The sequence below is a fragment of the Thamnophis sirtalis genome, unplaced genomic scaffold, assembly GCF_051295495.1.
Source record: "Thamnophis sirtalis isolate CommonGarterSnake01/CBP01778 unplaced genomic scaffold, rThaSir2_p1.2 scaffold_1, whole genome shotgun sequence".
Taxonomy (NCBI): domain Eukaryota; kingdom Metazoa; phylum Chordata; class Lepidosauria; order Squamata; family Natricidae; genus Thamnophis; species Thamnophis sirtalis.
Window position 1 is genome coordinate 177,300,993 of NW_028261381.1, and position 72,089 is coordinate 177,373,081.

General features: G+C 41.5%; 3 protein-coding genes and 1 pseudogene across 3 annotated transcripts; 3 read left to right on the forward strand and 1 right to left on the reverse strand.

The window, feature by feature from the left end:
* The first annotated feature begins 6,478 nt into the window (after window positions 1–6,478).
* On the forward strand, window positions 6,479–11,622 carry LOC148049906 (vomeronasal type-2 receptor 26-like). The gene is made up of 4 exons (XM_087705272.1): window positions 6,479–6,573; window positions 6,774–7,065; window positions 10,471–10,600; window positions 10,718–11,622. Exons 1-4 carry the CDS (start codon window positions 6,479–6,481, stop codon window positions 11,620–11,622), a joined length of 1,422 nt encoding a protein of 473 aa, XP_087561398.1.
* Window positions 11,623–19,068: 7,446 nt separating this feature from the next.
* LOC148049907 (uncharacterized) lies at window positions 19,069–19,935 on the reverse strand (annotated as a pseudogene).
* A 463-nt stretch (window positions 19,936–20,398) lies between these two features.
* LOC148049908 (vomeronasal type-2 receptor 26-like) lies at window positions 20,399–29,662 on the forward strand. Its single transcript, XM_087705293.1, has 4 exons — window positions 20,399–20,436; window positions 21,177–21,406; window positions 22,420–22,587; window positions 28,758–29,662. Exons 1-4 carry the CDS (start codon window positions 20,399–20,401, stop codon window positions 29,660–29,662), a joined length of 1,341 nt encoding a protein of 446 aa, XP_087561419.1.
* Window positions 29,663–63,940: 34,278 nt separating this feature from the next.
* On the forward strand, window positions 63,941–68,395 carry LOC148049909 (vomeronasal type-2 receptor 26-like). The gene is made up of 2 exons (XM_087705302.1): window positions 63,941–64,046; window positions 67,491–68,395. The coding sequence occupies exons 1-2, from the start codon at window positions 63,941–63,943 to the stop codon at window positions 68,393–68,395; spliced, it is 1,011 nt and encodes a 336-aa protein (XP_087561428.1).
* The last annotated feature ends 3,694 nt before the right edge of the window (window positions 68,396–72,089 follow it).

The following is a 72,089-nucleotide window of genomic DNA, read 5'->3' on the forward strand; positions in this document are numbered from 1 at the left end:
TCTGCACTCTTTGTAGGGTCTCAACATCTTTTTTACATCATGGCAACCAAAACTGGATGCAGTATTCCAAGTGTGGCCTTACTAAGGCATTATAAAATGGTATTAAAACTTCATGTGATCTTGATTCTATCCCTCTGTTAATGCAGCCTAAAACTGTGTTGGCTTTTTTTGGCAGCTGCTGCACACGGCTGGCTCCTATTTAAATGATTGTGCACTGGGACTCCAAGATCCCCCTCACAGTTACTACTATTGAGCAAGAGTCACCTGAGTAATGCAAATGTGTGTGGAGCCTCCTTGGTTGCAACCAAGTACACAACCTCCAAGTGGCCCCAATGACTCACTAAAAGGATGCAAATGACCAGCTGTCTGCAAGGAGTATAAATCTTTCCATTCCCCAACATCCAGTCAGAGATAAAGAAGCTTCTTGGATGAGAAGCGAAACATCTTCAAAGAAAAACTAGGAAGTCCAGTTGCCTCTTGAAAAAGCACCTTTGGCACAACCGGGACCTGGATGACCAAGAATCTCCATAGACATCAACAATTTCTGCTTCTTTTACTCTCTTTTCCCCCAGAGCGCAATGATGTGTAAGTACCTGAAGTGGCGGAAAGCCTTCGACACTCCCTTTATCCTTTTCACAGTGGGCTTCCTCTTTGCTCGTGGCATCGTTTTTCCTTACAAGTACGTTTTGGGAACGCATGAGAAAAGGGCACAATTGCAGTGGCATCTTTTGTTGACATTTGCCCTCACATCTGAGGACATCTTTTTTATATTGTGATGACCATAACTACAGCCAAGTGTGGCTGTACTAACGCTTTGTTAGTACCACTTTACAAAGCCTTCATACAGTTGTACTTGGAATGCGGCATCCAGTTTTGGTCACCACAATATAAACAAGATATTGAAGCTCTGGAAAGAGTTCAGAGAAGAGAAACAAAGATGATTAGGGGACTGGAGGTTAAAATATATGAAGAACAGTTATAGGAATTGGGTATGTCTTGTCTAGAGAAAAGAAAGACCAGGGGGTGAAATGATAGCAGTCTTTCAATATCCAAGGGGCTCCTACAAAGATTATGGGGTGGGAGAGTCAAACTGTTTTCCAAAGCACCAAAAGACAAGGCAAGAAATAATGGATGGGAACTAACTAAGGAGACAAGCATCCTGGAACTAAGGAGAAATTTCCTAACCGTGAAAGCAATCAACCAATGGAATAGCTTGATTTCAGATGTTGTGGGTGCTCCCTCACTGGAGGCTTTCACAAAGAGACTGGATGGCCATTTGTCTGAAATGGTCTAGAACATCCTGTTTGAGCAGGGGTTGGGCTAGATGACCCCAAAGGTATTTTCCAAGTCTATCATTCTGTGTTCTACCTCAGCTTGTAACTGCTATAAACAAGTAGAAGTTTCAACCTGCATGTCACCCATCAAACTTCCAGAGTTGGGAGGTAACCATCTGTTATTCTCTATTAAAATACTTCAATCTTAATCAATGTTGGCTGAAGCTGTTCAGATCATCTTTTTTTGAAGCCCTAATGGCTATTCTGAATTCCTAACTGGATTGATTATCTCAGCCTTGAAAAATACGAAGGAGATAACCATTTTACTCTTTCTTTTTCCATCCCCTCTCCCTCCTCAAGGGTTCTCTACAACTCGTATTACTATTTTGCGGAGCTCCACCAGCCGTATTTTGGCTACTACTTCTTCAACATCCTCCTATTCCTTGTGTATCTTCTCACTGTTTCCTGGTCTTGCCTGATCCTCCGCAAGATTTATAGGTTCCTGATCCACGGCAAGGTAAGGGCAGAAACTGGGCAAAAACTGGGCACTCGGCATTGGGGAAAGTGGGAACAGAAGGCACATGTTGGGGAGACAGGGGGAAGACCCTCCGTTACTTTGGTTTAACCCTGCTCCAATTTCATTTTAATTCTGTGTTGAGTCTGATGCAAGATTGCTTGGTCCTGCTGATACTCACTCTTCTGTTTAATTTTTCCCAGTTTGAATTGTAGATTATAAACTCTGCAGGGCACATATCCACTCTATTTTGTTCTGTAAAATATTCTCTGTCCAGATGTATGAGTTGCATTGGTACAGTGGTTAGGATGCAGTACTGCGTGCCAGGGCTACTTGCCCTGAACTGAATCTGGTAGTTCGATTCTCACCAGGCTCAAGGTTGACATCCTTCCGAGGCCAGTAAAAATGAGGACCCCAATTGTTGGGGTGGGTGGGTGACAATAGGCTGACTCTGTAAACTGCTTTGAGAGGGTCTTCAAGCACAGTGGAGTGGTATAGAAGTCTAAGTGCCATGGCTGTCATTTAAGAGGGCTGTTGGCAGGAGGGAATTCAGTGGGAGTGAAAGAGGCCCTGCTTGGTTGCCGTGATTGCATTCATTCATTTGCAGGCCCCTCTTGCAATTTGTTATGGAGGGCCACCCATCTTTGTTTTCATGATAGAAAATGACCCCCCCCCCAAATCCAGACAGACACTGGCTGTGTTTAAGTGGGAGTCCTACTGAGACCCACAACCCCACAGCTTCAGGAAAGGAGAATGCCCATTGGATTGAGTTTTGGAAGAGATATCAGCGCTACAATGAAGTGCTGAAAAAGGAGGACTAAGAAGTCCTTTCTGATTCTGCAAAGGTCAGTACAACAGCCAGGGGGAGGGAACAGCTGTGCCACATGATTTAGATTCACTATAAAGCAGGATATCTGGCTTTTTAGAGGGTATAAATCACACAGCACAGCTGATCGTCGGAAATACAGGTTAGCTCAAACCGGTAGCAATTTCAGTTTGCATGAATGATAGCATTTCTTACCGGTAGCATATCACCCCTGTAATGTGGATATCTCAACCTTGCAGGAGGTTCAAGTCCCCATGCCTCTTGGACATTTTTTGATTTGCTTTTTTATTAATTAAATTTCTTAGTGCTAAATACACATTGTGTTGTCTGGATGTTTAATTTGCTTAACAATACATGTTATGTTCTTAATCTCCACTTCTTTTTTCCAACCACTGATAAAACAGATTTCAGGTTTGATAATATTCTGTATCTTCTTTCTGTTTTGTTTTTAACATCAGTCTGTCCATTTCTGCACATTCTAGTATCTTCTTAATTATCTATTTGTCTCCTAGTGTTTCTTCATTTTTCCAGCATTGCACAAATACAATCCTCACTGCTGTCAAGATGTGCAATATGAAATACATACTTTTTATATCAGGTTTACCTGATTTTATATCTAATAAAAATAGTTCAGGTTTAAAAACGACATGCTTTCCAATCATCTAGTCTAATTTTTACGTGCCGGGTTTTTTATTTCATTTCCACCATTTGCTAGACATATTTTTAAACATTTTAGTTAACCTAGCAGGTGGTGAGTGCCATCCATAAAACATGTTATATATGTTTTCATTCTACAAAGTTGCCCTTAACAATGACCTCTTAAACATTTTGAAGCGCTTTCTTCTAAAGAGCCATGTGCTTGCCTCTATCCCATGCAAAACATAGCATGGCCCTTGGGTTCTATCTCCCATGCAAAAGGCCAGTTGTGAGTCCCCAAATGGATTTTTGTTCTCTGATGGACTCCATCCAAGCAGGGTTGAAGAGGTGACCTCTCTTTTCCTCTGTTGTAGATGGATAAGAATGTGCGGAGCGACTCAGAGAACAGCGAGGAGGAAGATGTGAATGAAGCGGACCAGAAGGCAGAACAAAAAAACAAATAATCAAAACAGCCCCACTGTCAAGGAATGCACAGCAGGTGTCCAAATGAAGTCATAAGACCAGACAAGGAATACTGGACGGAAACTGACCAAGGAGAGATTCAACCTGGAAATAAAGAGAAATTTCCTGACAGTGAGAACAATCAACCCATGGAACTGAAGTTGCCTTCAGAAGTTGTCAGAGCTTCATCACTGGAGACTTTCAAGAAAATATTGGCCTACAATTTGTCAGAAATGGTGTAGGGTCTCATGATTGGGTGGGAGGGTTGGACTAGATGACCTATAAGGTACCTTTCAACTCTATTATTCTATTCCTATTCTTTTCTATTTCTAGTTCTATTATTTCTATTCTATTGTCAGGCAAACAGGAGCATAGATTACCTTATGCAGGTGCAGACAAGCTAGTCGGGAACACAGGAGAATTATGAGGTAAATCAAACAGAACACACAGAAGAAAAAAGGTGGGAAAAAAGGGAAACTCCCCCTTTAGGTTTACAGCATCCAATCAGCGTAGATTGCCTCATGCATTAACCGACAAGATAGTCAGGAACACAGGAATATCATGAGGTAAATCAAACAGTATACAAAACACAGAGAAGATAACAGACTAGATGATCTACATAGTTCCTTTCAACTCTTCTGTTCTGTTCTGTTCTAGTCTCTAGTCTCTAGTCTCTAGTCTCTAGTCTCTAGTCTCTAGTCTCTAGTCTCTAGTCTCTAGTTTCTAGTCTCTAGTCTCTAGTCTCTAGTCTCTAGTCTCTAGTCTCTAGTCTCTAGTCTCTAGTCTCCAGTCTCCATATTCCATATTCATATTCTGTTGTCAGGCAAACAGGAGCATCATAAGGTAAATCACAACACCCACAGCAACCAATCATAGCATATAGCCTCATGTGGCCACTTGTGCGAACCATCCCCAATTCTCTCCCCCCATTCACAAAGCCAGAAACTCTGTCCTAGAATACAAAATGAGAATGGACCCCCACTTTCTAGCACTGATGATGTTACCTAGTTTGATCATGAAATGTCTGCCAGGAAACCAGCAATGTGTCAGGTCCTGTAGATCTATCTCAGGAAGCTTTCATTCTGGTGGGGGGGGGAGGCTTAGGGGATTCTTTTTATGGGATTTTCCTTTGTTCCTTTCCTGGCTTGATGTACCTTTTGGGGAAATGGGGAAGAGGGGAAATGGGAGTAGGGGAAGAATGTGCCTCTGGCCATCTCTTTTGTCTCACCACTGGAAAAGCAAGATCATGGCACCTGTTATCACCTGCTCAGCCTGAAATTCTCACAACATCTTCGCACCTTGGGATTTGCTCAAAGTTGAACTGGACATTGGGAGGGGCCTCGGAGACAGCAGTTTAACCTAACGCTTTGGCACTGGAAATTCAGATTCTGCTTACACTCTCTCTGCTATCACTGTCTTCCAATAAAAGTTCCTTTTGAAATGTTTTTCGTTTGAAGAGTTCTGCTTTCCTGGGAAAGCTTGTGTGACAGGAGCTTACACAATGTCAGACAGCATCCAGAACCCCTCACTTTAACCCTGAGCTACAATTCCTCTATTGAAACTCCATCTTTTTTACAGGGGCTAAGTTGCATATAAGTCAAAATATCCAACTTCACTTCATGCTCAAGTCCATCTCTGGGGATTACAAGAAGTCACACAAACATGTTTTTCCCTTTCTGGTATGCAAACCAATCTAGGAATAATTGGGTAGGACAATTGCTCTTCTTTGCAATCATCCATGAAGCCACAATTCTTATTCCCTGTGGGTTTCTATTCAAAAAAACCTTCCGAGAGAACAACAGCTTTAAAAAACTGGATGTGTCACCTCACCTTCTCTTGCAAAGAACTCACTCCTGGGTTTAATGAGACTCAGCTGCCCTTATCTTTGCCTTTGATTACAGCCAAAACACTTACAAGGGGAAGGATGGTTGATATAAATTTGCCACAAAACCATCCAGGTGGATTGGCCTGTCTCTCTTGTGCTAAAGCTGTGATGAGATTTCAATTGCTACCTGCAATTCACCTTATGCACAAATCTAGATTTCTGATCTAGGAGGGAAGGTGAGAAGAATGACTGGGCTGCCTCTCCTGCTGCTGCTGCTGCTGCTCTTCTGGCTCCTGCCTCCAACTTCTGCTAAGAGGATGCAAACCGTATGTGTGTTGACAAGGTCTTTGCAGATTCTGGAGGACTATTACAGGCCTGGTAATCTCATTATTGGTGGGAATTTGCCGCTGGCAACCATTGTTGTATCCTTCAACAGCCTACGTTTTCAGAAAGACCCATTCCAGCATCGTTTACCAATTCTGTAAGTTTTACATGGAGGCAAAAGATACAGAATGAATGTTTGCTTTTTTGAGAGTCAGGAACTCCTTTTAGAAATACTGGTCCTGATAAGGTTTGCAATGTCCTAGATAAATCTTTGCACTTTTTTCAATAGAGGATAGAATCCTTAATCTTTCCAGAATTCCACCTGATGAAATGGAGAAGCATAAAAAATGAGGAGGCACAACATCTTAGAAATTGTGATGCTCTAGTTATTAATTTGGATAGAAAGTTATGGTGGAAAAGTCAAATAAAAATCCTTATCCAGTATGAGATACGAGTCATTGGATACAAGAGTGTTGGCAAATAAATTTCCTAAATAAAATAAAATAATAAAAAATACAAAAGCAAAACTCAGTTTTGGAATCAGTAGTGCTCATAAACAATGGCTTTTAAGAAATCTATGCTGTGACCCTCTCCCCCGGGGAGGTTTGGCCTCAGCAATGGTTACTTGTTCTGAAGAAACTTCCCCAGGAGAGACCAAAATTGATTACCTGCTAGAGGACAAATTGCAAAGGATTACAGTCACTGGAACAAAGTAAGGAAGGGAGGAATGATAGAAGGGTATTAAAATATCTGTGATTGGGATGGACAGTTTAATTAAGGAAAATTCTTTTTAAAAATCCAAAGCCAATGAAACTTGAGTGTTGCTCCAAAGAACAACACAAAAGACAAGACAAATTCCAACAGCATATGTGAAATTTCCTGTAATGTTCCTCAATGTTTTTCTCACCATAGAGTCAGGCCCAAGAAATACCAGCAGTTTCTGGCCTTGGTGTTTGCAGTCACAGAGGTCAACAAGGATCTGGTTCTCCTCCCCAACATCACCCTTGGCTTCCACATCTATGACAATCACCAGATTGAGAGGGAGATTTTCTTAATCAGCCTCTCCCTGTTCTCCACAAGAGGCCAAATGATTCCGGGTTACAAATGTGACAGGCAGGACCCTCTGCTCTCTGTCATTGGAGGTGATAACTCCAAATCCTCAAAGCAGATGGCCTCCATCTTCAGCATCTTCAAGATCCCACAGGTAAGACGGCCTCTTTAGATACAGTTATGGAGTAGACAAAGATCAGAAGCACACAGAGAACCCAAACATGAAAGTAAAGATATGTGTGTGGGGGGGACAAATCATGATCTTGTGATTCTTAGGTTATGCTTCATGAAAGGGTAGCCATTCTTTTAGTGCCATTTATTCTCTACATCAGATTGATGGTTTCTCCTCTTCTGACATATCACAATCAGTCAAAATGTGTAACTGATGGTTCTTCCTGAGAAGGGAAGAAGCTTAAAGCTCAGTGGCAGAGTGGTAAAAGTGCAGAACTGCAGGCTACTTCTCCTGGCTGCCGACTCCCTGCAATTTGTCAGTAAAATCCCAACAGGCTCAAGGTAAGTACCCGAGATGGGTAAAATGAGTACCCAAATTGTTGGGGGCAATATACTGACTCTGTAAAGCACTATTAGGCAGTATATAAATCTAAGTGCTATTGCTATTGCTATTAAACCTAGCACTCAGAGTGTGTCAGCCTGACGGATGGAACAAAAGCCACACAGTGGTGACTCCTAAAGTCAGCATAATACTTTACTTTGTCTTTGAAAAAAGAATCTCTTTTTCTTCAGCTTGGTGTTGGCTTTGAGTTCTCTCAGGGAGAGAGAAGAGTTTATCCTTCCTTCTTCCAGATTAATCCCAAGGAATCTCCTCAGTATGTGGGTTTAGTCCAGCTGCTTCTGCATTTCCAGTGGAACTGGGTTGGGCTTATAGCTTCTGAAGATGACAGTGGAGAACGTTTCATTTCAACTCTGATGCCAATGCTGAAGGAGAAGGAGATCTGCCTGGCCTTCACTGAAAAGTTGAAATTCGATTTTCTCGTTTCTACAAAGTTGCATTTTTTTCATATTTTCAAGACGTGGTCAAAAGCTGAAGTAATTATTCTCTTTGGAGATTCTAATAGTATTACAAATGTACTGGTGGTAATGGATGTTCATGAACGATGGACAAAGACAACATTTTGCAAAGTTTGGATCATAACTTCCCATTGGAAAGTTAGTATGATGGGATCTCAAGACATATTGAAAGGTATAAATCCCTTCCATGGATCTTTGCATTTTAGGGACCACACTGGGGACATCTCAGAATTCACCCATTTCCTACTGTCTCTAGACCCTTTCAACCCACAAGGGGACGTCTTTCTCCCTCCATGGTGGGAATTTGTCTTTAACTGCAAGATCTACAAACCAGGTGGAATTTCTCCAGCCCAGCAAAGAACATGTACTGGAAAGGAGAACATGAAGAATCTGCCAATGTATGCATTTGAAACAGGCATGACAGGAGAAAGTTACAATATTTACAATGCAGTTTATGCTCTGGCACATGCATTACATACAACGTATGATTCAGGACCACAACTAGCCCTGCTGAGGCTTGGAAAGAGGATCTCAAAAGTCCAGTCATGGCAGGTAATTTCTGTGACTTTTTATCCAGTCCCCAGATCTTTAGACAGGAAGCTTCCCATATGCATTTCTTCAATCACTATTCAATGTCCATATGCTGCCATCTCAGTACAGATTAAAAGAGCATTTGCAAACTATAATGCAAATTAAGTGTTTCTTGAAAGGGGGCAGAGGAGAGAAATAATCCATGGAGGAAAGATTTCCCTATAAAACCCTGAAAGTTTTTCTTGGGTGTCCAGGAGTGGACATTTCAGAGAGGACTTGTCATTCCAGAGCAAAATGACAATATGTGTGTGTGAAGTCGTTGACTTGTGACAGGTCTTAGATCCTCAATCTATGACCAGCCACAAGTCCTCAACTTACAACTGACAGCATGATGCATTTTGACCAATAGGTGTTCAACTTGTGACCGGTCTTAGGTCCTTGACCTAAGACCGGCCACAGGTCTTCAACTTACGACTGACAGCCCGGCAACCAAAGTCTTGCACCTATTGGTCAAGGTGTGCCAGGCTAAAAGCAGGCTTTTAAAGGGTTATTGGTTGCTCTGCTGGACATCTCCCGTATAAATAGCTGTCAAGCAGAGCAAGGTGCTGAAGTTGATGTTCTCCTTCTGTGCTAGTGTTCTGTTAATAAAAGCTGTTAAAAGTACCTCAGTTGATTCTGGCGCCTCTGTTCCACACAGTCTTCAATAGTGTGCATTTGTGTGAGATGCTTCATGACGTCAGTTGAAGTCCTAGTGGGTATATTTGCAGAACTGACTCTGTTTCCCTCAGTACATTGCCTGAATCCCACCTGTAAGAGCCGACTGGACTCTATTCCTCTTAACTCTGGTTTATGTTTCTACGGCTTATCGTCCCTTTTGACTTCATCCCATTTGTTTGGTCTGCTATTTGTTGTATTGTTCAACTTGTTGTGTGAAAACAGCCTCTGTCAACCTCAGCACACACAGTAGGACTCAATGGGATCCAAATGGGCTCCTGGTTTGAGATTTATCAGAAGGTTATTTGCATCAAAGGATAAAAGTTTAATCTCTCTGGAAAAGTGAAGTGAGAAACGAGGGCAGATGCTTCCTTCCACATGGCCTCACCTGGTTAGACCTGCTTCTTGCATTCTGCTGTCTTTGACTATGAATAAAGAGAAAGGGTTTTAATATATTTGTGATAGGAATGATTTAATGACCCCTAATCTGTCATTTACAAGACCTGGAGCCCAAGGACACATTTAAAAATGCATGTAGCCAAATATCACAGGAACAAAAACATACAATGAAATTTGGAATATGGCATTAAAATCTTTGTATGAGGGATAATTCTGGTAAAACTGAAGTGGAAGAAGCCATGATCCAAAGTCCCAATAATAGAACCTCCTCTTTCATGGAGAAAGATTTTTTTAAGTCTTAATCCTGATGGATCAGAACTCATGGAACTCCTCTAGATTTTCAGACATGCCCCTATCTCCTAAGCTGATGCCAACAATGAATGATAGCAGCCAATGATAGTTCATGTGATGCTTTCAACTAATTTTTGCAATTTCTGAGATTTCTTTTATTTCAGATTCTTTACTATCTGAGGGCTGTTCAGTTTAACAACAGTGCTGGAGATGAAATCTCTTTCTCAGAAAATCGACTGGGTTCTGCTAATTTTGATCTTCTCAACTGGGTTTTCCTCCTCAATAAATCTTTTGTGCCCATGAAAATTGGAAAAGTAGATCCCAGGGCTACCCCAGGCAAGGAGTTCACCATAAACTCTGATGCCATCGTCTGGGCCACAAAGGTGAGCAGGAAGGAAATGTTGTAAGGTTAGGTCAACATTGATTCTCTCCTGGTAACATTTAGCACTGATGATGTTACCTAATTTGGGTAATGAAACATTGGCAAGAAAACAAGCAAGATCAGAGAGTACCAAAAACCTCTTAATTAGTAAATGAATTAATGAAGCATGTTCATTACTTAGGTCATCTCAAGAAATTCTCTTTCCTCTTTCAGACCATCCCTTTTGCTAGGTGTGGCAGAAAGAGGTGCCATGCAGGAGAGAGGAGAAGAGTTCCAGAGGGCGAGCAGGTTTGCTGCTACCAGTGTGATGCTTGTCCAGAAGGGACCATTTCTAATCAGACAGGTAGAGCAGATTTCAAATGTGGACCTTTCTTTCTGCCACAGTCATATCATCTCTGCGGGAAGGATAATCTCATGGCAGATGTCCCTGAAATCCTTAGACAAATGTTCTTAATTTCAGATGCAGCTCTCTGTGAACCCTGCCCAGAGGACCAATATCCAAACAAGGACAAGGACCAATGTATTGCCAAGAAGATCCACTTCCTTGCTTATCAAGACACAATAGGATACATTTTAATTTCTCTCACCCTTTTTCTCTCGGTGACCACATTTGCAGTTGTGCTGATTTTCTATAAACATCATAATACACCAATCGTCAAGGCCAACAACCGAGATCTCACCTACATCCTTTTGGTCTCCCTCCTGCTCTGCTTCCTCTGCTCCTTCCTCTTCATTGGTCAACCTGGGAAGATCACCTGTCTCTTCCAACAGTCTGCTTTTTCCATTCTCTTTTCCCTTGCGGTTTCCTCTGTGTTGGCAAAAACTGTCATGGTGGTTCTAGCCTTCATGGCCACCAAACCAGGGAACAAGACAAGGAAACTCTTGGGAAAACCACTGACCAACTCCATTGTCATAGCCTGTCCCCTGATACAAGCAGTTCTTTGTGCCACCTGGCTGATAACCTCTCCTCCATTTCTTAACTTGGACTTCCACTCCTTGTTTAGAGAGATCATCTTGGAATGTAAGCAAGGCTCAGCTGTAATGTTTTACACTGTCCTCTCCTATCTAGGTCTTTTGGCCCTTGTCAGTTTCTCAGTGGCGTTTCTAGCTAGGAAATTGCCTGATAGCTTTAATGAAGCCAAGTTCATTACTTTTAGTATGCTGGTCTTTTGCAGTGTTTGGATCAGCTTCCTCCCCACCTACCTGAGCACCAAAGGGAAGTCCATGGTGGCTGTGGAGATCTTCTCTATTTTGGCCTCTGGAGGTGCTCTCTTGGCTTTTATCTTTTTCCCCAAATGCTACATTATTCTGCTGAGGCCATATCTAAATTGTAGAGAAAATATAGTAAGAAACAAAAATCTCTAGCTAATGTAAGAAGTTGTCTGAGGTAGGTTAGGATGTTCTAACCTAAGTTTCACAGAATCATGAAACAGACTCCCCCCCCCCTAAAAAATCCCAATTATTATTTGGTTAATTAATAGATTAACAGAGTTGGAAGGGACCTTGTATTCCATCTAGTTCAACCTCCTGCCCTACACCATTTCTGACAAATGGCTGGCCAATCTCTTCTTGAAAGCCAATGGTCAGCCCAAGGCCAGATAGCCAGCTGAAGCCCTGATCACCATTCCCTCTGTCCTTCCCTATGGTTTTCCAGTGGTAGACTTCTACCAACTCAGGAAGGCACCCTTAAAGATGTCTGCAGGCTAAATCTTGCACTAAGCATCATCCCTTCAAAGATTTTACTTCAGGAATAAAATGGTGGAGTCCTTGGTGCAATCTGAACTTGGCTATTTGTTTGCAAACATTTCATTACCCAACTGGGTAACGTCATCAGTGCAAGTGAAGGTTCCAGCTGCTGTATTTAAACAGGGAGTAAGTCTCCTCCCACTCTGTTTATGATTCTGATGGCTACCTATGAAGACCTCAATGGCACCGGGCCCTGTCATAAAAATATTCTGATTAAAAAAAAGGCGAACCACAAACAATAAATCTTACTTTAAGATCAGAGGTTTATTGTTTCTAACAATTTGGAAAAAAAGAAAGAAGCAGAAGATATAACAACAAAAGAAAACTTAGCATGTCAAACCATTGCTATGGGGTCCAATGACAAATAGCAGATCCTACAAAGCAGGGGTGGATTCCGGTAATCACTACTGCCGGTTTATTGTGTGCACACGCTTAATTTCCACTGCACATGCGCAGTGCAATAAAAATTGTTCTGTGCAGAAGCAAAAAACAAGATGGAGAACCAGTTCAGGAGCATGGCAGGCCAGGATTGTCACCAGTTCCAGCAATCCAGTCTGCCAAACCACTACCAGTTCAGCCAAACCAGTCCAAACTGGTAGGAACCCAGCACTGCTACAAGGACTGCTATTGGGCAAAGGACATCCTTCTCATCTCAAGCCACATTCCTTATACCATTGTTTTTACTGACACATTCCATGGTTTCACTTCTTTGTTCTTTCTTACTTTCTTACTGTAAACACTAGAAATGCGTCTGGTTCATTTTGCAATTATGTTAGTTTAAAACTTTGTTTCCGTGAGGCCTGCAAGTTCACTCCTAGGCCTATCAACTTTCCAGTGGATATATTCCTCCTCTTTCAGCCCTTTCACAAAATTTTTGAACTATGATAGCTGGTCTTTACTACCTGCTAAAAACTTTTGTTGGAAGAGGTTTGGCATAAGTAGCTTGAGGTGGGCTTGTCTTTCATAGCCCTCCCCCCTTTATCTAGAACTGCTCATCTCCTGAAGCACAGATGTTTGTGGCCTCTGGGAAGCAGCAGAAAACATCCCAAGACAACAAATGAAAGTGAATATAAGTGTCTCAATTAGCATTCCATCTACCTGCTCAACCCAAATGGAACAGGCTAGAGGTCTTGTGTGTATGCGTAATTGCTTTACAATTGACATGCTGATTAAGTATTGAGTGTAGCTGGTGTCCACAACTGCTTCAACTTCCCCTTCCACCCCTGTTTCAGGTACTTGGAGCTTGGCTTGGAAGGTGAAGGGATGGATGGGTGCACTCACCATTGGGTTGTCCTCGGCGTTTTTCTAATCTGAGGCCTCCCCATTGGTAGGACTTTTCATCACCTTAGGTTGGGCTATATTTACGATTAACATACGCACTGGAGGAATTCTCTCCAGAAATAATGCAGGAACTCCTGCAGAGAAAAAGATGAACACATATTTATGCATTTCAGATAGCAGAAGAAAATAATATTTTTATTTCTATTCTATACTATTCTATTCTATTCTATTCTGTTCTATTCTATTCTATTCTATTCTATTCTATTCTATTCTGTTCTGTTCTGTTCTGTTCTGTTCTCTTTGATTCTACTCTACTCCACTCTATAATTTTCAGGGTATTTCATGTATAGGCATAAGTAATAAAGTAGGTAAGCATAAATATTCACAATGACCAAACTCAAGTTACTTTCCTAAACCTCTACTGTTAGTATTCCTATTGGGGAGTGGGGGGAATTGCCTGAATAAAGGAAACACATGACTTACATTTTCGTATAAATATTGCTAAGACACTTGAAGGTTGCCTTTTGATATGCCAATTATGAAACATTCCTTCTCTCTTTCTGTTTTGCTAACACTCTCCCAGTCCTCTATGGATTTATTTTCCTCACAGCGCCTGCCCTGATTTGTGACTTCACTGGCCAGAGAGACCCATTCTTTATTCTTTGATGCAGAAATAAAAAATCTGATAAATTTTGGACTAGGTTGAGTCATGTTCTGTGTGCTAAAGTTGGCAGAGGTTGCTTTCACACAACTAGAAAAACATTGCAAATGAAATACACGGGGTGGGTCTCACAGGATGCTAATCCATTGAAACAACCTTAGGAAAACTGAGGTGGTTCTCCAAATATGCCCACTAGGACCATTAAAGCATCTGTCAGAATGGTCATCTTGCTCTATGTTCTCTTTTGCTCTGAGGTTCATATCTCCACCCTGGAATGACCACTTTATAAAACTCAGACCATCTTTGAAAACCTTTGAAGAACTTTTAGGAAGGTCTTTCCTACATGAATCTCATGGACAAGTGGTTTAGTTTACTTATTTCCTCCCCCACAACCTCTTTCCAACAAAATATTATACTGAATTTGCTTTCTTTTTCTGAAAATTACCATTTCAATCTGATTTCTGGTTTCCTGCCTAGGCAGGGGGTTGGACTAGAAGACCTCCAACACTGCTATTGTATTTGCATAGAGTAGAGTAGAGTAGAGTAGAGTAGGGTAGAGTAGAGTAGAGTGGAGTGGAGTGGAGTGGAGTGGAGTGGAGTGGAGTGGAGTGGAGTGGAGTGGAATGGAATGGAATGGAATGGAATAGAATAGAATAGAATAGAATAGAATAGAATAGAATAGAATAGAATAGAATAGAATAGAATAGAATAGAATTCTTTATTGGCCAAGTGTGATTGGACACACAAGGAATTTGTGTTTGGTGCATATGCTCTCAATGTTCATAAAAAGACAGATACATATATCAAGAATCATAAGGTACAACACTTAATAGTAGTCATAGGGTACAAATAAGCAATCAGGAAATAATCAATATCAATATAAATCATAAGGAGACAAGCAACAAAGTTACAGTCATGCAGTCATAAGTGGGAGTGAATGGGTGATAGGAACGATGAGAGGACTTATAGTAATAGAAACACAGCCTTAGTGAATAGTTTGACAGTGTTGAGGGAATTATTTGTTTAGATGATCATTTTATCATTTCTGTCCAAAGACGCATCATTTTAGTTCCTGTTTGAAATTCCTTCAATCTCCATTTCGGATTTGGTACAATACAATTTAGAGTATTAAAACATTTCTCCTTAGGTCTCAGTATTGCGATGTGATATGCTTAACTAATTGGACAACCTTTTGGACAGTAACTGTGGCTAACAATCAAGTACTGGACCACATAACACCAGCCATGATGCTGGAAGGAAACTATGAAATTGAGTCTCACTTACTTTGGCCCTGTCATTGAGGGAAATTCCCTGGAGAAAGCAATGATGTTTGGAAGACATGAATGGTGTTGGATTTGGGGGATCTCTAGTTCTAGGACTGCATACTTGATGGTGCTGGGTGGGGTAGCATTAGCCCCAAGCAGACCCTGCAAGAAATGTGGGGTTGTTCTGGACTCACAACTCCTGCTTGAGCACCAAGTGGCAGTTATAGCTTGAAGGGCCTTTTCACAACTTTGTTTATGTGCCAGTTGCACCCATTCTAGGACAAAGGATGCCTTAGTCACCTCCTGGTTGGGCTATTGCAATGCATTCCCTTATGGGTCATCCAGAAACTTCAGCTGGTGCAAAATGCATGAATAAGAACAATTATATTTCTGGTAGATCTCATTATACCTTTGGTTGCTGAGCTGCATTGGTTGGCCTCATCTCTACTCAAAGTTTCTGAAGTTCCCTCAAATCTGTTCATGCTAGAAGACTTGGGAACCCCGATAATTCTAACTCCTTTTAATAAATGTAGTATAAAGGTTTTAAGCAATAATTGTCCTCTTTATTTGCAGTTTTCACTGGACTGTTGTATGCTGCTGAGAATCATTTTGCACGACATGGATTGCCATATAAATTTCATTAGTCAATTAATCCATTCCATCCCTTGTCTTGTGGGTGTAACTACACCAGTTCTTACACTTAAACATTGGTGTGATTGCTCACTCCTACTAGGGTCCAGCTGACTGTTACCATGCCCCATTAGAACCCATTCTGTCTGAACATACTATGGCACAGGCCAAACTCCATCTTGTGTGCAGGTGCTCACTTTCATGTCAATCAAAACCTCAACTTCGCCTTGACTCTCAAGTCCATCTGCTCTGTGGATTAGCAACAAGAGACACAAACATGTCTTTCCTATCTCAGGTGGAACCAACACCTGTTGCTGAGTAAGTAGGACAATTTGTTTTCCTTATAATTATCAGAAGAACAATAATTCTTCATGTATTCCCTCTGGATTTCAACCCACAAGAATCTTATAAGATAAAACCTGCTTTAAAAACCATGCTCTGGGTTTTTCAGCGGGGAGGGACCTTAGCTTGTCTTCCAAAAAGCCAGCTTTGGGTTTTGTTGAGACTCAACTGACCGTCATGTCACAGCCCAAACACAGAAAACATGATTGATATAATAGTAGTTCATTGATGGATTATTCCTGTGACCTTATAATTACAATAGAATACAGAACGTAGTCTAATTTCAGAATAAGATAGATAGAAGCAAATAAAGCAATACAATACAAATGCTTTAATGCAAAGAGACATCAGATAAATTTGCCCTGGCGCCATCCAGCTGACAAGGAAGGCTCAACTATGTAAATCTGGTGAGATTTCTGATGCTCCCTGCAATTCAGCTTCTGCACTAGCCTTGATTTCTGATCTAGGAGGGATTGTAAGGAGAATGGCTGGGCTGCCTCTCCTGCCACTGCTTCTGCTCTTCTGGCTCCTTCCTTCACTTACTGCTAAGGGGATACAAACCATATGTGCATTGCCAAAACATGTAAAGGTCCGAGATCAATGGGAATTTTACAGACCTGGAGATCTGATTATTGGAGGGAATTTGCCCCTGGTAACTTTTGTGAAGTCCAAAATACCAGATTTTCATGGGTTCCCATTGCGGCTTAATATTGGCATTGTGTAAGTTTTACCTGGAGGGGAAAAATGTAGGTGATTGTTTTCTTCCTTCTGGATGTAAGGCCTCCTTTCAGAAATTTGTATTTATTTGTTTGTTTGTTTGTTTGCTTGCTTGCTTGCTTGCTTGTTTGCTTGTTTGCTTGTTTGCTTGTTTGCTTGTTTGCTTGTTTGCTTGTTTGCTTGTTTGCTTGTTTGCTTGTTTGCTTGTTTGCTTGTTTGCTTGTTTGCTTGTTTGTTTATTCATTCATTCATTCATTTCATCAAGCATTTATTAGATAACAAATACACTGTAAGTATAAATATGACTATGAATACATTAAATGAGTACAAATACAAATACAAATACAAATATAAGGGAATATTAGGACAGGGACGGTAGGCATGCTGGTGCGCTTATGTACCACCCCTTACAGACCTCTTAGGAATGGGGTGAGGTTGACAGTAGACAGTCTAAGGTTAAAGTTTTGGGGGTTTAGGGAAGAAACCACAGAGTCAGGTAGTGCATTCCAGGCATTGACCACTCTGTTGCTGAAGTTGTATTTTCTGCATCAAGTTTGGAGTGCTTTTCCTTGAGTTTGTATCTATTGTGTGCTCGTGCATTGTTGTGGTTGAAGCTGAAGCAGTCATTGACGGTAGGACATTGTAGCGGATAATTTTGTGTACTACGCTTAGGTCAGACTGAATTTCAAGCCTAGTGGCCTAAGGTATTCTGTTGTGAGCAGAGGAGTGGAGGATTTTTCTCGTGAAATATCTCCAGACTCACTCAATTGTATTAATATCTGATATGCAGTGCGCATTTCAGACAGATGAGCTGTATTCAAGAATTGGTCTAGCAAATGTTTTATATGCTCTGGTTAACAATATAATATTACCAGAGAAGAAGCTATGCAAGTTTAGGTTAATCACTCTTTATGCCTTTTTTTGGCAATGTTGTTACAGTGGCTCTGGTGCTTAGATAATTAGATATGACTACTCCAAGGTCCTTGACAGAGTGAGGATCATCTACAAGGTCGTGTCCACCCAGCTTGTATTTGGTGTTCTGATTCTTTTTGCCAATCTGTAAGACAGAGCATTTGTTGGTTGAGATTTGTAGTTGCCAATTGTTTGACCATTCTGACACATAGTCAAGGTCTTTGTGAAGGGTGAAGGGTGGCATTGCCGGTGGTGTTAAATAGTTTTACATCATCAGCAAAGAGAATGCAGTTGCTTATAATGACCTCACAAAAGTCATTTATGTAAAGTATAAAGAGTGTTGGTCCTGCCTTGGGGGATACCGTTGTTAACAGGTGCAGGATTTGATAGGGCACTCCCTATTTTGACCACTTGTTGCCTGTTTGACAGGAATGTAGCTATGCAATTATGTAGGGGTTCAGAGACACCATACTATTTCAGTTTTAGTAGTAGTTTGTAGTATACCACTGAATCAAAGGCTTTACAGAAGTCTATTTAGATTGCGTCTATTGCCTTGCCCTGATTGAGTTGTGTTGTCCATATTTTTTTGCAGTGTAGGAGTTGCAGATTACAGGACAACTTTTTTCTGAAATCAAATTGTTTGTTAGAGAGTAGTTTGTTTGTTTCTAAGTGGAGGGTAATGGATTGGTTTATGACTGACTCCATGACTTTGCAGGTGATGCAACATAAAGAGATTGGTCTGTAATTTTCAACTAGGCTGGGCTCCCCCTTTTTGAAGATAGGGATGACTGTGGGTAATGTCCATAGGTTGGGCATGGAGCTGGTCCTGAAATATTCAGCCATGGCAGTGGAAAGATTTTTTAAGTATGCACATCCTCCACCAGGTCCAATAGATAGAGATAATTTTAGGCTGCATAGTGCCTTTTCAACATTATCTTCTGTGAAATTGATTTGTGTTAGCTTATTGTAATTATTTGTGGTACAACTAGGAAATATTGGGCATGAGCCATTTCTGTTTACAAAGACTGAGCTGAAGAATATGTTAAAGAGGTTTGCTTCAACTGCTTCATCATTACAGTCTTTGCCGTTAGGTCCTTTTGGAGATGGGATGGATCTCGAGTCCTAAGTTGGTTGTTTACAAAATTATAAAAGGTGTGGGTGGATTTCATGTGCAGAAGATTTTCTTTTTGATTGATGTGATAACTGGTGCATTCAGTCTCTATTTGATGGCATAAGTTTTTGTAATGGCTTTTAAAGTTAGCTAAGTAGCCAGTCTTGTATTTTTGCCAAAGAGATTTTTTGGGGGGATTGGATCTTCCTTATTGTTTTGGGTAATTTGTTTTTCCTGGTTTTGGGGGTTATTAGTGGTACGTATAGTTTAATGACTTTTTTGACTTCGAGCAAAAAAATGTTATAATGGTCTTTGGCAGTATTACAGTCAGTGAATAGAACTTGCCGATCAGGAGATGAGAGATCACTGTCTATGAGATCATTGTTGGCTTTTTTAAACGTTATAATTGGACATCCCATCTTTATGGTGATTTTTGTAAGGGCGTATATTGAGACAAAAGTCAATCAGGCTGTGGTCACTGTTGGAAAAGGGTTCTTTTATTTGTAGTCCATAAACTGAGTTTAAACTGTTGCAGAAGATGAGATCAAGGCAGTTGTTGATTCTAGTGTTGTTAATTACTAGTTGATCCAGTCCCAGATTAGTAACAGCATTGTAAAGGGTTGCATGTATGGGTTCAGCTGTACTTCATTTAGGGTCCAGTTAATAAGAGATAGATTGAGGTCACCCAGAAAGATAAAAGGGTGTGGGCAGGAGGCTGCCCATGTTAGTAGTGAAGTTAACTTGTTAGCATATACGATGTTCTAATTAAGGGCTCTGTAACATAGCAGGAAGCAAAGTATGGTATTTAAGGACAACTTGCAGATGATGGTCTTAGGAAGAGCGTGTTCATGTTTAACTTGAATATTTTTTTTTAGATTTTGTGACTTTTTATAGAAGATAGAAACTCCACCTCCTCTACAGTAAACATGGGAATCTCTTACTTTGATAATGGAGTCAGGGAGGGGTAGTTTCAACCATGTTTTGCAGACAAATATAATGTTGAACGTAGCCATATGTAGTAAGAGGAGGAATTCAGGCATTTTGTTTATGATGCTTCTTGTGTTACTGAGCTTGCATTTAAGGTCAGTAGTGGTTGGTAATGAGGAGGTTAGGGGCATGTGTACCTAGTTTTGGATGGTGGGAGTTGGATGCTGGGTGATGGGCTATGGGACTTACTTTTGATGCAATCAGTGTGGTAGTCAATGTATAAGTCAGTATCTCCTTGGTGTTGACGCCTTTTGAGTTCTGCACAGAGTTTGCAAGAGTGGGCTCGTTGCAGTATGGATAGGTCAGGCCATGAGCAAAATTTGTTATGGTTGCAGTTGGTACTCGCAATTGAGTTTATTGTATAAATGAATTTGCATTTGCTGGACTCATTCTTGCAAACCTCTATAAAACTGTGGGGCCAATGAGCCATCGTTGTTCTTGAACTCTGGAAATTCCAATGATTTCATCAGGGGAGATGGTTGGTGTACGATGGTTACTGATAATGTTGCAAACCTTTGTGATACCAGGTTTGTATGTGTCATCTAGTCCAAATAAAATAGTGTTAGGACAAGAAATGCTTGTTCTAGGGATCTTCAGATCTTTGTCCTTGTCTCAATAAAGAGGAAAATTTGAGAAATAGGCTAGAATTTCCTAACTTGCCAGAACTCTTCATGAGAAAAATGAGATACAACTTAAAGGTTAGGAGGGACAGCACCTATAATACTCACTGCCCTGGTGAAGAAGTTGACTTGTAATATTACTTTGAACATAAAGTCACAGGAAAAAACCCTAAAGAAAAGTTCAATCTTTGCCACTGTGGGGTACTACAAAAAAACCCATTCAGTTTAGAAGTCAGCAAAGCTTATGAATAATGGCTCTTAGTAAATCTTAGTAAATCTGTGCCTCTCCCCCCATTGTGGAGGGCTTCAGCCAAGTGAAGAAGGGAGGGAGAACAGAGGGTGATAAAATGATATGAGATATGGACAGACACGCTTTTCTCATTCCTCACAAATCAATCCAAGCTGAATGAAAGAGATTACAGATGAACAGACTTGGAAGGAATCTTAGAGGTCGTCTTGACCACCCCCCCCCCCCATCCAAGCAGAAGACCTTACACCATTTCTGACAAATGGAAATCCAATGTCTTCTTGAAAGCCTCCAGTGATGAAACTCCGGTTCCAAAGACACACAAAAATGGCAAGTCCAACTTCACCAGCACACAAAATCACACAAAATTTAATGTTCCCCAATATTTCTCTCTCCATAGACTCACACCCCAATACTACCAGCACATCCTGGCCTTGATGTTTGTTGTCATAGAGGTAAACAAGGATCTGGATCTCCTCCCCAACATCACACTTGGCTTCCAGGTCTATGAGAATGCCCAGATTCCAAGGGAGATTTCCTCACACAGCCTCTCTCTTCTGTCTACACGAGGCCAAATGGTTCCAGATTACAAATGTGACAGGCAGGACACCCTGCTCTCTGTCATTGGAGGTAACAACGCCAAATCCTCAAGGCAGATGGCCTCCATCTTCAGCATCTTCAAGGTCCCACAGGTAAGGGGAATATAACATGTAATAGAAAAACAACAGAAGCCAAGGAGGTGTTGGGGGGGGGGGGAACACATTTTATATGTCAGGATAAATTTTTACATAACCACTAGGTAATATTGATATAATTCGGAAAGAGGAAGCACTTCCTGACTTTCATAGTTTATCATGTTTCTGTACCTTTCAGTTCAGTTTATTCTCTGCATCAGGTGGATGGTTTGTTCCCTTGACTTCTCATCAATCACAACCAGGCAAAATAGGTAATTGGTGGCTCTTCCTAGGAAGGGAGGAAGATGAAGCCTGCCATTGAAAGTGGATAAACCTGAGTATTGGGACAATAAAACATACAATGGGGACCCTTAAAGTCAGCATTAAAATGTACTTTGTCTTTTAAAGAGGTTTCTCACTTTCTCCAGCTTGGTGTTGGCTTTGAGTTCACTCAGAGAGACAGAAGAGTTTATCCTTCTTTCTTCCAAATTAATCCCAGTGAATTTCCTCAGTATGTGGGATTAGTCCAGCTGCTCCTGTATTTCCAGTGGAACTGGGTTGGGTTGGTGGCCCCTGATGATGACAATGGAGAACATTTCATCTCATCTGTGATGCCAATGCTCAAGGAGAAGGAGATCTGCCTGGCCTTCACTCAAATAATGAATTCTGATTTTGCTAATAGTCCAAGTTCGAAAGGAATCCATATTTTAAACACTTGGTCTAAAGCCAAAGTAATTATTCTATTTGGAGACTCTAGTACCATCAGAAATGTACAACTATTGGTGTTAGTTTATGAAACATTGACAAAAAAATCATTTCTGAATGTCTGGATCCTTACATCTAATTGGAAATTTAATGTGATGAAATCTGAATATCTATTGAAAGCTATAAAGCCCTTCCATGGGGCTTTGCATTTTAGAGACCACACCAGGGATATCTCCGAATTCAGCTGTGTTCTCATGTCTTTAGACCCTTTGAACCCACAAATGAATGTCTTTCTCCCGCGATGGTGGGAGTGGGTCTTTGACTGCCAGATCCACAAACCAGACAAGGTCCCTCTGAAGGAGAAAAAACCCTGTACAGGAAAGGAGAATTTGCAGAATCTGCCAGCTTACATGTTTGAAGCAAGCATGGCAGGTGAAAGCTACAATATCTACAATGCCATTTATGCTCTGGCACATTCATTACATGCAATGTATGAGTCCAGAGGGCGACCAGCCATGCTAAGACTTGGAAAGAGGATCTCAAATATCCAGTCATGGCAGGTAATTTCTGTGACTTTTTTAAAAATCCAGTCCATAGATCTTTCAAGAAGAAGTTTCCCATGTGCATTTCTGGAAATAAAATGCACATGGCATCATATCACTGCATATAATTGGCATCAAACCAAATGGAAACTAATTTAAAAAAACCAATTATCAAGTGAATTTCATATAGTTTTTATTGAAAAGAGGTAGAAGGGGAAAAAATCATTGGCCATAGGCTCTATTTAGGGAAGCCCTTTGAAAAAGGTCTTCAAAGATTGAGTTTCATAAAGTGATCATTCCAGGGAGGTATCATAATCCCAGAATAACAGAGAACAAGATTCTGCCAGAAGTTTCAACTGTCCTAGTGGGCATATTTTCACAACCATCTCACTTTCCTTCTGGATGTAGCCTGGGTGGTGTTTATGATGATGGTGATGTTCTTATCCATTCAGTCATGTCCGACTCTTTGCAATCCTATACGCCAGGTCCCTCCACATTTTCCGATCTTGCCCTCCTTTCCAAAAAGACACTCAACTCAATTCATTTTAACTGTGGCTTATTTTCTATGGCTTCAGTGGTGGGTTGCTCCCAGTTCAGCCCAATTTGGCTGAACCAGTAGTACAGTAGTAGCAGTGCGAGGCTCTGCCCACCCACCCACCCATACATTTCTGTGTGTGCACAGAATCATTGTGCATACACATGAGCACTTGTGGGAGCGCGCCAAAACACATAGTGAAAAAATTGTCAATCCAATACTGTATGGCTTCGCATGTGTGAGTCGACCCATGTATTGAGTTTGCCATTTCTTGCGCTGCAGAGCTGGCTGTATGAACACAATCTCTGTTAACTTTAGCACACACAATAGGTCTTAACGTAGTGTAAAATTCATTTCTGAAATGCATAAATATGAGTTTGTCCTGTTCTCTGAGGGAGTTCCTCCCATTATTTCTGGAGAGAATTCCTCCAATGCTCATGTTAACAATAAACACAGCCCTAAGCCCTGACTATTTGCTTTGAGTCCTGCATTTGGATTCCATAACAATAGCTAAACCGGTGTGGTGTAGTGGTTAGAATGCAGGACTGCAAGTGACATCTGCTGACTGCCAGTTGCCTGCAATTTGGGAGATCAAATCTCACCAGGCTCAAGATTGACTCAGCCTTCCATCCTTCCGAGGTGGGTGAAATGGGGACCCAGATTGTTCAGGGCAAGAGGCTGGCTCTGTAAACTGCTTAGAGAGGGCCGTATAGCACTGTGAAGTGGTAGATAAGTCTAAGTACTATTACTAGTGCTAAACAAGTTAAAAGTTGCCTTTTCACTCTATATTCTTTTAACTACTCACCATTTTAGCCATGAAGGCAGCATAACCACCATTCCTTGCTAGCCTTCACTTTTAAGGATTGAGTGATTTGGTTCATTTTCCAGGGCTTAATCCCCCTTTATCCAACATCTTCCAGCCTTGATACTTCTGAAGCCTTGTAATCTTCCATTTAAGTGAGTTGCTTCTTCATCACACAGTTCTTGGGAGGAAAGAGTTTCTTGTGACCTGATGGCTGTAGCTAGTCTGTATCTCAGGAAGGCTTGTAAGGCTGAAAGGATCAACTACATCTTACTCAACTGTTGTAGCTTCAGAGTCACCTTGCTTGGTCCACCAAATGCCTCGTCCTTCTTTTAGTTCTCTACTTCAATGCCCTTTCTCTCATGCCCCATTCCCTGTGTCCATCAGTGTTTCATTCACGTGGGTTTTTGGGTTTTGTAGTTTTGGAGGTTGTGGGAACTGGAACTCTAGTCCAACAAAGAGAAAGATTAGGGGTGAACTGAATGCAGCTTTCCAAATATTGAGGGGCTGTCACAGAGAAGAGGGGCTCAATTTATCTCCAGAGCATCTGAAGGCAGGACAAGAAATAATAGATGGAAGATTATCAAAGAGAGATCCAGCCTAGAATTAAGGAAAAATTTCATTATAGTGAGAATAAATAGAAATAAAGAAACATGGAAACCGACAGGAGAAAAAGACATAGCGGTCCATTGACTCCCCCTTTTCTTTTTTTTTCCTTTTTAATCTTTGTATTTGTTTTTATTTTAATTACTATTTTTATAGTTTATTTATTTTTATGTTATTTTTTTCATTTTTGTCAGATGATGGATATGTGATCCCAAGCAAGCTTAATCTCAGTGACAGATGATTGACCCACTATCTCTGGTGGAAATTGGTTCTAAGTTTCCACTCCCATTTATGTGAAATAATTATGTGAAATAATAATATCAATAATGTATATAGGTATCATTCTCATAAAATTGCAGTTGAAGAAGCTATAATAAAAATGCCCATTGTGAAAGAGGAGTTTTTGAAGTTTTGTGTTACTTCTGATTATTCAGATCTCCACCAAAGAAACTCTTCTAGATTCTCAGATATACACACATCTCCTAAGATGATGGCCACCCCAGAATGATAGAAACCATGATGCCTCATTTGTTGTCTTCAACAAATTACTCCATTATCTGAATGTCTGGTTTTTTTCAGCTTCTTCCCTATTTGAGGACTGTCCAGTTCAACAACAGTGCTGGAGATGAAATATACTTCTCAGAAGATGGACTGGGGTCTGCTCGTTATGATCTTATCAACTGGGTTCTCTTCCCAAATCTATCTTTTGTCCCCATGAAAGTTGGACATATAGACCCTGGGACTTCCAAAGACCAAGATTTCATCATCAACTCTAATGCAATTGTCTGGGCAATAAAGGTGAGCTGGAAGGTCAAATAAATCCAGCAAAAGACTCGTTCCCTTCTGGAGATTCCGAAAATCCTCCTTACCAGGAAATTGTGGGCAACCATTTGATGAAAAACTTGTTTTACATATAACATGTTTGAAGTCTGATTTGTGACAGATCAAAAATTATTTTAGATTGTTTGTTTAAGGAAAACTATATCTCAATTTGTAAGTCTTCTTTTGCATGCCGAGTCCCAGTTCCAATCTCCAGTATCCTTGGGTGGTTTGGAGTGGCACTGGCCTTAACCCCCCTATGGGTTTTCTTGATTTGTAATGTGCCCTAGGTAACCATTTCTTTTGAAGACACTCAGATAATGGAATCAGGAATGAACAAATCAATAAAAGAAGCATATTCAATGTTTGGGCCACCAACAGTATTTGTCTTTTCTCTTTTAGAAGGTGCCTATTGCTAGGTGTGGCATGAAGAGGTGCCATGCAGGAGAGAGGAGAAGAGTTCCAGAGGGTGAGCAGGTCTGTTGCTATCAATGTGTCCCTTGTCCAGAAGGAACCATTTCTAACCAGACAGGTAGAACACATTTTAAATGTAGACCTGCCAGGATCAAAAAAGCAAATGTAAAATGTATTATCATTGTTTGGTAGATTGACATTCTTCAACAATTCATGCTTTTCAGCAGAACCTCTAAGTTCATGGATCTAAACTGTCCTCATCCCTCCACCCCCCAGACAGCTTTTCTGCTCCTCAGCAATTTACAGGGTAATTCCAGAGCACAATTCATGGGTTCCCTACAGGACTTTCTAGTTCAACCTTTAAACCAAGATGGACCTTGACAGACTTGAACACTGGACCCTATCTAACACAATGAAATTTAACATAGAGAAAAGTGAAGTCTTATACTTAGGCAAGAAAAAAATCAAAAGTACACATACAAACTGGGTGAAACCAAGCTTAATAACAGTAACTATGAGAGCGACATTGGAGCCTTAGTAGACAACCAGCTAAATATGAGCCAACAGAGTTGTAGCCACCAGGAGCTGAGCGCGGAAGCAATAGCAATAGCAATAGCAGTTAGACTTATATACCGCTTCATAGGGCTTTCAGCCCTCTCTAAGCGGTTTACAGAGTCAGCATATTGCCCCCCAACAACAATCCGGGTCCTCATTTTACCCACCTCGGAAGGATGGAAGGCTGAGTCAACCTTGAGCCAGTGAGATTAGAACCGCTGAACTGCAGATAACAGTCAGCTGAAGTGGCCTGCAGTACTGCACCCTAACCACTGCGCCACCTCGGCTCATAGTATCATCTTCCGCTGGCTTCGCACCCAGGCGGTTTCCTCCAACTTCTTCCCCATCATGTCCACCCCCACTACTTACATGGGGATGGACCCCAGTGGCTGAAGTAGCTCCAGGGTTCTCCGGCTCCCAGGTGGTGGTTCTAATTTAAAAATAGGGTTTGATTTGCCAAAAGATCAGCAAGGAGGAAAAAGGAACAAGATGGCATCTTCCATTTTTGGGACTCCAGAAGAAAATCCTCAATCTTGGGCTAAGTCAACAGCCAAGCCCACTGAAGTTGAGGATAATTCTGAGGTAGTTGGATCTGAAAGGAGAGGTTCTTCTGATGCAAGCTCTGGTGACTATGTAATTCCAAAGGGTGTGGAAAGTGAGGCTCCTGAAAACACAGAAGAAACTGCTTCAGGCTCAAGTGAAGAAAAGCCCCTTCCAGCATGTGGCAATGCACTTCATCCCTACCTCAGTCCAGCCCTCTCTTACTATCTTACTATCACACATGGTGGACATGCAAGGTGCCCAAAAAATAGTGGAACAAAATTAAAAAGTGGTTTGAGGAAAAAACAGGGAACTGCATTGATTGGAAACCAGAACTATTTTTATTAGGTCTAACAACAAAGTACAGTAGAGAAATATACTCAGTCCTACATATTACAACAATACAACATAACACAACACAATACAATAGTAGAGTTGGACGGGACCTTGGAACTCTTCTAGTCCAACCCCCTGCCTACACAGGAAACCCTACACCATTTCAGACAAATGGCTAGCCAACATCTTCTTAAAGACTTCCAGTGTTGGGGCATCCACAACTACTGGAGACAAGCAAACAGTGGCCAGAATATCATATGCACAGAAATGGAAAAACAATATAATACTGAAGGAAGACAAGGTGATAAGGATGATCATAGAATGTGCAGAGATGGATGAATTGACACAGGAAATACAAAGAAAGGAGGAGACAGAATATTATTTAGTTTGGGAAAAATGGTACAAATGGCTAGAGTCCCAGGGGACTGCAAAGTCTCGTTTAAGACTGGTGGACTTCAAATCCCAGAATTCCCCAGCCGAAGAGCCAATTTTGCTAGACAATAGAAACAAGAAATAAGAAATTGGGAAATGTAAAATTAAGGTATAGCAGAATAATAAGTATATACAGATAAGATAGGGGGTAGGAAAGATAAGTTAAGCTATATCAATGTAAGAAAAGTATATACAATACAATGTAGGTAATATAAAATACAGGATTCCTGGCTGATAGATCTATCTTATTGGGGTTCCAGTTTAAAGTGGAAAAGGGAAGTGTATAATCTCTCTTACACAGAAAGACACTGCAGTCACAAGTTAGAGAGACCGCCTGCTGCCAATTACCTCCAATAGACCGATTAGATCCCACAGATTAGGCCTCCTCCGAATTCCATCCACTGACCAATGCCGACTGGCGACCACCCAGAGGAGGGCCTTCTCTGTGGCTGCTCCGGCCCTTTGGAACGAGCTCCCCACCCTCCAGTCCTTCCGCAAAGCCCTTAAAACCTGGCTGTTCCGACAGGCCTGGGGCTAATGAGTTTTTCTCCCCCCTCGAATGGTATGGTTGTTGAGTGTTTTAAATGGTGGTATTGTTTTGTTCAAGTTCTTTTTTCTTATTTGTAAACCCCCCCCCCCCCCGACTTGGGTTGTGAGCTGCCCTGAGTCCCCTTGGGGAAAAGGGCGGCATAGAAATATAATAAATTCAATTCAATTCAATTCAATTCAATTCAATTCAATTCAATTAGCAGTGATTGCAGATGGCCTTTTCTTTCCCACAAAAACTGACCAGGCCAGTTTCAACTGAACAGATTCTATTCTCTGGCTTACCTTTCCCTAGAATCATCCTGAATGAAGGATGATTTCCCTTTTTGATGCACCATCAACTGCACTGTATCACTACCAACATCATTTGTAGGTTGGCCAGACCAAAAGGGGACCTTGTCATGTCATTCCTGCAAAGGCATAATGATCATGGCAGATGACGCTAAAATCCTTACACAAAAAATCTTAATTTCAGATGCAGCCCACTGTGACCCTTGCCCAGAAGATCAGTATCCCAACAAGGACAAGGACCAATGCATTGCCAAAAAGATCCACTTCCTCAGCTATCAAGAGACCCTTGGATATACTTTGACTTCTCTAGCTCTTTTCCTTTCTCTGATCACATCTGTAGTACTGGTGATTTTCCGTAAATATCATGACACACCAATAGTCAAGGCCAACAACCGAAATCTCACCTACATCCTTCTGGTCTCCCTTCTGGTCTGCTTCCTCTGCTCCTTTTTCTTCATTGGTCATCCTGGGAAGCTCACTTGTCTCTTCCGACAAACTGCCTTTGTCATTCTCTTTTCTCTTGCAGTTTCCTCTGTGTTGGCAAAAACAGTCATGGTGGTCTTGGCCTTCATGGCCACCAAACCAGGAAACAGAACAAGGAAAATGCTAGGAAAAACACTGACCAACTCCATTGTCATAAACTGTCCCCTAATTCAAGTGATCATTTGTGCCATCTGGCTGATAACCTCTCCTCCATTTCCCAAATTTGACTTCCACTCCTTGGTGGGAGAGGCCATCTTGGAATGTAATGAAGGCTCAGATTTGATGTTTTACACTGCCCTTGCCTACCTGGGTTTCTTGGCCCTTGTCAGTTTCATGGTGGCTTTTCTGGCTAGGAAATTGCCTGACAGCTTTAACGAAGCCAAGTTCATTACTTTCAGCATGCTGGTCTTTTGCAGTGTTTGGATCTCATTCCTCCCCACATACCTGAGCACCAAAGGGAAGTCCATGGTAGCTGTGGAGATCTTCTCCATCTTGGCCTCTGGGGCTGGTCTCTTGGCTTGCATCTTTTTCCCCAAATGCTTCATTATCCTACTGAGGCCCCATCTGAATTGCCGAGAGAATATAATGAGACACAAGAAACTCTGATTTATATCTCTGATTTGTGTGGGGACAGAGAACTTTATTTTGTCTTTGGAATATTGTTATATTTAATATTATTTCTGATAACAATATATCTGTTAATTAAAATGGCAGCCAAAAGCAAATAGCGAAACAGAGGCTGACACTGGGTAAGCCTGGCAACAGAGGCGTGTCTTAATTAAGTTTAATCAGACTCAGTTCAATTAGAAGGCAGACAATATTAACCTATGTATGGATGCTATCTCCCCTCTATTAGAAGAGGCATATCAGGTAAGTACCAACACTCTTTCTCCAGATCTCTTGTAGGAATGGTTAGAAGTAATGGCTGGAAACTTATCAAAGAGAGACCCAACTTAGAATGGGGTGTTTTTGTTTTTTTTTGAGAGAGAGAGAGAATGATTACTAATTTAAAATAGCATATTTTCTCATTTTAATGATATAATAAGATAAATGAAAATAAAATAAATAGAATGGAATAGAATAGAGTGGAATAGAATAACCGAGTTGGCGGGGACCTTGGAGATCTTCTTGTCCAAACCCCTGTTAGGCAGGAAACCCTACATCACTTCAGATAAATGGTTATCCAACATCTTTTTAAAAACTTCCAGTGTTGGAGCATTTACAACTTCTGGAAGCAACTTGTTTCACTGATTAATTGTTCTAACTATCAGGAAATTTCTCCTTAGTTCTAACTTGCTTCTCCCCTTGATTAGTTTCCACGCATTGCTTCTTGTCCTGCCCTCAGGTGCTTTGGAGAATAGCTTGACTCCCTCTTCTTTGGGACAGCCCCTGAGATATTGGAAGACTGCTGTCATGTCATTCCTAGTCCTTCTTTTCATTAAACTAGAGATACCCCGTTCCTACAACAATTCTTCATTCTTCATATATTTTAGCCTCCAGTCCCCTAATCTTCTTGGTTAAATGAAATGACTGTTGTTGCCCCAACTGAAATTACATATTCACTGGAGCTCCAGAGTTTTCTGCAACGCTCCACAAACAGCAAGAGGGAAGCAGAATGAACGACGTTCTCACATGGCCACATGGTGCAGTTACAGAAGTGGCCCCCATTTTCCATGTGGCAACAGCTGAATGAGGCCATCTGTCGAGCCCAAATTTGACATATGTGTAGCCATTTTATTTAGCTCTCTATTATACTTATTTATTTCTTTTCTTTCTCTTTACTATGAAAGGGAGGTTTTCAGGCTCTCCACATTCTTAAGGGGGGGGGGACAAATAGATAGTGAGGATTGTTTTGGCTAGGTGTTCCTATGGGAACAGAGGCGAGAATGGAAGGTGGAGTTTGAAGACACTGGTCAACGTGGATGGATTATTTATTGGAGAGTGTGACTTTTGAGGGATGTTTCTAACTTACAATATTATGTGGTGTAATTCAGGTTTGTCTCAGATCTGGAATTACAACAGATTTTGCCAATTTGATGTCCACCTAAATAAAAGAAATTTGTTTTCGAAAATGGACTTTGCACATTTCTTCTTGAAATGGTTTCATCACTTGGAAACCTGACACCATTGGTGGCTGCTACCAAAATCATGCCAGAAGTGCTTGCTAAGTGAATCTATCCCAACACCTATGGAACAACATCAGCTTTTTATGCTTTATAGACCTGCAAACATTGTCAATGTGTAGCTTAGGATAATTGGCTACAGCCACTTCATCCCAGACCCCTCACAAGTCTTAAAGCTGTCAAGTTTGAACACCCCTGGGTTTTTTTTTCTAAAGGGTTAGGGGTGTGAGGGTCTTGTAACTTGACAGCTTTAAGACTTGCATGCTTCAAATGCCAGAGTTCCTGAGCCAACATGACCGGAGGAGGAATTCTGGGAGTTGAAGTCCACAAGTCTTAAAGCTGTCAAGTTTGAATACCCCTGGGTGTATTCTGTGCCAACATTTTGGTTGCTAAGCAAGAGCATTTTTAAGGGAGTTTCACAACATTTTACAAGTTGGCTACACCCACTCAGTCATATGACTGCCAAGCCACTCCCACTCAGTCACAAAGCCGGCAAGCCACTCCCACAAAGCAGGCCTACAGAAAAAGTTCTAAAAAAATTTGAAACCCACCACTGGTGAGCATGTAGGCCAGACAGCTTCTGTTCCCATCATGCAGCTGCCAATCCAGCACTTCAGTTTGGTGATCAATTCCGTGGCCTGGGGTGTCTAATTTGCAAAAGGTGCTCACAAGCTGTAACCTGCTGTCAATGCACGGCAGAACTGTGCTCTCCGTACAACCATCTGTGGGAATAAAACTCTCAATCTCTCCTGGAGTGACAGAGCCTCTAATTTAGGAAGCATCATTTATGGGTCTCCAGCTGGGACCAAAGGTTCTATAATACCTTTGCTAGCCTTGCTGGTGGACAGAATGGCAGGCCTGTCCCAGCTTAGACATTTAGGAAAGAAAAATCCTTGACTCTATTTGTAGAGTTGGATGTACTTTTACTAAAAGTCAAGTGGTTACAGCATAAGCAAAGCCAGATCTGAAGATTCCTATATAAACCATGTAATTTTCCATAATCCCAGTGTGAGGCCTGCAGCCATATTCCTTTTGGATCCTTGGCCTGGCACACTTTTATTCTACTATGCCATTTCTATTGTGGGAAAATGAGAGGGGGGAGTTGGATGGAGTTAAATGCTATGTGGCCAAAATCCAATTCCTTTCTAGAATCCAAGGTCATCCTTTGTCTTTGCACCTCTGCACCTGACTCAAACTGGATAGGTGGAACTGCCAGCATGGCAGTGAGAGATTGGACCATGGGATGGACTTGTGGGTGTGGGGGCAAGATCATGAACTTTCAACTGGGTGGGGAAAACTAGGAAGCTTTCAGATTTGGGTTTTCCCAGATGTGCCAACATGTCTCTCTTAATCAATTGGACCTTTGAGCAATATTTTGCCTTGGACTCTGATTTAACTTTGGATGACACCCAGGTCCTCCCCCATAGGTCATCTTGTTTGTGTCCAAGGAGGTTAAGATGAGCTGTTCTGGTTTCTAAAGTTTGGAGCCTGTGTGGTGGCCCTTTGCAATCGATTGCCATGCCTGTGTCCTTGGATCGTTCAGTCATTGTCTCTGATTGGCTCTTCTCTTTCCTGTCATTCCCCCTTCCTTATCTCCCCACTCTCATCCTTTATGGCAGATCTTACATAGAGCCTCTTACTGTCTGAAATTAACATGGTCCATATCCCTCTTTGCTGAGAGTGATTCTCATATGGGAGGGGATGAAAAAATGGGGAATGGGCTCCAATTCCAGGAGTCAGTAGAGGAGGAGGAGGAGGTTGTTGCAGTGAGAAGGACCTTCTGGGAATGGCTTTAGCCTGGGAACAGTTGAGACAAGCAGGGCTAATTGTCCTGTGTTGCAAATCTGCCGGGGCAATTTGTACTGTAGTGAATCGGCAAGAGTGAGGCAGTGATGGGAGGGTGGCTGGGGAGTGGTTGTTAGGGAGAATCGGGGTGGTGGTGGTGGTAGGGAGGGGATACCAGGATGGGACTTATGGGGAGGGGTGGCCATGGTGGGTTAGCTGAAATGGGGAGACTGGTTGAGGTGGCTGGGGAAAGGCAACTGCAGCCAATTGTCCCATTCCCAACAATGTGGTGGGTTGAAAAGTAACTATTTCATCATTGTAGCTGAACAAGGACTATCTGCAATATTTATGTACCTATTACATTTGCTTCAGCCTTCAGGCTTCAAATGCAGGGCTAAAAAACAATAATCAAGTCTCTCAGCAGTATTGTTTATTAAAAGTTTGCCCAGGATAAATTTTCTCCAGAGAATAGTGGGAAGAACTCTTGAAGATCAAAGGATGCAGCCATATTTGTACATTTGAGAAGAGAGCAGAAAATGATATATGCATAAGGAATAGATGATATAATCATACATATCCACAATTAACAAACTACCAATTATGTTGCCACTCTCCTATTATTACTATCTTCAACAGAGAAATATTCTCTTAATAAAAGAAATATTTCAGTTACATTGTCATAGAAATTTTGATAAAGCTTTATTGAAAACCAGAGAATTGGATTTTACTATTTTATGGGACAATTTGCACACATTCTTCCTATGCTTCTCTTTCTCACATGAGAGGCCACCTTATGTTATCACCAAGATACCAATTGCCCTACCCAGGATTAAATGACACGTCACAGGACTCTGACTGATAGCTTCATCCTGACTTTGATGACTGTCATTCCTTGTCATACCTTGAATGACATTGCTGGGAACTTGTCTTCATTAAAGAAATGTGATTGTGATGTTGGGCATGGATAGAAGGATTCTTGTGAAGACCTTCTGTGCGTACAGATCTCATAGAACAGCGTAGTTTACCAGAGAAGTTCAAGAGATGAAATGTCACAAGAGATGATTAACATACTGCATGCAATAATGACGTTCTTTGCTCATTCCTCTCAGGGAAATTCTGTCCAGCCTTGAAGAGGCCGCACTGCAGATCTGGATGTGAGGGGGATTTAAATTCTGCTACTTCAACAACAATTGAATAATGTTCTATAAAGTTCGATAAAACCTCAAACATCTAAGGAAACAGCCATATATGAATAGAAACACTGATATTGAGCACAATCATTTAATGCACTACCTTAAAAATAAATTCAATAAAATAAGGAACAAAATAAGAAAATTTCCTCCTTGAAATAATAAACATGAATCTTTTTTCCAGTTTCACATTTTATTAGGTTATAAGATAAAATACAAAATAAAAAAGTAAATAGGAAGACAGCGTAGAGGGGGAAGGGGGAAGAGAAAGAGAAATTGAGGAAAAGAAAAGAAGAAACATAGACTTCTGGATCCCTCTGTTGCTGTAAAAATAAAGCATTAACATCAAACTACAACTTTTTGTTTTTCCCTAATAATATAATCTATCCATTTCAATAAAAACATATCAATCTAATAGTTAAACCCCAAAATCAAAGTTTCATTTTTTTCCACCTCAAGCACAAAGTTCAGAAGTGGTCTCCATGTGGAAACAAAGATACTTATATTCTTTTCTTTAACCAAATAATCAATTTTGCCACTTCTACCAACTCCATCGGCTTCTGTAGCCATTCATCCATACTTAAGGTGACCAGACGTCCCACTTTTGGCGGGACACCCCCGCTTTTTGATGCATTTTCCCACGTCCCGCCCGCTTTTTTAAAAGGCACACTTTTTTTGGCGCTCGCAGCTCCCGCCCATCAGCTGCTGGGCTGGCTCATCGTTCTGTTCTATGCTACCTACAAATTTAAGCCAGCCCAGCCTGCCGCTCACTGATTTGATTGGCTGGACTCCAGCCAATCAGTGAGCTGGCCAACCAGCTCACTGATTGGCTGGACTCCTTAGCTGAGGACGCATGCGCAAGTCTCCATTTTATTTTGTCTTTCTTGTTGGGGTTGCAGCTGCGCTTACTGGTGGTGAGTAAAATAAATCATGTTTTGTAAATAATGTACTTATTTTATTCTTATTGTCTTATTTGGTACCGTGGGAATTGGGAGGCGCTGGGCTGGGGGGAGGAGACAGCCCCCTTCTCCCCCTTTGGCTTTGCGGAGTTCACAGCCAGCCCCTGTGCTGCGCTGGCACGGGCGGCAAGTCTGGATGGAACCACGTGGAAGTTCTCTGCGCGACCGGCAGCCGCTTTTTACTCCCGAGTAAAAATTTTTTGTGGAAATTCATTGATAAAAACTTGGAAAGAGGTTTCATCGAGCCAGCACATCCCAAGGTAGCTGCACCCGTATTGTTCAGAGAGAAGAAAAATGGCTCCCTGAGATTATGTGTTAATTTCAAAAACCTGAATGGTATCTCAGCTCAAAACCTTTACCCGTTACTGTTGATGAAGGACATGCTGGCCCAATTGAGAAAGGGCCGCATTTTCACTAAATTGGACCTCAGGGAAGCGTACTATAGAGTCCGCATAAAGGAGGGGGGATGAGTGGAAGACAACTTTCAACTGCCTCCTTGGTTGTTTCCAGTTCCGGGTGATGCCCTTTGGCCTGCAGAGGGTGCCTGCAGTCTTCATGCAATTAATTAATGAGATTTTGCATGACCATCTTTACAAAGGCGTTATCGTATATTTGGACGATATCCTTATTTACACTCAAACTTACGACAAACACGTCACGTTGGTCCGCACTGTCCTGAAAAAGCTCCGGGCCGCTGAACTGTATGCCAAGTTGTCCAAGTGTGAATTTCACCAGGAGAAGATTGACTACCTGGGGTATCGTATCTCCCCCGCTGGCATTGAGATGAACCCCGCTAAGGTGAAGGCGGTCACTGAGTGGGAGGCGCCCCGTACACGCAGACAATTGCAGAAATTTTTGGGTTTTGCCAATTTCTATCGTCAGTTCATCCCTTCTTTTGCCAAAATTGCGCTTTCCATCACTAACTTGTTGAAGTCCAAAGGTGGGCCTAAACCTAAGCCTAGCAAGCTGCTGGATTGGACCATGGAGTGTCAGGCTGCTTTTGAGAAGTTGAAATGGCTCTTTGCGGCGGAACCAGTTCTGAAGCATCCGGACATGGACAATAGCAATAGCAATAGCAGTTAGACTTATATACCGCTTCATAGGGCTTTCAGCCCTCTCTAAGCAGTTTACAGAGTCAGCATATTGCCCCCAACAATCCAGGTCCTCATTTTACCCACCTCGGAAGGATGGAAGGCTGAGTCAACCCTGAGCCAGTGAGATAAGCCTTTTGTCGTTCAAGCTGATGCCAGCGACATGGCAGTTGGGGCCGTCTTGCTTCAGGCCAACGACCAAGGTAATTTGCAACCATGCGCTTACACCTCCCGTAAGCTCACGGACACAGAAAGGCGTTGGGCAATCTGGGAGAAAGAAGCATTTGCAGTGCGTTGGGCTTTGGCCACGTGGCACCACTTTCTGGAGGGCACTAAGCACCCATTTGAGATGTGGACTGACCATAAAAACTTAGAGGCTTTGAGGACTCCATGACGCCTCTCCCCTAAGCAGATGCGCTGGGCTCAGCATTTCAATCGTTTCAATTTCACACTCAAGTACATCCTGGGAGGGAAGAATTTCATGGCTGATGCTTTGTCCAGGCTCCCTCAGTACAACTGCTCTAAGCTGAGTATTGTTCAACCCGTAGTTCCCGCATCCAGCCTTGCTGCTCTGGTTGTCACTTGGCAGCAGGCACGTTCGAAAGTAGAAGTGCCTCAAGATTTCCTTTCTGACCTCAAACGGGACCTTCCCCAGGATGACTGGTTCCAGCAGCATCAGGGTGAATGCACGATGAGGGACAATATACCGTGGATTGGGGCTAAGCTTTATGTCCCCGCCTCTCTTTGTCTTGTTGTTCTCCAACGGGCTCACGATTCCAAGTTGGCGGGTCACTTTGGTTTTGTGAAGACGCTGCATTTGGTGAAGAGGCAGTTTTGGTGGCCCTCTTTGAAAAAAGACATTGAACTTTATGTTGCCAGTTGTCCAGTCTGTGCAGCCGCTAAACGAACACCAGGGAAACCACAAGGCCTACTCCAATCTGTAGCCCGTCCTGTCGCCCCTTGGAAGGAAATTTCTATGGACTTTATTGTCGAACTTCCCGAGAGCCAGGGGCACACTGTCATATGGGTGGTTACCGACTTATTTTCAAAACAAGTTCATTTTATTCCGTGCCCCAAGATTCCTTCTGCGAAGGCACTTGCTAAGCTCTTCATTTCTCACGTTTACCGTTTGCATGGGGTGCCTGATTGCATCATTTCCGATAGAGGTGTCCAGTTCACTTCTGTTTTCTGGAAGGAATTTCTTAAGCGCATTGGCTCCGCCCAGGGTCTAAGCTCCGCCCACCACCCTCAGACTAATGGGGCTTGCGAGAGGACTAATTCTGTTCTGGAACAATATTTACGTTGTTTCATCAATTATCAGCAAGATGATTGGGTGGACTTGTTGCCGCACGCTGAAGTGGCCTATAATAATTCTGTCCATAGCAGCACTGGGTTCACTCCTTTTCGTGTTGTGTTTGGTCAGGACTTTGTTCCTATTCCTGAAATTCCCCTTGAGCAGCCACAAGTTTCTTCCGTTTCTGAATGGAGTGAGCGATTGAGCCATGTTTGGCCTTTGGCACTTAGTACTTTGGATGCTGCGCATCGCGCTCATAAGAAGCAGGCTGATAAGAAGCGTGCGCAACCTTACCAGTACAAAGTGGGTGACCAGGTTTATTTGTCCACGAAGTTCCTCCAAACTACACAAATGTCTAAGAAATTGGGGCCTAAGTACGTGGGCCCATTTCCCATCATCAAGGTCATCAATCTTGTTTCGGTTCGTTTGCAGCTGCCCAAACATCTCAACTGTGTTTATCCAGTTTTCCACGTTAACCTCATTAAACCGGTTCGTGTCTTCTCTTTGCGTCCACCTGTGGACCCACCACCTGCCCCCCGTTGATTGATGGTGAACAACATTTTGAGGTTCGTGAAATATTGGACTCTCGATGGCGGCGGAATCGGATACAGTACCTAGTGGCTTGGAAGCATTTTCCTCCATCTCATACCGAATTGGTGGACAAGTCCCATGTCCATGCTCCCCGACTGCTTCGACAGTTTTATTCTGCTTATCCTGACAAGCCTTGACTTTTTCTCCCGCCCTCTCTTTTTCTCTTCTGTTTTTGTTGTTCGTCTGTTTGTTTGTGTTTTGTCGTTTTCCAGGCCTGAACGCCTTTTTCCGGAGGACGGCCGGATGTCAGCCTCTGCTTTGCTGTTGCTTCGACTGCCATGAAACAGGGAGGGAGGGCATGGTATTTGGGAGGGGTTACTAATTGTGCTGGAGGAAGTTTCTGGAGCTCAGCTGCCTGTCGGACTATGCATGCGTAGGAGATTCCTGCCAGGACTAACGGCACCGACATTCCATCTTCGTGATGCCTTTTGAAGTTATCTCACACCTGACACTTGGGAGAATTATGATTGGACTGTAACTGTGATGCCAAGGGGTGGGGAATGGGCTATTCTATATATCAATCGCTTTCGCGTCTAAATAATCAGACTTCGCTTCGCTATGCCTTTAATCATTTATAATTAGTAAAAGTACACTTGATTTCTATTCATGGAGTCTCATGGTCTTCTTTCCTAATTACCTAATGGAGAGGTTCTGACAATCACATTATATCCAAAATTCCTCACCCACTGAATCATACAATGTTTAACATGTTCACTTTCCAAATAGAATGTCAATAACATTTTATAAATCTTAGCAATAATATGCTAATCACAACCAGACAATAAGATTTCCAATTCATTTTTAGCAAAATGAATTTAGCAAAAACCCACAACCCTTTTTATTTGATTTAAACCATTCTTTGAGTTTGTGATATGTAAACCAATGATAAATATAACCCTCTAATTCAAGTTCTTCCCTCAACTTTAATGTAGAGTTTGAAGAAAATATGTTACTATACATCCACCAGTCTGGTTTCACCACCATTCTTTTTCTTTAAAAAGCTTCTTGGGGGGATACCCAAAAAGGAAACTACGTATATAACTTTGTTGTATAATTATTCCAAACCCTTAGTATGGGTATTCTAGCAAAGTGATTTTTAAAATCAACATTAACTTTAATTTTATCGTACCATAAATAACCATGCCATCCAAACCTTAATTCGTGGCCCTCTAATTCAAGTAGACTCTTATTCTGGAGGTTCACCCACTCTTTTAACCAAGCCAAACAACATGCCTCAAAATACAATGTCAGGTCTGATAAACACAACCCTCCCTTTTCTTTAGCATCTTGCAGTATTTTAAAGTTAATTTTGGGTTTGTTCCATTGATATATAAATTTAGAAATATCCGAAATAATAACCACATCATTAATAACAAGTTTTCCTTCCATACAGGGCAATGGACCTCACTAAGGACAATTTGAAAACATGCTAAACAAAAAACTGACCACAGGAATATTGTAAGTAATTGCAGAACTTGATAAGGAATTCTTTGATGGACAAATTCCTACTTCACATCATCATTTATTATAATCTTATCACATTCTAAACATACAATGAAGAGAAATATAAATGAGGCAACTTCTGGAATTAGTTAGAAAGTTTTGTTTCTTACTATATTTTCTCTGCAATTTAGATCGGGCCTCATCAGAATAATGTAGCATTTTGGGGAAAAGATACAAGCCAAGAGAGCAGCTCCAGAGGCCAAAATGGAGAAGATCTCCACAGCCACCATGGATTTCCCTTTGGTGCTCAGGTAGGTAGGGAGGAAGGAGATCCAAACACTGCAAAAGACCAGCATGCTAAAAGTAATGAACTTGGCTTCATTAAAAATATCAGGCAATTTCCTAGCTAGAAATGCCACTGTGAAACTGACAAAGGCCAGAAGACCTAGGTAGGCAAGGACAATGTAAAACATTAAAGCTGAGCCTTGCTTACATTCCAAGATGGTCTCTCCAAACAAGGAATGGAAGTCCAAGTTAAGAAATGGGGGAGAAGTTCCCAGCCAGGTGGCACAAAGAACCGCTTGGAGCAGAGGACAGGCTAAGACAATGGAATTGGTGAGTGGTTTTCCTAAGAGTTTCCTTGTCCTGTTCCCTGGCTTAGTGGCCATGAAGGCCAGAACCACTGTGACAGTTTTTGCTAAAACAGAGGAAACTGCAAGGGAAAAGAGAATGGCAAAGTCAGATTGTTGGAAGAGACAAGTGATCTCCCCTGGCTCACCAATGAAGAGGAAGGAGCAGAGGAAGCAGAGCAAGAGGGAGACCAGGAGGAGGTAAGTGAGATCTTGGTTGTTGGCCTTGACAATTGGTGTGTCATGATGTTTATAGAAAATCACCAGGACTGCAGAAGTGATCACAGAGAGGAAAAGAGTGAGAAAAACTAATGTGTATCCCAGGGTCTCTTGATAGGAAAGGAAATGGATCTTCTTGGCAATGTATCGGTCCTTGTCCTTGTTGGGATATTGGTCTTCTGGGCAGGGTTCACAGTGAGCTGCATCTGAAATCAAAAGTCTTTGTTTAAGGATTTCTTGAGCAACTACCATGTGTATTATCCCTTCCACAAAAATGATACATGTGTTGTCTTTCTGCTGTTGCCCTACACACAAAGATCGTGATGAAAGAACACACTGTGCTATTTATGGAACATCAAAAACGGCAAACCATCTTAAATGTATGATGATCCTGGGGATAGGTTAGCCAGAGACAATGTTTTGTGTTATTCAGTTCCAGCTATCCATTCATTGTTCACTTCCATGAGTAATGCGGCTTTCAGTCTGATATTCCTGCCTCTCCCATCCCTCCCGCATTTTATAATGGAACAAATAGAAGACAGACAGATATATTATCCAGGAATGTTGATGTTTTCTTTGTGTGTACATCATCCCTTAACCTTATCGCCTTAATCTCTCTGCTTTAAACAACAAATCTGTTCATTCAGCCTTTCTCTCTCTCCCTCTATCAAAGAGGCATAAATAGGTGGATCTCCTCTTTCTCTGGCAGGTCTATTTCCTCAGAGCATGACAGAGCTGCTGGAAGAAGAACACTTTAAATGATCAAATAAAAGCTTAGACAACATGCCCCACTACCTGAGGAAAAGACTGAAAGTTGGTTTCCCAATTGGAGGTGTAGGACCATTTAGGTAGCCAAACATGGTTACTAATATGAAATTGGCCAGCCCTTATTGCTTATCACCAGGCGGCATCGCTTCGACATAGACTGTTTAAGCCTTTGCATGTGATCTTTGGTGACAATGTGGTGCCAGGCTGCAATAATGGATTCAATCAGTTCCTGCTTGGTCTTTGGATGCTTCTTGCTTATTTCATAATCAATCTTGGCCCACAAGTTCTCAACTGGGTTCAAATCCAGGCTCTGAGCTGGCCAATCCAGGAGTTGAGCACCATGCTTCTTCATCCACTGCTGGATGGACTTGGCTCGATGACAAGGAATATTGTCATCCTGGAAGTAAAAGTCCTTCCCTACAAGTTGCTGAGATGAAGGAAGCATGGTCTTTTCCAGGACTTCAACATACTGCTTGGAATTCATGATTCCCTGCAAAATTTGTATCCAACCAATACCAGAAGCAGCGATACAGCCCCAGATCATCACGTGCAATGGATGCTTCACAGATAGATTCAGACAGTACGGCCTAAATTTTTCAGATGGAAATCCTTATTGACCTCGGAGACAGCAAACATCAATGCAAGGAACTGCTGGTAGCTACTGGAGATTAGTCTGTAGTGAGAGAAACATTGGAGAACTTTAGGGGAAAACTTGTGCATGGCTTTAAAATTTGCTTCATTCTTTGGGGAAAGTTTTGGGACAGAAACTCCCAAATGTCATGGGTTTGGGGTTTTTGTTTCTATAGGATTTCCCTTGGCTAAACTTTGATGACTTTGTTGTGAGAAAGGAGACAATCATTTCCCTAGATCTCATGGACTGTTTTATCCTCTCTATTATCCGTGCCATATTTACTTTGCTGCAGTGGCTGCAATGCTTTCCAACTGCCCCCTCCTCTTTCACCACAATTATTAAATGTCTCTCTTGGAGCAGCTTCTTAGGGTGATGTAAACATTGCTGAACACAGGACTATAGTTGAGGTCACTTCATAGATTTACTGAAGGCCATTTATACATGAGCAATGCTGATTCCAACACTGAGAGGGATATTTGTAACTCCTGAACTCTTGAAGAGTGCTGAGCTTTTATTTGACTTTCTTACCCCAACACATTGGTCACATTAATATTATGATTTGACTTCTTCACTAGACCAGCACAACTTCCCTCTGCATTTCTGTTGTTTATCATCTTCCTGAGGAAGAGATTGAGAATTCCAGCTTATTTTAAGAGCTGGCTAATTTATTGAGAAAAGCACAAAATGCTCAATAAATTCCTGAACACACAAATGGTTTGTAGCCTCTTTGCTGTATTTGGAGCCAGGAGCCAGAAAAACATCAGCAGCAGAAGCAGCATGACTCCTGCCTGTCATTCTTATCACCTTCCCTCCTAGAACAGAAATCAAGGTTTATGCAGAAAGGGATTTGAAGGTTGCTCCTGAAATCACACTGGAACATTCACAGATCAGACACCACCTATGCCACCTGGATGGCACCAGTAGAAATTTATAGCAACCATGCTGCCTCTTACCTGTTTTTGGGCTGTGACCATAGATGAAACAAAGGCATGTGAGTCTCTTCAAACCCAGGAGTGAGCTCTTTTCAAGACAGGCGACACATTCTGCCCCCCAGCTGGTGAACTCAGAGATATTTTTTAAAGCAAATTTTATCCTGGAAGATCTTTGTGTCTAGAAATCCACAGGGGATACATGAAGAATGCCTGTTCTTCTGATAATTGCAAGGAAAAGCCATTGTTCCATCCCCTTAGCAACACCTTCTCTCCATGCAGAAGAATGGAAAACATGTTTGTGTCTCTTCGTGTAATGCACAGAGCAGATGGAGTCAAGGAGAAACTGTGTAGGTGACCTACATGAAAGGGACCCCTGTACACACGATGGATTTTTGCTTATGCTGTAGTTTGATAATAGATAAATCAGATAATATGAGTGCTTCTTGGGAGTAGTGGCACCATGCAGAAATGTAATTTGAGGAAATATCTTGGGATATTAATTGAACTTTTTTGGCAAGACTTGCAAATTTCTGTTGCTGTAGCCTAAGGGCAGCAATTGTCATCTGGGAGTCTCTTTGGTCTTTGGGGGACTGATTGGGAGATGCGGCCATGGTGGGTTAGCTGAAAAGGGGAGGCTGGGGTGAGGTGGCCGGGGAAAGGCAACTGAAGCCAATTGCACCATTCTCATCAATGTGATGGGTTGAAAAGTAACTATTTCATCATTGTAGCTGAACAAGGACTATCTGCAATGTTTATGTAGCTATTACATTTGCTTCAGCCTTCAGGCTTCAAATGCAGGGCTAAAAAACAATAATCAAGTCTCTCAGCAATATTGTTTATTAAGAGTTTGCCCAGGATAAATTTTCTCCAGAGAATAGTGGATGCTTGAGGATCAAAGGATGCAGCCATATTCATACATTTGAGAAGGGAGCAGAAAATTATATATGCATGAGGAATAGATGATATAATCATACATATCCACAATTAACAAACTACCAATTATGTTGCCACTCTCCTATTGTTACTATCTTCAACAGAGAAATATACTCTTAGTAAACTGAAGTATTTCAGTTACATTGCCATAGGCATTTTAATAAAGTTGATTGAAAACCAAAGAATTCAAGTTTTCTATTCTATGGGCCAATTCACACACATTCCTCCTATGTTTCTGTTACTCACACAAGAGGCCATTTTATGGAAAGGGAGATGTTATTAAAAATAACTGAATACAGGTGTAGAACTGGTAGAGATGCCTCAGACATCTAAGGAAATAACCATACATGCTTAAAAGCACTCATACCAACTCTCTGAAACACCATTTTTTTAAAAAATAATTAAATTAAACACAATAGAATGAGAAAATGTCCTCCGTGAAATAATGAATACATATTTAATAACTAGTTTTCCATCCACATTAGGCACTGGACAACATGAGAATACTTTGAAGACATGATAAAGTGGGTGCTTGCGGTTGACCACATGTAAAGTGGAACTAGGAATATTTAATGGAGAAATTCCTCTTCGATGCCATCCCTTTTTTTTTTAGAAATCATAAATATTTTAAACATCGCTCAAAGACAAATATAAATGAAGCTGATTCTTCCATGAGTTACAAATTCTTGCTTCTTACTAAATTTTCTCTCCTATTCAGATCGGGTCTCAGAAGAAAAATGTAGCATTTGGGGAAAAAGATACACGCCAAGAGAGCAGCTCCAGAGGTCAAAATGGAGAAGATCTCCACAGCCACCATGGACTTCCCTTTGGTGCTCAGGTAAGTGGGGAGGAAGGAGATCCAAACACTGCAAAAGACCAGCATGCTGAAAGTAATGAACTTGGCCTCATTAAAGCTGTCGGGCAATTTCCTAGCTAGAAATGCCACTGTGAAACTAATGAGGGCCAACATTCCTAAGTAAGAGAGGACACCATAAAACATGAAACCTGAGCCTTGCTTACATTCCAAGATAATTTCTCCAAACAAGGACTGGAAGTCCAAGTTAGGAAAAGGGGGAAAGGTTCCCAGCCATGTGGCACAAATAAGTGCTTGGACCAGGGGACAGGCTATGACAATGGAGTTGGTCAGTGGTTTTCCTAAGAGTTTCCTTGCCTTGTTTCCTGGCTTTGTAGCCATGAAGGCCAGAACCACCATGACAGTCTTTGCCAACACAGAGGAAATTACGAGGGCAAAGAGAGTGGCAAAGGCAGATTGTTGGAAGAGACACATGATCTTCCCAGGTTGACCAATGAAGAGGAAGGAGCAGAGGAAGCAGAGGAGGAGGGAGACTAGGAGGATGTAGGTGAGATCTCGGTTGTTGGCTTTGACGATTGGTGTGTCATGATGTTTATAGAAAATCACCAGGACTGCAGAAGTGATCACTGAAAGAAAAAGAGCAAGAAAAACTAAAATGCATCCCAGGGTCTCTTGATAGGAGAGGAAGTGGATCTTCTTTGCAATGCATTGGTCCTTGTCCTTGTTGGGATATTGGTCTTCTAGGCAGGGTTCACAGTGAGCTGCATCTGAAATCAAGAATCTTTGTAGATTTTAAACTTGAATTGTTTTTATTAGGTATAATATCAGAAAAATATGATCAAAATATGTATTTAATATTACATGTCTTAACAGCAGTGAGAATTATTTTCACACAATACTGGAAAAATGAAGGTGTACCACAAGGTGAAGAAAAAGTCAAGAAGATACTAGATTGTGCAGAAATGGATAGATTGACATTGAAAATTAAAAAGAAAGAGGATGTACATTATTATCAAACATGGAATTTATTTACCAATGGTTGGAAAAAAGGAGTGGAGATAAAGAATGTAATCTGCATTGTTAAGCAAATTAAATACCCAGACAACAGGATGTTTCTTAAGCACTAAGAAATGAATTTAATAGAAAATCAATACAATAAAAAAGAATTTTTGTCTAAGGATTTCTTGAGACACTATTATGCACATTATCCCTCCCACAAAAGTGATACACCTGTTGCTTTTCTGCTGTTGACCTCCCCACAAAGAAAGTGATGAAAGAACCCACTGGGCAATTTTTGGGGCATCAAAAAGAGCAAATCATCCGTCATTGATGATGATCCTGGGGATAAATTAGCCAGAGACAAGGATTTGTTCAGTTCCAGTTATCCATTCACTGTGCACTAACATGAGTAATGTGGCTTTCAATCTGAGATTACTGTTGATTTTCCCCCCTACTTTGTACTGGAACCCATAGAAGACTGACAGATCTGATATCCAGGAATGCTGTTGTTTTGTTTGTGTGTACATTATCCCTGCCTTAGCTTCTTTGCTTTGTACCTCAAATGTGTTCATTCAGACTTCCTTGATCATTCCTACTCTATTAAAGAGACATAAATAGATGGATTCTCTGGCAGGTCTATTTCCTCAGAGGCTGATAGAACTGCCAGGAGAATCACACTCTAAATGATAAAATTAAAGCTTAACCACACACACCACTTCCCCAGGACAAAATTCGAAGTTAGTTTTCCATGCTGGATGTTAGTTTATGAATAGAAATGCAAGTTGGGGATTCACAAATTGTGCCCTACATCTATCCTGCAAGCAATTGCTGAGGATTAGGAAACGTGTCCTCTTTGACCAGGACAGCTTATTGAAAGGTTCTGCTGAAAAATATGAGTGCATCTCATTCTCATCAGAAATGACAACAATAACAAATAAAAATGATTTCATTATTTAACATCTTCCTTGAGCCTTGAAGATTTACATTTGTTGTCTGTGTTATATCAAGATTGAACTTTTTTTAAAAAAATGTTTGAATCTTATCACTATTCAACTTGCCAAAGAACTGGGAAGGAAGGGTGAGAAAAAATGCAGACACTTCAGAGACAGACAGTGAGAGCCAAAAACCTACCAACGTCATTGCTGAAAATGTCCAACAAAGAAATGAACTGTTCTCAAAACAAAAGGATGATTTATAATTGGACAATGTGAACAGCCAGGGGTGGGTAGAATAACTCTACCTGTCTGATTAGAAATGGTCCCTTCTGGACAAGCATCACACTGGTAGCAGCAAACCTGCTTGCCCTCTGGAACTCTTCTCCTTTCTCCTGCATGGCATCTCTTCATGCCACACCTGGCAAAGGGCACCTTCTGAAAGAGAAATACTTGAAAAGATCTAAGCAATGAACCTGCTACGTTCATTCTTTTCCCATTCCTATTTCCCTTTCTTATTTATATCAGATTTTTTTTCTAAATAAATATTTTGCCACTCTCAATCAGCAATCAAAAATGGTCCTGAGGGATTCAGGCCCGACACACTCATGATTGTGGAAGACTAGAACTGGGATCTCAGCCTTCAGAGGAAGGCTTGTGACTGAACTACAGCATTTCTAAAAGAAAGAACCATGAATTGAGCATCAATGGTCCAAGGAACTCACCGTTGCTTGCTGTAATTGCATTCTGCATTTCAAGCAGATGATACTCCGAAGCCTTACCCTCTGTGGAATGACACACATCAGACCTCAAATGTGTTACATGCAAAGCAGATTTTTAACCAAAAGATTGCCATGATTTCTGACTCAATTGGTTATTTTTCAAGTTAGGAAGATGTTCTGCATCTCCAGAAGAGAATGAATCTTTCTGTTAACTTACATCATTTCATCATACCTCACCTTTGTGGCCCAGACGATTCCATCAGAGTTAATGGAGAAATCCTGGCCTGGATGAGCCTCAGGAATTACTTGTCCAACCTTCATGGGGACAAAAGATCGATTGGGGAAGAAAACCCAGTTGAGAAGATCATAACGAGCAGATCCCAGTCCATCTTCTGAGAAGGAGATTTCATCTCCAGCACTATTGTTGAACTGCACATTCTTCAAATAGGCAAGAATCTGAAAGAAAAGAGACCTTTAGAAATAAGTATTTGGTTAGAGCTATAAATGAGATTTTGTGTCATCTATCATCACATAATGGCCATTTTGAGAAGATGGGTTTATGTATGAAAAGCTATAGGAGTTCCCTTGGTGACGATCTGAACAATCAGGAGCAACATCAAATGTTTAATTCTGAAACTGCAAAAAAAAATCCTATTTTCACATGGTACACGACTCTAGTTCAATTAAAATATAAGACATTCAAACATTTTACACATACACCAAAATTAATTATAGGATTTTCCTCCCTGAATACTTGGTTACCTGCATTTTTAAATAGTTACTTTGTTCCAAGTTTTATTAATTGTCAAATGAATTTTAGAAGTGAATAAATAATTTCTATCACAATTTCTATCATTCTATCAATAAATAATTTCTATCATTGAAAATTCTCTAGTTCATAGTCAGACAGCAGAACACAGGACCAGATCTGACCATGTGGGACATATGAAAGGAAGCACCTGATCTGGTTGGTCAATTCACTATTCAGAGAGGTCCAACATTTTAACCTTTGATGCAAAATTTGCTTGATGGATTTCAGATCAGGAGCCCATTAGGACCACTTTGAATCCTGCTGTGTGCTGTGGTTGACAAAGAAAGATAGAATAACCGAGTTGGAAGGAACCTTGGAGGTCTTCTAGTCCAACCCCATCCTTAAGCAGGAGACCCTATACAATTTCAGACAAATGGCTGTCCTGTCTCTTCCTAAACACTTCCATCAATGGAGCACTCAGAACTTCTAAAGGAAAGCCGCTCCCCTTTTCAATGTTATGAAATTTCTCCTTAGTTCTAGGTTGCTTCTATCCTTGGTTAGTTTCCATTCATTATTAAACAAAATCTGTTTTCACACATTAAGCTGAGTAGTGCACCAAATGGAAATCTAAACAAAAATGGCAAGTTCACAGAAGACACTAATCCACAGAAACATAACGCAAGATTAAAACATATTGAGTGTATTTTTACAAGCTGGGTTCAGGGCATATTCTGAGAAAAAACTTTGTTCCGTATTTATGCCCACTAAGATTTCAACTGACCTGCTGAAATCTGTTGCACAAACATACCCGGATTGCTATCTTGCTTTGGGCTGATGCTTCCTCTTGGAATGGTCCTTTCCTCTCCTCAAACATGGGCAAATGTTGATGACTATTCAGGATTTTATAAAGGACTTTCCTCTATGGAACTTATGGACTCCTGATTTGGTTTACTTCTCTTTTCCCCCTCTACCCTCTTTCAATGAAATATTGTTCTTAGCTGTTTTAAACAATTGCTGTTTTAAGATGACTTGAAATGGAAGCATGCGGACATTGAGTAACTGAAGAAATTAATATGAGGAGCTTCCTCTCTAAACATCTCTGGACTGAGTAACAACCAACAGCAATTACCTGCCATGACTGGACATTTGAGATCATCTTTCCAAGCCTCATCATGGTCAGTTGAGCTCGGAATATTGCATGTAAAGCATGTGCCAGAGCATAAATAGCATTGTAGATATTGTAACTTTCTCCTGTCATTCTTTTTTCAAAAGTGTAATTGGGTAGATTCTGAACAGTCTCCTTTCCTGTACATTGTTTTTCCCCCTGTGGAGGGGTCTTTCCTGATTCATGGATCTTGCAGCCAAAGATCAATTCCCACCATGGAGGGAGAAAGACATTTCCTTGCGGGTTCAAGGGGTCTAAAGACAGGAGGAAGTGGATGAATTCTGAGACATCCCCGGAGTGGTCCCTGAAATGCAAGACCCCTTGGAAAAACTTTATGTAGTTCAATCCATCCTGAGAGTCCTCCACACTAACTTTCCAATGGGAAGTTAAAATCCAAACTTTCCTAAATGATGCCTTTTTTATTTTTTCATAATTCGTTACTGCTGCAACTACACAGGTAGAAACACTGAAGTCTCCAAATAGAATGAACACTTCTGTTTTAAACCAGGTCATGAAATTGAGAAGAAACTTTCTCATTGTCATTTGAATATAATCCAATTTCACCATTTCAGTGAAGACCAGGCAGATGTCCTTCTCCTTGAGTATTGGCATCAAAGTTGAAATAAAATGTTCTCCTCTGTCATCATCAGAGGTCACAAGCCCAACCCAGTTCCACTGGAAATACAGGAGCAACTGGATTAATCCCACATACTGAGGAGATTCTTTGGGATTAATCTGGAAGAAGGAAGGATAAACTCTTCTGTCTCTCTGAGAGAACTCAAAGCCAACACCGAGCTGGAGAAAAAGAGATTATTTTTTCAAAGACAAAGTAAAGTTAGATAATTGACATCAGGGGTCACCATTATTTGGTTTATTGCCCTGACACCAGTTACACATTTTGATTGGTTGTGGTACATCAGAAGAGAAGAGAAGAAATCATCAACCTGACACAGAGAATAAATGGCAGTAAAACAATGGCTACCCTTTAATAAAGGATATACTAATAGTCACATGCTCATTTTCTGACACCTCCCACAAAAAACTACTTCTTTTGCTTCTGAGTGTGCTTGTCTAGTCCGTACTGTACTTGTCTAGTCCGTACTGTATGCAATGGAGCTCTCTAACCTGTGGGACTTTAAAGATGCTGAAGATGGAGGCCATCAGCCTTGAAGATTTTGCATTGAGACCACCAATGACGGAGAGCAGAGTATCTCGATGATCACATTTGTAACCTGGAACCACTTGTCCTCGTGAGGAGAGCATGGAGAGACTGTTTAAGAAAAGAGATATCTCCCTCTGGAAATGGCCATAGATGTGGAAGCCAAGGGTGATGTTGGGGAGCAGAAGAAAATCCTTATTGACCTCAGAGACAGCAAACATCAATGCAAGGAACTGCTGGTAGTTACTGGGCATGAGCCTGTTGGGAGAAATATCCATCTGGTTCAGTTCCAAGCTGGGAGAAAGACAAAGCTGGGAGAAAGACACTGGAAACATGGACGTTGATTGGAATGATGGATTATTGATGAATCAGAACCACCACGATTTGTGATTCTGGGGCAGCTGACCAAATGGAGTTGAGAGTGGGTGGGTTTTATACCTTTTCTGGGCTTTTTATTTGAGCTTCCTGTTCCTCTGCAAGAACATGTGCTCTAATATTCCATTGGCTGTGGTCAGATTCCTATAGGGGTCATGTAGGGGTTATGTAGGAGTCATAGCTGCCTCTATAGGCAAAAGAGGAAATGCAAATCTTAAGTGCTTCTCTGAGTTAATTTGGTTGAAGTTTGGACTGCCCTGGAGGCGGTGCCATGAAGGGGCTTTGGACTTCTCTGAGCTGCCTCTAATCCTACCATTCTGCCTCTGTTTCAAAATACCCTGTCTTGAATGGATGACCAAATCTGCATTTCTAAAAGATGGCTTCCCAGTTTCTGCTTGGGGACAGGGAGACTGGGGCTGGTTTCTGAATAGGCAGGCACAATCTTTTTAATGGGCCCAAAAGATCTGCTTCCTGCCTCTAAAAACATGTTTCTCCATTTCTCATTTAGAGAAATATAATATTCTGCCTTTTCTGAATATCCCTCAAAATATTTCATTCTTCTGGGGGGGGGGGGGTGGCTTTCCATAAGCCTTTAGTGAGAAAAGTCTGGGGAACATTACAGGAAAGCTTGTGTGCTGGTAGAACTTGCTTCACTGTTGGTTGGGGCAGTGACACCCAAATTTTATTGGTTTTTTTTTTTAAAGGATCTTTCTTTTCTGAAGTTGAATGACTGTCTGAAAGGAAACAAGCATTTCCATCCATATCAATGGCTCTTTTTTTAACCTTCTATTATCTCTCCCAAGTTTACTTTCCTTCAGTGGCTGTAATCCTTCCCAACTGTTCCTCTTTCACCATAATAATTTAGGGTCTCTCTTGGTGCAGCTTCTCCAGATGTGGTAAACATTGCTGAGTTCAGGACTACAGTGAGGGTCACCTGATAGATTTACTGAAGGCCATTATTCATCAGCAATGCTGATTCCAACACTGAGAAGGATTTTTATAACTGCTGAACACTAGAAGAGGGTTGAGCTTTTTAATTTTCCACCCAAAGTTACTACCCAGATTAATATTATAATTTGATGTGTTCACTATTCCAACACACCCTCTTCATGTTTGATTTTTTATCATTTCCTTAGGGAAGAGATTGATAAGTGCAGCCGATTTGAAGAGCTTAGTACTTTATTGAGAGAAGCACAAAATGCTATATACACTATAGGATAGTCTACTAGGACAGTGGAAAAAATGACAAGTATTTGTGAAAACGGTCCAGAATTTAAAGCAAAATACCATTTAGATGTATGTTTATCCTCCAGCTGAAACTTACGCATTATGTAAAAAAGGATTCACTCTATTAAAGTGTGGGATAGTAGAATCAAAACTGGCTCCCAAGGGCAGATTCCCACCAATAATGAGATCACCAGGCCTATAGTAACTTTCCTCTAACTGGATATAATCCCTGTGCACACACATGGTTTGCAGCCTCTTTGTTGTAGTTGGAACCAGGAGCCAGAAGAGCATCAGCATCAGGAGAAGCATAACTCCTGCCTGGTTAGTCTTATCACCTTCCCTCCTAGAACAGAAATGAAGTTTTTTGCAGAAACTGATTTGAAGGTTTAAAATCCCACTGGAAATTTAACAGATCAGACACTTGGATGGCACCAAGACAAATTTATACAAACAATATCAACAATGTTTCCTTTTACCTGTGTTTGGGTCCTGATCATAGAGGAAACAAAGGCATCTGAGTCTCTTCAAACCCAGGAGTGAGCTCTTTGCAAGACAGGCCCCCGTCTGGAAAACTCAGACATATTTTTTGTAGCAGGTTTTATCTTGGAAGGTGCTGTATCTAGAAATCCACAGGGGATGCACTAAGAATTACTCTTCTTCTGATAATTGTGAGGAAGAGCAATTGTTCTATCCATTTAGTGATCACTTCTCATACACCAGAATGGAAAAAAAACATGTTTGTGTTTCTTGTAAAGTACAAAAGAGATGAAGTCATGTTGAAGTTATAAATTTGACCTCCATGGAAATGACCCCTTGCAAATAAGATGGAGTTTAATCTGTGCCATAGTTGGTCAACTAGTATAAGTGCTAATGGGGTTTGGTGGCACATGAGAATAAGTTGTGGCCTTTAGCTGTGAGCAATCATGCCAATACTTGAACGGAATAACCAGCTTTTTATAACCATGTGGCAGGGGATGAAATTAGAAACTGGGATAACAAAGAATGGGTTTTGGGGGTTATGTGAGTCTCTCCTTCATCTGAAGGTGGTTCCATTCAGGGTTGGTTGGAGGGAGAGGTTGAGCCAAATCCATTGACTTTCAGGGAGCATCTGGAAAGCCTTCTCAGTTTGAGGTCTGGTATCATTCATATGCTGATCATGTTCAGTTGTTCAATCACCAATTGACCAAGCAGTGCTATCAAGTTTTTTCCCCAGTGAATGAAGGTTGGATGGGAAGGAACGGTCTCCGTTGGAATCCTAGCAAAAACAAGCAGCTGTGCATGATTGGTCCATTCAGAGGTGGAATTTTTCATCTTTGGTTCAGCATGACATAGAACTTTAATGATTAGGACTCTTATGCAGTCTGGGGTCTTCCTGGACTATTAGCTTCTGTTCAAGGAGCAGTATGGTCCCTATCTCAAGAGAGGTCTTTGTAAATTTTCTGTCAGGTGCAAAACCTTTGGACCACACATGAAATTCCAGTTAGACTGATTAATTACTAGACATGAAAACAGTAACCTTCTCAACTAATGGTTAGCACCCTTATTTCATTGTAACAGCTAAGGCAAAACGCCCATTGATGTGAGTGACATTGAGTAGGTCACACCCACCCAGTCACATGACCACCAAGCCACACCTACCCAGCTGGTCATCAGGGCACAGAATTTGTTCTTAAATTATTTGAATCCTACCATTGATCTAGCCCTGTCTTCAGTAGAGGAATCCAACTTGAAGCATCTACGAAAGCTTTAGTGTACCATTGCTCCAGGAAATTGGTTCCATTGTTGGGGCTGCAGAGACACTTAAGAAGGGTTTCCCAATCTGCAGTTAGATCTGCCTCCTAGAACTAAAACAATTATTCCATGTCCTACTTTCTAGAGCAATGGATAACGAGTCTTGACCTTCTTTGTGGTAGCTTATCAGGTCTTTGAGGAAAGCTAACTCCCTATTTTCATCTTCTTTCATCGATGTTGAACATTCCCAACTTTAAGAATCTAAATTTTCAAACCAAAAAAATAATAATTTCAATGGAATCCAGAAGAAGGTATCAAGAATAAGTTGAACTCATTCCAAGAGTTCTGCCCCATTGTGCCCAATCTGCTGTGGTTGGACAGAACTTAAAGCAGAGATTGTTCTGATTTTCACACATGAAATAAAATCTGGATGGGGACACCAAAATGTTACCTTTTTTTATCAACAGAGAGAGCCATGTTTCCCAAAAAGCTCTAACAAAAAACTGCTGTTCAAATGTATTTTAATTTTACTTGTATCCTGCCTTTCTTATTTTTATTATAATGCCTTGCTGTAGCAGATGAGCTGATGGCAGAAGATGTTTATAATTTCAATGAGGACATATTCTCATTTTGTGAAACAGCTTGCCTCCAGAAGTTGTGAATGCCCCAACACTGCAAGTCTTTAAGAAGATGTTGGATAGCCATTTGTCTGAAATGGTATAGGGTTTCCTGCCTAGGCAGGGGGTTGGACTAGAAGACCTCCAAGGTCCCTTCCAACTCTGCTATTGTATTGTATTGTATTGTATTGTATTGTTCCTTTTAATTGAAATTTTTAACATGTTAATTTTTAAAGTATTAGGTTCACTATCAGGGGTTTGGAGAATATATCCTGTCAGCTTGCTACTAACTGCCATAGAAAAGCGGGGAGGGATCAGGGGGGATTTTCCATTGCATATTTGCAACTATGGCCTGGATTCTAGGCCATTCTTGTTGGCTCTGGTATGTGATAGTCCAGTGATGGCATATCTTTTCAGCATTGAGTGCCGAAACTAGTGTGTGTGTGTGTGTGTGTGTGCACGCGTGCATGCACACACGCACACTGGAGCACCAAGACCCAGAAGAGAGCAGCTGGCTAGTGCGCATGCGCACAATGGCCAGCTGCTCTTCCAAAATCTGGGTTGTGCATGCATACCAGACAGCTGCTCTCTTCTGGGTTCCGGTACGCTGGCCGCCATGCTAAGTCCTGTTATTTCAGAGCTTGTAGCATCAGTCAGCTAGAAAGCTGATTAATACTGAAGTCTAAATTGTATTCAGGCACATCTTCCTGTGCACATAATGCCCTAAAATGTCCTCCACATTCTTGTCAGTGTAAGGAAATGAAAGGGGTCTATTAATGGAATGAGAAGTAGCGAAGACCTGCTGGCTGAACCCGGAAGAGCAGTTGGCACCAGTGGACATGGCCACAAGGAGGGCTCTGTGTGCTACCTCTGACACAAGTGCCATAGGTTTGTCATCACAGTCATAGTCTCTGGTTGCCTAGCTACAAGGGGGGAGGGTGTTGGCTGTACAGTTAATTACAAGTTGCTGTTTTCATTTGCTGCTTTCAGTTTTATTCCCAGTAAAAGTACTTTTCTCTAAATCTATGGAACCAAGGAAAATTCTGAGGCAGGCACATAAAAAACAAGCTGACAAAAACATGTGAAGCCAAAGGAGTTTAAAGTAGGCGATAGAGTCTACCTCTCCACAAAATACTTACAGTCCACCCAACCATCTAAGAAACTTGGTCCTAAATACATGGGCCCATTCCCCATTGTTAAAGTAATTAATCCAGTCGCTGTAAAATTGGGGTTGCCCAAGAACCTTCAATGTGTTCTGCAATGTGTCCACTCCCATGAGCTACGCTCTGAGGTCAAAAGGCAACAGGACCCAGGAGAGACTAACCTGCACATTGACTACCGTACAGACTGTATCAAAGGCGGGACCTACGATTTACGTCCCAATAACCACTATCCCAACACCCAACACTAGCCACACACACCCCTTACTTCCTCCAGACCCACTACTCCAGACCATAACTGCAAACTATTTAACGCAAGAAGCCTCACAAACAAAATGCATGAATTCCTCCTCTTACTAAACACAGTTGCATTACATTTGTCTGTGAGATGTGGTTGAATGCATCCTTCCCAGACGCCATTACCACAAGAGTCTATCATGTTTATTGGTCAGATCATGAAATCCATAGAGAAAAAGTCCCTAAAACTAAAAAAAGAATCAAATTTCAAAGGAGATTGCTCTTCCAGAGACTTATCATCTGTGAACTGTCCTGACCACATTTTGCTTCTTACTATGCTGCAGAGCCCCTGATTATGACCTCATTCATGCGAAGAAGCTAACCTCACTACTAACGTGGGCAGCCTCCTGCTCATACCCTCTTATTTTCCTTCCATGACCCTGTGTTTCACCACAGTTTATTGAAATCTGAAACTGTGTCACCCCTTCACCCTGCACATGATGTACCTCCTCTACACACTTTGATTGAAGGGGAGCAGAATTTTGAAGTTAAAGATATTTTAGATTCCAGGAAACATAGAGGGAAAGTCGGTGGTATTTGCCAGTTCTCTGAATTACTCAAATTTTGTGTTACCAGTTTTCCAGAACCTGTCGGAACCTGCTGAGTTTCACCAGTGCTTTAAGAGGGATTGGGCTGTACAGTTTGTTTCATGTTGCTGTTTTCCCATGCTTTGCCTCAGAGCTTGCTTTCAGTTTTATTCCTAGTAAAAGTACTTTAGCAATAGCAATAGCAGTTAGACTTATATACCGCTTCATAGGGCTTTCAGCCCTCTCTAAGCAGTTTACAGAGTCAGCATATTGCCCCCACAGTCTGGGTCCTCATTTCACCCACCTCGGAAGGATGGAAGGCTGAGTCAACCTTGAGCCGGTGAGATTAGAACCGCTGAACTGCAGATAACAGTCAGCTGAAGTGGCCTGCAGTACTGCACCCTAACCACTGCGCCACCTCGGCTCTCTAAATGTATAGAGCCAAGGATCTTTCCTTCCTAGAAATGGACAGAGGTAGCCCTAAAATAAGCATAGAGTCCTGTGGCTGTGTAGAAATCTCTACTATTCAATTTTCTAGAAGTGAAAGAGTTTAAATCCTCCACCCATCATATTCAGCTATTATCCCTCATCAATGTGGATTGTTGGATGAGCAAGTAACAGCAATAGCATGTGCAGTATTCTGATCAACGTTTGTGCTATGTCATCTATTGGCGATCCTCTATCAGACCTGTGTGCATAATTCAGTCCAGGCCCCCACATCACATTCAAGTTTCATTTGTAAGTATGTGTTCCCAACAAGGTCCAATGATTAAAATGGTGACTGTTCCTCCCCATTCAATGGGCTTCAGATGCTAGGACAGCATTGCTTGACAGCATTGCTTGGTCAACCAATTATTGTATAATTGAATAATGTGAGGGTAAGGATGATACTTGACCTTGAAATGAGAAGTCCTCACTGGGATACCTTGAAAATCAGAGATTTGGGCTCTTTTTCCAACTAACACTGAATGGAAAGAGCTACAGAGAATGGAGAGAACCACATAACACCATGTACACATTCCTATTACCCCAACCAATCGAGAGGTTTGTCATTTGGTGATGGTGTCTTTCCCACACCAGTTCACAATTCCGAAGACCTGCTTCCCAAGACAAACACAGGAGACAAACTTTTATGATTCCAACTCATTTTGGAAACTTTCCTATACAGTTTAAATTTGCCTAATACAGTGAGGGATTCTCATGCCGACTTTTAAGTTCTATGGGAAGAGTTAGTGTCTAATTTCATCACCTGCCATGTTGGTATAAGTGGTTGGTATAAACCACTTATTTCATCCAAGTTTTGGAATGATTGCCCAGATTTTCTATGGTACAACCGATTGTCAAGTGCCACCATGCCCCATGAAAACTTATACTATCCAAACAAACTATGGAAGAGGCCAAACTTCATCTTGTGTGTAGATGTTCAGTTTCACATAACTGAAATACCCAACTTCACCTTGATTATCAAGTGCATCTCATCTGTGGAATAATCATAAGAGACACAAACTCATTTTTCTCTATTTGGCGTATTGCTCAGTAAATAGGGAAAAAGCTTTTCCTTGCAATTATCAGAAGAACAGTAATTTTAAACATACCCCTATGGATTTCTACCCATAAAAATATTCTAAGATAAAACTTGCTATATACTCAGAGTTCTCCCAGTGGAGGTAGGAAATGTCACCTTGCCTTGTGCAGAGCCAACTTCAGGATTAGGTGAGACTTGTCTGGCATTACTATCCTCTTTGATCATAAACCAAACACAGGTAAGAGGAATTTGCCTTGGGGCCATCCAGGTGGCACATACTATCTCTCTTTTGCTAAAGCTTTGCTGAGATTTCAAGGCTCCCTGTCATTCAACTTCTGCACACACCAAAGACCCTTTTGATTTTGGATCCAGGAGGAAAGGTGAGAAGAATGACTGGGCTGCCTCTCCTGCTGCTGCTGCTTTTCTGGCTCTTGCCTCCAACATCTGCTAAGAGGATGCAAACTGGGTGTGTGTCGACAAACATTGGACACACTGCGAGAGACTTTTACAGGCCTGGTGATTTCATTATTGGTGCGAATTTTCCCCTGGGAACTACATATAAATCACATTTCAAATCCTTTAAAGAAGACCCATCTTTATTTCTGGAGAATATTTTGTAAGTTTCAAACTAAAGGCCTGTAAATAATTATTTGATTTGTTCAAGGACTCTTTTCAGAAATATTTGTTCTAGTGATGCTTGCAATGCCCTAGCATAGTTCATTTCTTTGTGCTTTTCTCAGTAAAGAACCAAACTCATAAAATATGGTAGAATTCTCAATGTTTCCAGAACTCTTGATCAGGAAGCTAATAAACCAGCAAAAAACACCTTAGAAACTATGCTGGCCTAGTGAAGAAGTTGATTTACAATATTAATTTGGACAGAAAACTCCTGATGCAAAACTCAAAGATGAGGTCAATCCATTTACAGTGTGGAGGAGTTGTAAAATATCCATCTGCTTCAGAATCAGGATTGCTCATCAATAAGGACCTTCAGGAAATATATGCTGTCACCCCTTATTGTAGTCTTATGCTCATCAATGGTTTCCAGACCTGAAGCGGTTTCTTCAAGAGGGAAACAAATTAATTAGGGCAGAAGAGAAGCAATTGGGAAGGATTACTGAAGCAAGATGAAGAAGGGAGGCATGATGGAGGGATATAAAATCAAGGTCAAGGTCATTAATCAAGGAAAAGCCTTAACAATGAAACAATCCCAATGGAATTTGGGACTTCCTGCTACAAAGGACATGTCTAAAAAAGACATGACAAATTCCACCAGCACACACAAACTTTCCTTAAAATTTCCGAACAATTTTCTCACTGTAGAGTCATACCCAAGAATTACCAGCAGTTCATAGCCTTGGTGTTTGCAGTCACAGAAGTCAACACAGATGTGGTTCTCCTCCCCAACATCACCCTTGGCTTCCACATCTATAGCAATGCTCAGACTGAGATGGAGATTTCCTCAAATAGCCTCTCCCTGCTTTCCACTCGCGGCCAAATGGTTCCAGGTTACAAATGTGACAGAAAGCACCCTCTGCTCTCTGTCGTTGGAGATCTCAACCCCAGTTCCTCAAGGCAGATGGCCTCCATCTTCAGCATCTACAAAGTCCCACAGGTAAGAGGGGCTCTTTGGATAGAGTAACAACAAAGCACACAAAAAGGCCAAAGGTGGAAAACAAAGGTGTTTGTGGGGAGGACATAGATTTAGATTGTTTGTGTCAAGATGTCTTTTTATAGAAGCCAAAACTGATATATAATGAGGTAATTTTGAAATGTGGTACTTGCCAAGAGGAAATCTTTCCTAATCTATTCTATATAAAAGTAGTGTAGTTAGTATATTCTCTGTATTAATTTGACATTCCCTTGGCTTTTGACACATGTTCAACACCAGGCAAAATACATAACCCCTTCTTCCTAATATGTCATCGTTCTTCCTAAGAAGGTCAGAAAATTAAGCTTGCCACTCAAAGTGAGCCAGCCAAATAGGTGGGGCAATAATCTACATGATAGTCACCCTTAAAATTTACTCTATCAAGAATCTCACTTTCTCCAGCTAGGCATTGGCTTTGAGTTCACTCAGGGAGACAGAATGGTTTATCCTTCCTTCTTCTGGATTAATCCCAGTGAATTTGCTCAGTATGTGGGTTTAGTCCAGCTGCTCCTGTATTTCCAGTGGAACTGGGTTGGGCTGCTGGTCCCTGAAGATCACAGTGGAGAACATTTCATCGCATCTCTGACACCAATGCTCAAGGAGAAGGAGATCTGCCTGGCCTTCACTGATAAATTGAAATCAAATTTCCTTAAAACTCCAATGTTGAAAATACTGCATATTTTGGACATTTGGTCTAAAGCTGAAGTGATTATTCTGTTTGGAGACCCCAATAGTGTTACAAATGTACAGATAGCAATGGCTGTCCATGAACATTTGAGAAAGACATCATTCTGGAAAGTTTGGGTCTTAACTTCTCATTGGAAACTTAGTGTGCTGAGGAGTCATGACATCTTGAAAGTAGTAAAGCCCTTCCATGGGGCTTTGCATTTTAGGCACCACACTGGGGACGTCTCAGAATTCAGTCATTTCCTCCTGTCTTTAGACCCCCTGAAGCCACAAGGGGATGTCTTTCTCCAGCTATGTTGGGAAAGGTTGTTTGGCTGCATGATGGGCAATCCAGGCAGGATCATTCCAAAGAGGGAGAAAAAATGTACAGGAAAGGAGAATTTACAAAATCTACCTTCTTACATTTTTGAAACAAGCATGGAAGGTGAGAGTTACAACATCTACAATGCCATTTATGGTGTGGCACACGCATTACACACAATATATGGATATGGAGCACAACCAGCCAGGATGAGGCTGGGAAAGAGGATCTCAAATATTCAGTCATGGCAGGTAATCTCGGTCTTTTTATTTGATCCACAGATCAGATTAATGGTAGGTAGTTGTCTAGGTAAAAACAATGCATTTCTTGTTTTACTGATTAAATATCTATATGTATCTAAGATAGCAATTATTGAAAACTGTCATTTGAATTAAGTGAGAGGTTTTTGTTGAAAAGGGACGGATGGAGGAAAAAGAGAATTAAACCCAACTGATTGCTCCTAAGAGCAAAGATCTTCCTAGAAGTCCCTAGAAGGACATCAGTGGTTGCCGGAGAGTATGCCGTTTCTTGTACTGCTTGGGTAAAGCTTCTGTCAACCTCAGCATATGCAGCCCAACATGGTCCTAATCTGAGTGCATTTGTGGAAGATGCTTCAGCAGGTCAGTTGAAGTCCTAGTCAGCATCGTAGAATCTCCTGGTTTTCTCTCAGTAGAATCCAATCTGTAAAAAGACACTCAATTCATATTAATGTTGGTTTAGGTTATTGTGGCTTAGAATGTTTTTTGTGAGTCCACCCCATTTTTTTTAGTATGCCATTCTCTTAATATGCCCTTTCTTGTACTGCTTTGTTTATTGTGTTAAGTCTCTTCAACCTCAGCATATGCAGAAGAATTCAATGTAGTCCTAAAGGGTTCCTGATCTGAAATTCATCAGACTTTTCAACACCAAAGGCTAAATTATTTCTCTCTAGATAGTGAAATGACACACCAGGGCAGGAGAAACCTTCCACATGGCCCCCCACTTGATCAGATCTACTTCTTCATTCTGTTCTCTTTGACCATCAGCTAGAGAAAGTCCATGGAATTGTACAATGTTATGATAGAAAGTATTTACCAAATAAAGAAGACCATTATAATTCAGGGTTGAAACGAGGGGTCCTTGGTGCTCTTTGAGTTTGGTAGTTTTCTTGCTGACATTTCATGATCCAAGTAGGTAGCATCATCAGTGCTAGAAGGGGATGATATCACTGAATGTTACCTAGTTTAAGTCATGAAATGTCTGCAAGAAAACAACCAGGCTCACAGAGCACCAAGAATCCCTCAGAAATTATTGAATCATTCCTCAAATGCATTTGTCATTTGCAAAACTAGGAGTCCAAATAAAATTAAAATGTAACTTGCCAAGTATCTACTACACAATGTAATTTGGAAGATGGCATTAAATTGTTTGTAAGTAGTTATCATTCTTGAAAGACTGGAATTGAAGAAGTCATGATACAAATATCCAACAATAAAGAGAATGTGGGGATGCAATGGAATATTTGATGTTATTTCTGATAGCTAAGATCTCCATCAAGGGAATTCATTTAGCTTCTAGGAAAAAGACCAGACTTCTAGGTTGATGGCCATCACATTATGACAGAAAGCAGGATGTGTCAACTGTGGTGTTCAACCAATTGCTGTATTTTTCAGAGTATAAGACACACCTTTTTCCCTCAAAAAAGAGGCTGAAAAACTGGGTGCGTCTTATACACCAAATACAGCATTTTTTGCCTCCCAAAGCCCCGCCCCCTTCACCAAAATGGCCATGCTTAGCCTTATGGAGGCTTTCAGAGAACTCCTGGGGACTGGAGAGGGTAGAAATGAGCGAAAAATTGGGTGTTTTTGCCCCCCCCCAGCCCCCAGCAGCACTCTATAAGCCTCCGTAAGGCTATGAATGCAATTTTTTGACAAAAAGGGCCCATTTTTGCAAAAAATGGGCTGTTTTTGCTTGTTTTTGCGCCCACCAGGAGCACACTGCAAGACACCCCCCCCTCCAAGGCTATTCATGCCTTTTATTTGAAAAAACCACGTACCTCATCTACATAAGGAATTTTTTGGCTTTTAACCCTTGCTTAACTCTTCGCAAGTGATAATACAGATATACTAAATGAGGCACATGGTTCTCTCGCCTCCTCCTGCAGAGGGCACATTTTTAGAGGCTTTTTTAAACAGCTAAGCACTAAGCAGAGTCATCCACTGTGACTCTGGCAGCAACTACCTCTGCCTTTTTCCTTTTAATTTTTTTTCTTTTCATGATGACAGTGGTGAGGCTCTGCCTCCCCTGCCTCCCCTGACTGCACATCACTGCTACCTACCATATTTCTCTATCTCTCTCTATTTCTCTCTCTATACATCTATCCTTCTATCTATCTATCTATCTATCTATCTATCTATCTATCTATCTATCTATCTATCTATCTATCTATCTATCTATCTATCTACCTACCTACCTACCTACCTACCTACCTACCTACCTACCTACTCTCTCCTTCCCTCCCTATCTACTGTATTTCTCTCTCTCTCTCTCTTTCTCTCTCTCTATCCCTCTATCTACCAACCTACCTACTCTCTTTCTCTCTGTCTCCCTCCCTTCTCTCTCTCATCTCCTTCTATTTCCATCTCTCTATCCCTCTACCTACATACCTACACATGCTCTCTCTCTCCCTCCCTACCTATTGTATTTCTCTCTCTCTCTCTATTTCTCTCTCTCTCTATCCCTTTATCTACCTACCTACCTAACTACTCTCTCTCTCTCTCTCCCTCCCTCCCTACTGTATTTCTCTCTCTTTCTCTCCCTCTCTATCCCTCTATCTACCTACCTACTTTTTTTTAAATTGCCTCTTCAAAAATTTGGTGCATCTTATAGTTCAAAAAATACAGTAATACAGTGTTTTTTCTTTCAGATTCTTCCTCACCTGAGGAACATCCAGTTCAACAACAGTGCTGGAGATGAAGTCTCCTTCTCAGAAAGTGGACTGGTGTCTGCTCTTTATGACCTTCTCAACTGGATTTTCCTCCCCAATCAATCTTTTGTCCCTGTGACAGTTGGGCAAATAGATTCCATGGCTTCCCCAGGACAAGATTTCACCATTAACTCCAATGCAATCATCTGGGCCACAAAGGTGAGCTGGAAGGAAATGTTATAGATTCAGCAAAGAATTCATTCACTGCAGAGGATGCATAACATCTTTTTATCTGGGAAACAGTTAAATTCAGAAATTTCATGAAAAACCTGCTTTTGCGTATAACACATTTCAGATTTGACTTCTGAAGAGTCTGTGATGGGGTAAGATTGGGAGGAATTCCTGCTTGAAACCTAGGACGTCATTAAAGCAGGCAAGAATGATTTCCATGGACCGTTCCCATTCAGTTGGATCCTCACAATTCTTTCTTTTAGAAAAGTTCCATGTCACAAGCCTTCCTTTACATTTTGAGGTCCCAGGTCCAATCTCCAGCATCCATTGGTGGGTCAGGATTGCATTGGCCTGACTCCCCCTGGAGCTTATCCTGGTTTCTGGGAAACCATTTCTTTTGAAGAGGTTCTAAAGATGGAAAAAGCAATGCACAAATGAATAAATGAAGAATGTTCATTGATGAGGCCACCTACAGTATTTCTCTTCTCTTTTTTAGAAAGTGCCCTTTGCCAGGTGTGGCATGAAGAGGTGCCAGGCAGGAGAGAGGAGAAGAGTTCCAGAGAGAGAGCAGGTTTGCTGCTACCAATGTGACCCTTGTCCAGAAGGGACCATATCTAATCAAACAGGTAGACACCCTTTACCTGTAGATCTTCCAGGATCAAGTAAACCATTAACTGGAAAAAATGTTGATTTTTGGGTTCAGTTCTGGTAGTATTTATATGCTTCAATATAGTCATACCTTTCAGCAGACCATCTCAATTCATGAATCTAAACTGTACTACCCCACAGGTCACTTTTCTTGCTCCTCAGAAATTTAATACAGGTTGCTGTCAGGGTTCCAAATAATACATTCATATCAAGCAAAACTCTGAGGCAGGTAGATTCCTCAAAGAATAGTGTCAGGCCTGCAGCCATAATTTCTTCTGGATCTCAGGCCTGCCACACTTTCTATTATTCTACCATGCATTTTCTATTGTGGGAAAATGGGAGGGGGCATTGTACAGAGTTGGATGATATGTAGCCATAACAACATTCTTTCTAGAAAGCCAAGGTCATCCTTTGTCTTTGCACCTCTGCACCTGACCGGAACTGGATGTGTGGAAGGTGACAGAATGGCAGTGGAAGATTCAACCATGTGATGGACTTGTGGGTGTGGGGGCAAGATATTGAACTTTCAACTGGGTGGGGAAAACTGGGATGCTTTCAGATTCAGGTTTCCCCAGATGTGCCAACATTGCTCTCTTAATAAATTGGAAATTTGAGCAACACTTTGCCTTGGACTCTGATTTACTTTTGGATGCTATTTGGAACCCTGACAAATAGCTTTATTTCATATATCATATTGGCACAGATCTGGTGAAAACGGACTTTGAAGGTTCCCATGGTTTTCACTTAATTAAAAGTAAACGTTTGTCACTTTCTCAAAACAATCAGTCACATGGTCCAATCACAATGCTGTCTGGTTGTCTGGTAATGTCACTCCACCTTCCTCTGACCATGTGTGAGAATGTCCTTTGTTCCCAAGAGAAAGTATTTTGTTTTGTCTACAAAATCGCAGCTATCTAAAATTCCCCCACCCTATCCCTCACCTCCAGTGTGGCAACACTGAAGCAGTCAAAAATGGCTCTGATTTTTATTAAGGACCTGCTTCTTCTATCAAAACACTCGATCTCCCAGGAAATTTGGATTATGGATTTCCTTTCTGGCAGCTCTTTGAGGGTCAGATTAGGTAATCTTATCTCCCCAGTCCTTATTCTTAACATTAGTACACCACAGGGTTGCGTGTTGAGTCCTTTATATTCTTTATGCATATGACTGCATTCCCATTCACGCCAGTAATACTATTATTAAATTTGCAGATGATACAACAGTGTTGGGACCCATCTCCGGGAGGAAGGGGGATGAATCTGCTTATTGAGATGAGGTGGACCAGTTGCTTTCATAGTGTGGAGACAATAACTTGGTCCTTAACACCAATAAGACTAAGGAGTTTGTAGTGGACTACAGAAGGAATAGATCAGACATCCAGACCTTGCTTATCAATGGAGACCGAGTGGAGCAAGTGGCCAGTTTTAAGTTTCTGGGTTTTATCATAAAAGAGGACCTAACCTGGGGTGTTCACATTGCAGCACTGATCAAAAGGGCCCAGCAGAGATTATACTACCTGAGACTTCTCAGGAAACAACAACTAAATGAAAAACTGCTGGTGACCTTCTACTGCTGTGTCATAAAAAGTATTTCAATGGTTATGTATGGTTTGCCAATTGCAAAGTGGCAGATAGGACAGCACTAGAGGTGGTATTCTATATGCTCTGGTAGCAGAAATCATGGGTGGGCCTGTCCAACCACCCCGGCTCTATGCCATCCTATTTAGGCATGTTTTTGAGACCGGGTGCATGCGCGGAAGGTGCATTCGTGAGCAAAGCGCATGCACAGAAGGCTGAGCATATGCACAGAGGTCGCAAGCATGTGGTGAAGCAGTAGTAATGAAATGTGTAACCAACCACTGGACAGCACTCCAGAAGGTTAACATCATTGCCCTCTCAACCTCCTTTGAACAGCTTTATAGTTCCTGCTGCCTTAAGGAAGTTCAAAAGATTCTTAAAGATCCATCTCATCCTGGCCCCCCTTTTTTTGAACTATTACCATCTGGCAGATGGTACAGGATGATAGAAACAAGAACGAATAGATTGAAAAACAGCTTCTATCCCAATGCAGTAATAATGTTGAATACTACTCTATAGTGCAATATTACTGCAATATCAGAGGTTTTCAATTCATTTGTATAGAATGTGAAGGGTGTGTGATTTTGTTTTATTTTTTAATGTTTCATGTACACTGAAGATGACATTCAATCTCATTGTATGATGTGCAATGACAATAAAGTAAACTAAACTGGAAGCTGTTAAAGACTGGATGAGAGCGAACAAACTGGTGCTCAACCCAGACAAGACCGAGTGGCTGTTGTGCTTTCCTCCCAATAATTTGACCACCGTACCATCAATCAGGCTGGGGGGACAAAACTTATACCCCTCAGATAGGGTCCGCAACTTGGGAGTCCTCCTGGATCCACAGCTGAGTTTTGATCACCATCTATCAGCTGTGACCAGGGGGGCATTTGCCCAGGTTCGCCTGGTGCGCCAGTTGCGGCCCTACCTGAATCGGGAGGCTCTCACGACAGTCACTCGAGCCCTTGTGATCTCTAAGCTGGAATACTGCAATGTGCTCTACATGGGGCTGCCCTTGAAGAGCACCCGGAGACTTCAGCTAGTACAGAACACGGCCGCGCGAGTGATAGTGGGCGCACCTCGGTTCGCCCACATAACACCTATCCTCCGCGAGCTGCGCTGGCTGCCTGTAGATCTCCGGGTGCAATTCAAGGTCTTACTTACCACCCATAAAGCGCTCCATGGTAGTGGATCTGACTATCTGAGAGACCGCCTCCTGCCAATAACCTCCCTGCGTCCCATCAGATCGCATAGAGCGGGCCTCCTCCGTATTCCATCCGCCAGTCAGTGCCGACTGGCGACCACCCGGAGGAGAGCCTTCTCAGTTGCTGCTCCGACGCTATGGAACAATCTCCCCGTGGAGATTCGTACCCTGACCACAGCCCAGGCCTTCCTCACAGCCCTTAAGATCTGGCTAGCCCGTCAGGCCTGGGGATAAATTTTCTTGCCCCTCCCGAATGCTGAGTGAATGTTGTGTTTTAGTACTTTTTGTTATCTCACATTTTTTTTCCTGTATTTTGTCTTTCACTCCCCTTCCCTTACTATTGTAAGCCGCCCTGAGTCCCCTTAGGGAAAAGGGCGGCCTATAAATGTTAAATAAAATATAAAAAAATATATAAAAAAAATATAAACTAAATTCATAGACTTGTCAGAGACAGAGCAGATGTATATACCTATGTCTGCTAACCCTTCCCTGCAAAAAGGTTTGAATGGGTGAAGTTGAAGTATAAAGTAGAGAACAGATCCATTTTTCTGGCTAACCCATTCCCAGCATTGTCAGTACAGATAGATGATTTGCCCTTGTTGATACACTATAAAGTATACACTGAATCTTGATTTCAGACGCAGCTTGCTGTGGCCCCTGCCCAGGAAACCAATATCCCAACAAGGACAAGGACTACTTCATTGCCAAGAAGATCCACTTCCTTTCCTATCAAGACACCCTGGGATACACTTTAGCATCTCTTGCTCTTTTTCTCTCTGTGACCACCTCTGCAGTTCTGGTGATTTTCTGTAAGAATCACAACACACCAATGGTCAAGGCCAACAACAGAGATCTTACCTACATCCTCCTGGTCTCCCTCCTGCTCTGCTTCCTCTGCTCCCTCCTCTTCATTGGTCGACCTGGGAAGCTCACCTGCCTCTTCCGACAAACTGGCTTTGCCGTTCTCTTTGCCCTTGCAGTTTCCTCTGTGTTGGCAAAAACTATCATGGTGGTTCTAGCCTTCATGGCCACTAAGCCAGGGAACAGGACAAGGAAACTCTTAGGAAAACCACTGACCAACTCCATTGTCATAGCCTCTCCCCTGATCCAGGCAATTCTTTGTGCAAACTGGTTGGCCACCTCTCCCCCATTTCTCAATGTGGACTTTCACTCCTTGATAGGAGAGGCCATCTTGGAATGTAATGAAGGCTCAGTTTCAATGTTTTACGCTGCCCTCTCTTACTTGGGTTTCCTGTCCCTCATTAGTTTCACAGTGGCATTTCTAGCTAGGAAATTGCCTGACAGCTTTAACGAAGCCAAGTTCATTACTTTTAGCATGCTGGTCTTTTGCAGTGTTTGGATCACCTTCCTCCCCACCTACCTGAGCACCAAAGGGAGGTCCATGGTGGCCGTGGAGATCTTCTCCATCTTGGCCTCTGGGGCTGGTCTCTTGGCTTGCATCTTTTTCCCCAAATGCTACATTATCCTATTTAAGCCTAATCTGAATTGTAGAGAGAATATAATGAGGCACAAGAATATCTGATCATACTATTTATTTATGAAACATAGTTACAGTATATTACCACTCAAGTTATACATAAGTGATTCCAGCTGGATTACAACGTTAAAAATCACAGCATAAAACCCCATTACATTGCCTCATTGCACCCACATTTATGCAGAGATTTTGACTGGATAAATTGTTTTTGATCCTCTTTTTTCTACAGAATCCAATCTGGTTTTTTTAATCTTTTTTTTTATTTGTGTTTTCTATTTCTGTCCTGTCAAAGTCTTTAATTTTCTTTGTTTTTTTCTGCTTCTTTGCTCCTCCTTCACTCTTCTCCTCTTCCAACTCTTGGCTGCATCTGAGGGAAATTACAGGAAGACTCAAAGGTGCCTTTTCAAGAGTCAACTGGACTTTCTGTGGGGTTTTTTTTGAGACATTTTGCTTCTCATCCAAGAAACAACTCTGACTGGATGGTGGGAAATGGAAGCATTTCATTCCCCACCCTCCAGTTCCATTCAAATCCTTCCATTCCCCACCATCCAGCCAGAGCTGAAGAAGCTTCTTGGATGAAAAGCAAAATGCCTTCAAAGAAAAAACAGAAAGTCCAGTTGCCTCTTGAAAAAGCACCTTTGGGACAACCACGACTGAAAATCTCCATAGACATTTACTGGAAGGAATTTTCCCTCCGGCACGTCCAGAAGGGAAGCAATCAACATCAAATGAAGTACTAATACCACTCGAAAAAGCCTTAGTAAGACCACATATAGAATCCTGCATCCAGTTTTGGTCACTACACTATAAAAAAGTTGTTGAGACACTAAAAAAAGTGCAGAGAAGAGCAACCAACCAAACAGCAGCCAAGGGTAGGACCTCTCTCTCTCTCAGTCAACACTGATTGTTATCTGTCCCATAGAGATGAATAAACCCAGCAAAATGCAGTGTCACCCACTCCCTGTCAGTGTTCCAAATATCATCCAGAATTAAATCAGAATTCAAAGCATAGCTTTCATCAAAGTTCCAATTCAATCAGACACATGTTGGTACAAACTGTGGAAACCCTAATCTGAAAGCTTCCAGGTTTCCCCACCCAGTTGAAAGTTCAAGATCTTGTCCCCCACACTCCAAGTTCATCAAATGGTCCAATCTTCCTCTGCCATGCTGGTATTTCCACCCATCCAGTTCCTATCAGGTGCAGAGGTGCGGAGACAAAAGATGACCTTGGGTTTCTGGAAATGAATGTTTTATTATGACAATGACACATTCTTCTCCTTACTATCCCCCCTCCCTATTCCCCACTAATGAAACAGCATAGAAAAATAATAGAAAGTGTGGCAAGCCAAAGATCCTGAAAGGAATATGATTGCAGGCCTGACACTCCCACTCCATAGACCTATTAGAGAAGGATACCATGGTAAATGATATCGAAGACAACTAAGAAGTCAAGTTGAGCAAAAAGGGATGCATGGCTCTTACCAAACTTGCCAAACCAAATATAATATTCTGCCTTTTTAAATATTTCCCAAAATATTTCATTCTTCTGGAGTAGGGGGCTTCCCTCAATTTCATACCCAGGTCTGAATCCTGACCGAATGGTGCCTAGACAGATTGCTTCATCCAGGGCTCTTTCAAGATAATCCTTCTGTCAGGCGTGCAGCCATCTTTTCTTCTGGATCTTTGGCCTGCCACACTTTCTATTATTCTACTTTGCATTTTCTATTGTGGGAAAATGGGAGAGGGGATTGTAAGGAGTGAGATACTATGTAGCCATAACAAAATTCTTTCTAGGAAGCCAAGGTCATCCTATGCCTCTGCAACTGGATGGATGGAACTACCAGCATGCCAGTGGGAGATTGGACCATGTGATGGACTTGTGGGTGTGGGGGCAAAATCTTGAACTTTCAACTAGGTGGAGAAAAACTGGAAGCTTTCAGATTTGGGTTTCCCAGATATGCCAACTCGGCTCTCTTAATTAATTGGAACTTTGAGCAATACTTTGCCTTGGACTCTGATTTACTTTTGGATGCTCTTTGGAATGCTGATGCCTTCTTTCAAGGATGAATATATGCTTCTCCAGTTTCACTACTGGGTCTGATCCCAATCACGACAGATTGCCTCCCTCTACTCTTGCCATTGCTCTTGCCTCTGTTTTCTCTGTGTCTCATGAAAATTCAAAATCTACACAGTTCAAGTTGAGGCTGTTTAACAAACTGAAGGTTTTCAAAGACCTTCCTGGCCAAGGATATAATCTGCTTCTTGAGCAGGAGATGAGAATCCAGGAAGACCCCCCACTTCATAGATACAATGCAATGACACGTGAGATCAAATAGGGAATTTCCCAATACAGAGAAGACCAATAATTCACAACTGCTTGATTTGTGTCAAGACACCCTAGGATATATTTTAGTTTTTATTGCTCTCTTTTTCTCTGTGATCACTTCTGTAGTCCTGGTGATTATCTATAAACATCATGACACACCAATTGTGAAGGCCAACATCCGAGATCTCACCTACATCCTCCTGGTCTCCCTCTTGCTCTGCTTCCTTTGCTCCTTTCTTTTCATTGGTCAACCTGGGAAGGTCACTTGTCTCTTCCAAAAAACTGCCTTTGCCATTCTCTTTTCCCTTGCAGTTTCCTCTGTGTTGGCAAAAACTATCATGGTAGTTCTGGCCTTCATGGCCACCAAGCCAGGGAACAAGTCAATGGAACTCTTAGGAAAACCATTGACTAACTCCATTGTCTTAGTCTGTCCTCTGATCAAAGCAATTTTTTGTATCACCTGGCTGATAATCTCTCCCCCATTTCCCAACTTGGACTTCCACTCCTTGGTAAGAGAGACCATCTTGGAATGTAATGGAGGTTCAGCTTCAATGTTTTATATTGTCCTTCCATACTTGATTTTCCAGGCCCTTGTGAGTTTCACAGTGGCCTTTATGGCAAGGAAATTGCCCGATAGCTTTAATGAAGCAAAGTTCATAACTTTCAGCATGCTGATCTTTTGCAGTGTTTGGATCAGCTTCCTCCTCACCTCCTCCCATGGTGGCTGTGGAGATCATCTCCATCTTGGCCTCTGGGGCTGGTCTTTTGGTTTACATCTTTTAACCCAAAGGCTTCATTATCATACTGAGGCTCCATGTTAATTGTATGGAAAATATGATAAGGAACAAAAGTCTCTAACTGATTCACGCATGGGACACATTTAAATTTATTTTTGAGGCATATTTAGTATCCTATGACTTTTCTAAAACATGCTAACCATGAAACAGGAACACTTCCATCAAATAATGACTTATCAACTGCCATAATTGGTTACAAAAGAGTTGATTGCTTGAGGTGCAGATATAGAGATTGAATGAAGTAAATAAATAAATAAACCTGCTATCAAAAGTAATAATGCAGGCATCTTCATCCCATGCCTTCCAGTTGTCTAAATTGAGGCCCAGTTCCCTATCTGGAAAGAAAGCTTTCTGTTTAAGATAAGTTCATTATCTCAAAAAGTATATTTTTCCATTTTATTCCTTTTAATGAGCTATTCAAGCTTTTTAAAAAGGTTAGGTGCCGTATCAATGTGTATGTATGTATGTATGTATGTATGTATGTATGTATGTATGTATATGTATGTATGTATATGTATGTATGTATGTATGTGTGTGTGTGTGTGTGTGTGTGTGTATGTATGTATGTATGTATGTATGTGTGTGTGTATATATATATATATGTTTACATAGTCTT

Bases quoted from the DNA above. Each gene is read 5' to 3' on its own strand.
- LOC148049906 (XM_087705272.1), top strand. From the start codon at position 6,479: ATGGTTACTTGTTCTGAAGAAACTTCCCCAGGAGAGACCAAAATTGAT. The intron at 6,574-6,773 runs GTAAGGAAGGGA...TTCTCACCATAG, and splicing joins ATTACAGTCACTGGAACAAA to AGTCAGGCCCAAGAAATACC. The intron at 10,601-10,717 runs GTAGAGCAGATT...TCTTAATTTCAG, and splicing joins GACCATTTCTAATCAGACAG to ATGCAGCTCTCTGTGAACCC.
- LOC148049908 (XM_087705293.1), top strand. From the start codon at position 20,399: ATGGTTACTGATAATGTTGCAAACCTTTGTGATACCAG. The intron at 21,407-22,419 runs GTAACAACGCCA...TCATGTCTTTAG, and splicing joins CCTGCTCTCTGTCATTGGAG to ACCCTTTGAACCCACAAATG. The intron at 22,588-28,757 runs GTGAAAGCTACA...TCTTAATTTCAG, and splicing joins GTTTGAAGCAAGCATGGCAG to ATGCAGCCCACTGTGACCCT.
- LOC148049909 (XM_087705302.1), top strand. From the start codon at position 63,941: ATGAAGAGGTGCCAGGCAGGAGAGAGGAGAAGAGTTCCAGAGAGAGAG. The intron at 64,047-67,490 runs GTAGACACCCTT...TCTTGATTTCAG, and splicing joins GACCATATCTAATCAAACAG to ACGCAGCTTGCTGTGGCCCC.